The following is a 72,089-nucleotide window of genomic DNA, read 5'->3' as shown; positions in this document are numbered from 1 at the left end:
CCTCCATCAAAGCATAATCAAAAGTAGATTTCTATCAGACATCATAACTGCAAATGCTCTGATATACATGTATGCAAAATGTGGACGCATACTTAAAGCATGTGAAGTGTTTAATGGGATGCCTCAAAGAGATGTCATCTCTCAGAACACCATAGTGGCGGGATATGCACAAAATGGGTTTTTTGAAAAGGCCTAGGAAACATTCAAGCAAATGTTGTTAGCAGATGTAAAGTCAAACTACAGTACCTTTGTCACCATCTTACCAGCCTGCTCAAAAATATGAGCTTTATAGAAAAGTATGAATATACATCAATTCATAATCAAAAGTGGATTTTCTTCAAATGTTGTTGTTACCAATGCCTTGATAGACATGTATGCAAAATGTGGAAACATTAACACAACATGTGAACTATTTGACAAAATGCCTCAAAAAGATGTCATCTCATGGAATGCCATAATTACAAGATATGCACAAAATGGATTTTGCAGTGATGCTCTCAAACTCTTTGAACAAATGAAGCACTTTGGAATATACCCTAACCATGTAAGCTTCACTTGTGTTTTTTTGCATGCAACCATCAAGGCTTAGTGGATAAGGGTTGTAAATACTTCAATAGCATGAGTGCCTCTTATATCACTATCCCAAAAACCAATCATTATGTGTGCATGGTTGACATTCTCAGCTGAGCTAGCTATCTTGAAGAAACTCTAAACTTCATCATCAAAATGCCAATAAAACCTGTAGTGGTTGTATGGATATGTTTTCTTAGTGTTTGTAGATTACATAAGAATATAGAGTTGGGAGTATATACAACAAGTCTCCTTCTTGAGCTAAATCCTGAGAGTGCCATGACTTATGTTCTTTTGTCAAACTTCTATGTAGAAATGGGGAGTTAGGAAGAAGTTCACATGGTAAGGATATTGATGAATGATAGAGGAATTTAAAAAGTACTTGGAAGTAGTTGGATTGCATGCCATAGTGTGGTAAATGCTTATTATGGAGACTCTTCATATCCACAAACACAAGAGATCTATGCAAACTTGTAGAAATATCTTATGAGATGAAGGGAGCATGGTATTTTCCAAATATGTGCTGAATGATATGAGAAGGATAATGTACCATGCTTTTGTCACCATATTAAGAAGGTGGTTGTTGTATTTGGAAATGTTAAATATCAACTATTAGAGTCATCATCCAAGTGATTTTGACTTCCACATTGTGCCCATGATTATTTCCAAAATTATTTTTAAGACAATTTCTATGAGTGATCCATCATTTCAAACAATGACAATGCTCTCGCAGACATAGTTGGTGATGCTAGTGAAATAACATATAACCATAGGCTTGCATTATAGCAAGGTGCACCACTTAAGCCTTGCAATGGTAAAGAAGGGATTGGTTGTTGAAACCTTGTATTCTAAGACCATAGAGGAGTTATGACATTGAACTGTTTCTCAAAAACTTGCACATGTCTGCAACAAAAGAATGGAGGAGGTGGATATATGATAAAGAAAAAAAATATGATCACTTCAAAGAAATGGTAAGATGCTTGGTGATCAAACATTAGAAATAGGCTTGCAATTAGTGCAACATTTGAACATAATGAGGAAAACATATCTTGATGATTCTTTCCTCCAAGTACTGTCATTGAAGACTATTCATTTCAAGTGTGATATCTAACATCCACAAATTGAGAATGTCATACACATCATTGAAGACCATTTTGTAAGGAAGCAGAACTTCCAATATGTGGGAATGACATCTATTGAACATTAAGCAATGGGAAAGAGAAGGGTGTGGAAATTCACTATTGATCATGTTTGTGTTGAGAAGGTGACATCCAATGGTCATCTTACAATTCCTTTGCCCCATCCTTTCATTTATTTTTTGAAAGGATAAGTGGAAACTATGTATTTTGTAAGTGAGAAACAGTTAATAAAGATATTGCTTTGCTTCCCCGTGGTTGTAGCCTTTAATGGTGAATCGTACGATTTGCTATGTTGTGTGTCTATTTTTTAGTCTCTTTTTTTTTCCCCAAAAAAGTTCTTGTTGTTTGATATTGTTTTATTTTCTTTTTAAATTCAACAATTGGTATCAGAGATTAGGAGAATCTATTTTAAAAATTGTGAAGAAATCAAGGAAGAATGGAAGAAGTTGATAAATGGAGAAGTGTAAAATTCTCAGGGAAAAACTTTGGAATGTGGAAGCTGTTGTAAGGTTTTCATAAATTGCCTCACACAAATGGGGACCCCCCTTTTTTGCAGTGTTCATCTTTGTTGTAGCTTAGGTTTTGTAGTGTTTAATAGTTTAGTCTAGCTTGGCAGTAGTTTATTTTCGGGGCTCCTAACTTCCTAAGAATGGACAAAGTTGTAGTCTTGTCAAGTTTGAAAAAGTTTGATCAATTTTTGAAGGAATTATGAGGTTGAAATCTTGCAATTGTGAAACAGAGAATTGAAAGTGTAATTGTGAAAAAAATCAGAGTGTTGAAATTGCAAAAGGAATACCTCTAGAAATTAGCTTTGGATAGCCACGAAATTTCATACCATCAGGCACCATATAATATCACTAAATAAGTGTTTGGTAGAAAGTGAAGGCATGTTTTTCACAGAAATTCAAATCAACCATTAGGCATTTTAGAGACATTGCATTCAAGTAAAATGAGAGACCAAGAATGAAATGGCATATGGCTTTTAGTGACACTACCTTCAAGTAAAATAAGAGGCCAACAAGTAAGTATGTCTTTTAAGTTATCTCTTGTATTAGTTACCTCTGAAATAACTCTAAAATATTAACACATTACCTACCTATTCCTTCTGTCAATGTAAGATTCAAATAATGTAGAATCATAATGCTGAATATCAGAATTGTCCTTAGTATCACAAATATATGAAGATCGAATGCCATTGACTCCATTATAATAGATAGATGATTTAAGATTCAAACTATGTCTCAATTTACATACACATTTTAATACATTTGCATAATTCAAATGAAAACGAATTGAGATTTTGACATGAACAAAATGTTGACCCTGTAAAACTGCTCATATTGCAAATAAATTAGTCAATTACATCCTGAACATAACTATTGTAAAATTGTATTTAATCTGAAAGGTAAAATCTGTCTCTTTGCATATGATGTGTACATACCAACTGTACGGACTCCTATGTAAGATTTAAATAGTTATTCTAAAAAACTGGGCTAATAGTACAGATGTGCTATGGAACCAAATATATCAACCTCAATGTATACCAAGCTAAGAAGGAAGGTCCAATCCAAAAGCATTGTCTCCAAATCTGATACATAATAATATCAGAACAATGCATATTATATTCATTCTTAACAATTATTTCAAAATTTGTTTTGCCAAGTACAACCACACTTGCCAATATGAAAATGTGAAGAGACTAGATACATTTTAAAGAGGTCTTTGTATTTGGCTGGAGTCTTCAACAAAGTAACATGAACCTGTGCATGGATTTTAGCCAAATGTTGGACAAACAAATCATGCTCCTTGGTTATAGATGAAATGAGGAAGTTGAGAAAGGAGCTTCCAAAAACTCATAAGAAAAAGTGATCAGCATCCATACGAAATCTCAAATAGAGTGAGCTGCAGAAACATAAACAACTCTATTGTAACTAAACACAATGATAGGTACTGCTATATGTTATTGTGATAAATTTGGACAGACCAAATTGAAGTAACAGCTAACTGCCATCAATTTTGTGAATTAGAAAGAGAGGATGTCAGATGTGCAAGATGCTTTACAATCCATGGTTGTTTGAGGAGAGTAGAAAAAGCAAGTTTAATCAACAACAAACGAATGGAAGGTGGCAAGAGAAATGGTGTCTAATGATGTTTGGTGGTCAAATATATGGTAATAAATTAATAATCTAAACCAATATGCTTGAGTGTATACTTTGTTTTATTTTTTACTTACAAATTTTAATTTACGTAATTAATAGTGTTAATGTCATAATTTTCAAAAGTTGCTTGCAAATATATTTGCTCAATCGTATCAACTTTTGTGGAGGTAATCCAATATGTGGAGCAAACTCTCCTAGGCTTGGAGAGATTTATGAGACATTTGATAGCATGATCAATCAAAAGAAGTCAGTAATTCTTGACAAGAGTTAGCCAAATTCTTCCTTCTAAAGATGATGAGAAAAGCATATCTTGATAGTACTGACTTTCAGTTTTCCAATCTAGAGTCACTATTACACAAAACAACCCCATTGAATGATAAAGATTTCATGGAAAGTCACATTAGAGTTTAAACAACTTGCTATTTATCTACTCTCGTAAATTGTTAGTTTCTCTACTGCAAAGAAAAAGTGGTCCACCTATGGTTTCATTCACCCAATCTAGAAGAACATACTTACCTTTAAAGAAGCAGGAAAAGTTAATCACAATTCATAGTGCCTTCAAGATTAGAAAATTACTAAGCATCAATAGACTACAATAGCATGTAGGGATGTTAATCCTAAAGATGTTAGGCAATTAATTACGAGGTGCAACCAAGATTGATCAGGATTCCCTTGTATGAACCCTAAATTCAGTCAGAGTGGCATAGACTCGTTGCCTTTTGATACTGATAAACCAAATGAGGCATAGTTGTATTTAATTTAACTATTTTCAATTAAATTATAGTTTGAAATATTTGAGAATTGAATTTGAATTGCCCTTATTCTATTGTCATCATTGAACTATCGTTATGTTGCTGAAATACTACTGATATGCTGGTGTCATGATTATAGTGACCTCCCCGCCCTCTATCTCTACTGTTATACTCCTATTATTGTTGGATATTAATATATATTGGCATCCCAAAAAAATTGTCCTTGGATTGGCATCCCTGAAATGCATCCCTTGTTGTTTCCATCCCTCAATCACTGTGGAACATAGAAATTATTCCATGAAAGGAAGGAAAGAGGCAAGAAGTTTTTCCTCAAAATATGTAAAGTTCTAAGAGGAATAACTGATCTTAAAGAATGTAAACATGCAAAACTTGAAGCAATTTTATCCTAATGAATAAGAGCTAATTTTTAGCCCCTATTCTAGCAAGTAACACCTACTTAGATATTTCCTACCACTCATTCTTTTTACTATCTGATAAGTCTCATTAGTGCCTAAGAACACAACCATAATCCCTTTCATTGTTGACCTCAGCCTCCTCAAATTAGTTGACCATCTTATGCTATTTGCATTATTGCTTCCAAAATGTGAGGGCATATTATAGATAGTAAAATTAACCCAGCAATTGATCTATCAATTGAGTGTCTAAACTTAAAGGCACTAGCATTTTGTGTTTTAGTAAACAAAATAGAACATGTAGCATATAGGGCATGATATGACTATAATTAGTTACCTAATGTGTGTAGGTACCATGTGCATTCATGTTTCTGCAGTTGTTATGTGTATGTGCATGTGATCTTATCTACAAACACCCAAACATTCTGGGTTCTCCAATATGCCTACACTGAGCAATTGTCATCTATGTTCATTTTAGATTTTATTTTTTTCATTCAAACAAGTGATACTTTACTTATTATGTAGACTCAGATAACCATTTTTCCTCCAATATAACAACTTACAAAGTAACGAAAGAAAAGAGATAATGGACAAATAGTAATTGCTTGCATTGATTGTTTGGCTTCAAGTCTGCATGTAAAAATGCATAGAATATGTTCCATGTACGAAAGCATTATATATGGTCCCAATTTAGGTAAATATGTTTTGATGTACACAGGTTTTATGCTCCAAATTCAAAAAAGGGAAGAAATTAAATTCTCGCATAAAATCCTTGCAGAAAAGATAAGGTAAACATCTTTGATGTCTATCTTCCAAATTCAAACCAAAGAATATATCAAATTCCTGCCTTCAAACCTTATAGAAAGAATAAGACAAATATGTTTGATGTCAACAAACTTTACTCCAAGTTAAAACAAGAGAAGACATTAAATTCCTGTATTAGAGTCCCTACAAAAAGAATAGGGAAAATATTTCTAATGTTTACAAGCATTGCTCACAACCCACAAATACAAAGTTTCTAAAATAGAGAGAAAATTATGAACAATTAAAGCTTCCAGCACCCCCAAACATGCACCTTCCATAACATCAATCACATAAGCTCTACAAAACAAAATTCTTGACATCAAAGTGGTGATGGGTATATAATGGAAGTACAAGGATGAAAGCACAAAACTTTCCCCTATGCACATGCCTCAAAATTGATAGAATTATTAAATGATAAGTGAGAAGGCACTAGAGATGAGATGGCATTGTTTTGGCAGCATGAATGTGATCTGTGACTTTTAAATGCAATTGAAGTAGCATGAATGTGATTGGAAGGAACATAATGAAAAAGTTCAAAAATATTACCAAGGCTCTAAGATAACCTTTGTGTCCGATTGTGTATGTTCTTCGTTGGTATTTCAGGTATTGATGAACTTGATTATCCATGGTCAAAATCCAAAAATATATGTACATAACAATCAAATTGACGCGAAAAATGACATACCCATACCTCATGAACATGTAACAAATCATTTAATTATTGTTGTATCTATGGTACACACAAATTATAAAAATATGGTAATGAAAAATATTCAAAAATACCAACAAAGCTGTAATAAGATAATTTGTGGGTTAAATTGTGCATGTTTTTCATTCGACAATTTAGGTATTGATGGGCTTGACATTTCATATCATGCTAACAATTGTTTGCAGGTGTTGATGGAATACTTACATAAATCTGAAGCATTGTGAAAGTTAACAAAGTTTTAGCCTTAGATCTCAACCTGTTGGTTCACAAATTTAACAAACTTATTAAGGGTTTAGAACTCCATTTCTCTAACTAGAATCACGAATCTCAGATTCCTAAAATGTTCTGAAAGACCTGATTAGGGCTTAAAATGTTACCACTAAAATCATTCTTCCTAAACTGAAAGCAAACCAAAAAACTTAAATTCAATTGAACAACTCTAGAGAAATTGAAAAGGAATTCAATTTCAATTTTGACTATGTAGGTTTTTCATTGGACATTTTAGGTTTTGATATACTTAACATTTCATATTGTCAGTAGGTGCTGATGGAAATACTTCAGAAATTTAAAGCATTGTGAAAAGCTTACAATATTTAGCCTTAGAAATTGGATCTCAGTGTATTGGTTCAAATATTTGATGAATTCGTTAAGAGTTTTACACACACTTCTCTGACCACAACTAGGAATCTTTGTGCCCTAAACATGAATTTTTTTTATGATCCACTAGAAGACCTAGTTTGGGCTCAAAACATTACCATAAAGATTATTCTCCTTAAAACACCAAAAATATCTTCAATTTAGTTGAACGACACCATAGAAATTAAACATAAAATTCAATTTCTCCACAATTACACATTCCATCACCTACAAAGATGCAAAGAAAACACACCTAACAAATGAGACTTTGTTGTCTGTAATGTTATGGACATTGCTGGCAAACAAGAGGCAGGGGCAGAAGGCACCTTAAGTAGTAGAATTTGGATCCCTTGTAATATCACTTATTTGAGAAGCCCATTTGTAATCCTTTGACAAGCCCGTCTTGATTCCTTCTCCAGTTCCATGGAACTTTCAATTTAGACCACATATTATCCATTTGCCTTTGCCTCGCTCACATCTCCCTCGCGTCTTCACCTGCCATCTACTATATACATGGCAATAAGAAGAAAGGTGTGTCGAGAGCAAGAGATTTGCTTCAACAAAAGTTTTCTCGTTCAATCAACTTTGTATGGAAAAAGTCTCATTTTGGAGCTCTCTTCCTCTTGGTTTAGTTTGCAATGCAAAAACATTTAATCTTCCTCTAGTGATCGATTATTGCAAAATGAGCCCCAGTATTACTTGATCACTGCAAAATGAGCCCTAAAATTAGCCATGAATTTCCATGATACCCAATGTGGGATGCTACAAAATGAGTCCTAAAATTAGCTGTGAATTTTCATGATACCCAACACGGGAATGAAATAACTTTCTTTTTGCATGATATGATACGACTATAAGCCAATTTTTCTTTGTTATGACCCAAGTTGGTCAAAATTTTGATCAACTAGGGAAAACTTAGGACATTTTCAACTTGGGAAAAATTAAGGTTGGTTGAAATTTTGACCAAAGCCGGCATATAATTTTTATTTTCGACCAACGCAGGAATGGAAAAAAAAAAAGGATTCATAGCTTTGGTCAAAAAATTTGGTAGAAAAACAAGTGCAAATGTACTAGTGTTTCCCCTTGTAGGAGGATAAGACTCCACTAAAAACACCCTCTGATATCTACCCATATCTCCAATTGTGGGTTCTGAAGTTGTAGGTCTCTAATCTGAGAACTATGATTTCCATTGAGGACAATGGGATGACTTGTGTCCGCGTTATCCACATGAAAAAGATTCTCCGTCAAAACTTCTTTTCACTCTAGGTGCACTGGACTGTTGAAAACTACCCCACTAGCATAAGAACAAGTACTCTATGATGGTTGGTCATACTAGTTGTACTTATTGCGCTAAGAGTATTGAGAATCCCTAGAGTGTGAACCACCACCACCACTCTGTGTTGGAGGATAAGATCCTCCCTGCTATTGTTGTTGATTGCCTCCAGAAGAAAAAGGCTTCCTACTGCTACCCACTCCCTAATTACCTTTAGACTCGAATGTTGCACGTGCTCCCACAAAACCAACATGTCCCAAGGTGACATTTTTCTCTACAAAGATAGCCTAATGTATCACATCCTTGAGGTTGTTAGGTTTGAAAACCTTTACACCCCCAATGAGATAGTTATTTAGACCCAAAATGAAGTGTTGAACCATCAGTGGTGAACTACCACTGGTTCCTACATAAGGCATGAGCTCATAGAATTTTTGCTCATACTCGGCCATGGTCATAGTACACTGCCTGAAATCATGGAACTCATATGCCCTTTTCTAGTGTCATTTCTCTAGTAGGAAGCATTCGCAACAGTTCTCAAGGAATAACTCACATGCAATAGTGTTCATGTGCACTCTCAGTTTCTTCTCCTTAATGTTCCACTGTATAGCTCCAAAGAGCTCTAGGTGGGTGATGAAAAATCTTGCTTTGACATTAGAGTCAAAGTCCTGCATCACAAAACATCTATCTAAAGTAATTAACCTCTACTCTACCACATATCTTGTATCAACCCCATAGAAGGGTTTGATTTTGGACCTCTGTAGGTCCTTCATCTAAGTGGCCTTAACTAACCTCAGCCTATCACATGGAGGTTTCTCTGAGGACTCCTAGATCTTCACCTCTCTTTATTCCCAACATGACATGATCCCTCTTGATCAGCACCCCTGGGAGGAGCTAGGTGTTATAAGATCATCCTCATCATTTGTCTCAAATTAGTCTCCTCTCACTCAACATGAGCTTCTCTATGGCTCTCCTCCCTATTTTCTTCCTGAATAGGACTCTCTCCATGAGTTAGAAGAGAACTATCATGTTTACCTATCTCACAACCTCTTCCTCTACCTGCACTATGACCCCTAACAATGAATCTAGTCTCAAACACTATCCTCCTACAACACAAGTAAGAACAAAATAATGCTCACAAAGTCAACAAAGGCATACCACCTTAAAGCACAATCATAAGAAAATATGTTTGAAATCAAACTCAAGAGTTATTCAAGTTTGAAGTTTTCCAGTGTTTAAGTTGTAATAAATACATATAATAGTTTAAGTTTTGTTTTAGTTTAACTAGTTGTCATCTAGCGGCGTTCAAATATACCCAGAGCTCCCAATGTAGAAACTCGGGCTCTAATACTAGATGTAACGTCTTGCTAGGGAACCCAAAAGATATTAACCTAAAGTTTCACTAAGTTTTCCAAAAAAAAATTTTGAAAGATAATAACAATAAGAGATAATATAGCAGAAGTAATAACTCACATACATACAACCATCATAAATAGATCACATCTCTTAAGGGCCCCATGTTGAATCACATATATATATATATATATATATGTACTAAATCCAATACACAAAAAATCCATATCATATAATTATTACAAGTACAATTCCAATTCAATAATATATAATTACATAAGATGCCACTTGGCAAAATCAAATGCATAATCATCCATTGTACAAGTCACAGGGTATGAAAAGTTCAAAGAATATACATCATCAATAAAATACATCATGTCATAAGATCTTTGATAAATCAAGTACAATATAACAGAATATAACCAATCAACATAAACATAAGATTAGAAGGAAAGGAACAACTGCATAAAAAATCCAACAACGATATCTAGGTGTCGAATTTCAGTGGTATAAGAAACACTACTACCCGACCTCATGGAACATAAATGACCCACTCTCACCATGTTGAGGAGATAGTCTCAAGTCCCATACAAATATCAATCCACAAGTCATAACCAACATCTAGGTCAAGGAAATCCTGATAGCAATTTATCTCAAAGGTATCAAGACACAAGTATCATCTAAACCCAGAGGCAACAAAGATACATAGGAAATCTACTATGCAAGTGGGCAAGTGTCATCACATGAGCCAACTCTAAGGTTACCCTAGCAGCCTCTCTAGACTCTGGCCCCCTAGTGTCTCTATGTGGCATCAATATCCTTTCATGCAGACAAGGCATACTAACAAAGTAAGGTCGCAACCAAGCATCCTCTTTACTCCCATCGTAGCCTGTACTAGAACTCAAGGCATGGGCGAGGAAAAAAAATGACTCTTATTAATTCATTTTACTCTTATTTAATGAAATGTTATCACTTATTAAAACAACTTACAATGGGCTACCTAGGAAACCTCTTTAGGGCTCCAACCTCCATTGCAAGTCACTTCCCAACGTACACATATATTACCTACCCTAAGCTCATGAAAAATATAACTCATAAAATCATAATTTTCACCTTTGTCCTTTACAAGCAATTGGAAAGCACCTATAGATAAAACACAGTATTCACCTCAGTCCTTTACAAGCAACTGAAAAGCACTTAAAGATAAATCACAATAATCACCTTAGTCCTATACAAGCAACTAGAAAGCACTAGAATCATAGAACAAAACCCCCAAGCCTCTGGTAAACATCCAAAATTGGTCAACACTCCAAGTCAACCCCAAACCCAACACAAGGTAAAATGTACATCATAGCAAGTGTAATTTCATAATTTTGTTTGGTTTTGAAAAAATACGTGTTTGGTTTACAAACAAGGTTCCAATTTTTCCATTTCCAAAGTGTCATGATTACTAAGGTTTCCAAATTATAAAAATTAATAAAAATCGTCTCGTATAAAATATACTATGATCTAGAACCAAAATTTGAGTCATATAACAAGGTTGGTCAATTTCCCCCATTTAAAACAATTTAATAACAATTTCCAAATATACATAATTATATCTTAATTTTCACAAACTAAGTTTTTTTCTCTTCTTATCAAAGTATTTAATTTATTATTAATAGTATATATTAAATTATTAATAACTAACATTTAGTAATTAATAATAATAATTTACTAATTAATAATAATTAAATAACAATTATTAATATCCTTAATTAAATAAAGTTATTATTTAATATAATAAACTATATTAAATAAATAAATAAAACCAAATTAATTTAAACACTTACCTTACCTATTCTATTTAAAGCTCGTAGACTGATATAGGGCATCACGACAACCTTGTTATCACACCAACAAGTTTACATCAGCAGTACTTGCTGCTACAAGAATAGGGTGGGGGTGGTGGCCTGCCTTTTTTTAATAAATTCCAAACCAAATTTATTGCCCTTCCCCCCCGTATAACAATTTCCATTTTTATAATTATCACAGTAATTACCAATTATTGTGGTATATATATGATAAATTTCAAACATAGATCTGATAGGGTTAAATAATTACAATCGATCAAATTCATTAAATAAAATCTTGATTTTCTTTTCTAAACCCCCATCCTGATTTTAATCAATCAAATTATGAATCTCTAATATTTACCAAACAAGGTTTTCCAATCTTCAATTTGTTTACAAATGTTTTCAAAATGAAGTATAATAGATTCATAGACAAGGGTTTCAACCCAAATTAAGTTTTGAATACAAATCCACAACAAACACAAATAAGATAGAGATTTCAAAAGAAGAATTACTATGCAAAACTCAACAAGATCATACCTGGATCTAATGCTAAATGATCATATTCTCAAAGATCGCAAGCAAATTCCCCTTTTTTAAACCCTCTTCTTGAAAATTGGCACCTCCAAACTTGCATGTGGAGAAATGAGCTCTAATTTCTTAATACGGAGTTTTCTCCCTTTAGGGTTTTGACTTTGCAATCACACGAAACTTTTTTTCTTTAATATTTTATTATATTTTAATTTCATGTGCAACCTTTTTGCGATTTAATCAAAATAAACTTTATTAAATTATCTCTCTCGCTCTCTCTCTCTTATTAAATCACAAGATACCTTAAATAATAATATTTATTAATTTAACTAATAATTATATTTAGAGTTTTTATATAATAATCATATTTAGAGTTTATTATAAAAATGGAACTCCTAAATAAATTATTATTAAATTAAATTAATATATAATTACGCCAAAATTAGAACTTTAATTAAATCTTTTAATTTAATTAATTTCTCAATTAATCAAAAATTTAATTTTCTTTATAAAATTTTCATTAAATTATGTTTTAATTTGATTTAATTATAACTAAAATCACAACAAACCCACACAACTAAATACGAAAATCCATTATAAATAATAGAGTACTAAATCAAACTCAAGGATCAAAATCATGAATTCACATCACTAGACAAATTCAGAAGGGTAAATAACTTAGATACTTGTCTTACTTTCTAGGACAATTGGCTTAAGGTCAAGATTTGGACTCAAGAATTATCTCCCCTCTTTTACCATTGACATATTGTGATTGGACACATACATTCTGGCAATTCAGGGAAGTTGATGCCTGATACCTGTAATCTGCATAAAATTTGAACATGTACATACACATATAATCTAAAGTAAACAAGCAATGGTAGGGAGTGGTCCATCGCGTAGATCCCGACAAGTAGGTGACTACAACTCCCTCCCTCAACCACATCATAAATGTCAAACATAAAGTAAAACATACAAGTACACCATACACATGCAAGTATGAGGTAAGTAATCATAGAAATTGCATAAAAATCATATCATGAAATAAATGAAATCACTATAAGCATCATCATCAAAAGAATAATCATGAATACATGAAATAACTAAGTATCAAGTAGCTCATCAAATATATCAACTGAGTATGAAATAACATCCAATCAAGTAAGGTAACCAAGTACCACTAATCATAAGACATAATCATAAAATTGGCCTAAAAAGAATCTAGCAATCTAACATAAAAAGTAAACTAGAGGTAGGCATTACAATAACTTAGGGAAGATGCTAGATCTATCATCATTTGAATGTGATCCTACTTTTCTTTTATTTGCTCAATTGTCATGGGTCTGGGTACTTCTATCTATTCATTGTCCAAGTAATATAGTACATAATCTCCAACTCCAGATAAATACAATCTCATCAAACATTGCCATGTTGGGAAGTTTTCTTTGTTGGGCTTGGGTACCTCTCTTTTGTACATCTTGATCTTTTAGCTTAAGTCCCTTAAAACTTTCCTTGTAAGCACCACAACTCTGATACCAATTGTTAGAATGATCAAAATAACTAGAAGAGGGGGTGAATCAATTATACTCAAGTCTAGATGTACCAATTCAACTTTTAACAACTTAATAAAACTCATTAATCCACTCGGTTAATATAGAAAATCATTAGTAATTCAACTTATTCATATCAACACTTAGCTCTCTGTTTTACTGTTAGCTAAATTACAGAAACATATAATAGTAAATAGCATGACGCGTGAAAAAAACATTCACACAAGTATGACACTGTGATTTAAAGTGGAAACCTAATTTAATACAAAACACCAAGTGACATGCTACCACTTTTTCACACTTCTAAAGTGAGCTCAGTTAAGAGCTAACCCTATTAAAGGTTACAAAACACATTATTAGGTGTGACTCTATTAAAGGATTAAATCACCTTGTTAGGAGTGACCTTGTTAGAGGTCTTCAAGGACATCCCAATATAATGTCACCTTGATTAAAGGGTTTACAATGTGACTGTTAGGTCAACCTTGATTAAAGGATTTTTATTGCCATAATGGTTAGAAAGTAACAAGTAGGTTGATTTGATAAATTACAACTCACTTTACATTTTTTAATCTGCATTCAACTCATTCCTGATTCATTGATTGGTCTTCATCTCATTCTCCATCTCTGATCTGCTTGGCAACACCTTAAGTATTCTCACTTTCACCAACTTCTCACTTTTCCTCTACAACTCTTGTTCTTCCACTTATTCTTCAAAAATTTGCCAACCAACCTGTAAAACATCTCGCATACCTCCTTAAATGGACATGTTTAATTTCTTTTGATGCTTAAACATAATTGTAGATCTTTAAGGATTGATTAGATTCATTGAATATGTTTATCATTTTGTCTTTCTTCTTCTTTCCCTGAAACTTCTCAAAAATTCTCATTGAATCTTCACCTTAGATTGCTCATCAAACTTAATTCATACATTAAATATGCCAGCTTATCAATCCTCATCTTTAGCATGCTTGGACTGTTGGAAATATTCAGGATATGACAGGTTACTAAGAGGGGAGAGGTGAATCAGTAACCTTAAAACTTTTTATTAATTTACCACATATCCATCTATACTACTGCATGCATAAATTCTGAAACATGAAACAATCATTACACAACTGAACTCAATATTTGGTGACCCAAAAACCTTCCAAATAGAAAGTAAAACTGGGGTGGGGATAATACCCACATAACTTCAATGCTGCAGTATAAAGTTGGCCAGTTAAGACTTACATTGACCACTTCTAGTGATCTGCCCTGTTAGGAGCACAAAGGACTGCTAGGTCCACCTTGTTAGAGGATTTGCAAACATACAATGAAGTATGCACTCTGTTAGGAGATTTGTACAAAGATTGTTAAGTCTACCTTGTTAGATGATTTGAAAATCTGATTCACCTGTTAGAGTGGATCTGCTTGCAACTGATTGCTGATAAGATCCCTTATGCATTGATCACCTCATGTGATGGGTGTAACTTTTCAATCTCTAAATTGACCTTGATGTATACCTTGAACTGTTGTTGATAATCTTTCACATATACTCTTCATTACTTCACTATTCTTTCATCATGTCATACACTCACATACATATATTTGATGTCTTACAATACATCTTGCATATATACCTTTCAAACTTACAAAATTACAAGGTCGACCAAAATACAAGTAAACAAATACATTACAGAATCAGCTCAATAGTAAATAACTCAGGTTCACTGAACTAACTCGGTGACCTTTTGATACTCGGCATCCACTGCATTACTCGGCATCGCCATGCACTCGGTAGAAGTGAAGGCTCGGTCCATACTAATCACTCGATGTAGTTCTAAACTCGGTAACCACTGGTGACTCAATAGATGTAGTGTCACTCGGTAGATACTGTTCACTGAGTTTACCTTGCTTCACTTGGTAAACATTGAATCTTTCATCGCTCGGTTTACACTTACTACTCGATTTGCACTGAATCTTTCATTGACACAAATTATCTGCTTGGTAGACAGTGTAAAGCACGATAGATACTGAGAAGCTCGATAGGCACTGCTGGACTTCACATTGTTTGAATTTTCTCGATAGCCACTGTCTGCTCGGTGTAAACTGTTGAACTGCGAATGCTTACAAGGTAACCACTTGGATGCTTGGTAAGCATACAAAATTGAGTAAGTGTTGTCACTAATGACAAAATAATCATAATGCTAACAATATTTTGTTGCTTAGGGTTTGCTAAAATTTGGAAGATGCCTCCAAAAAGATTGGATCCTAAGGAAATTGATGATCTTAGTGATGTTGTGGAAGAAAGGATCTTAGAGAAGGTTAAAGCATATTTTAGATCTAAAATGGACGAGGTTACAGCAGAGTTCAGATCTCAGATAGCATTGATGAAGAGTGACATGATTGCTAAAATTGTGAGTGCTTTAGGTGGTGTACCTAGACATGTGGGTACTAAAGATGGTTATGAGGAAGTTGCTGAAGACTTTGAAATTGCTAGATCTAGTGGAGAGGATAGAACTAATCGTGTGGAGAGACCTATTGGAACTAGGGCTGGTCAGTTTGGTAGACCTAGATCTCAGTTGAAGTTGAAGCATAAGATGGAGGTTTCTAATGTCTCAGGTACTTTGAATCTTGAAGACTTGATTGATTGGATTGGTGAATTGGAAGACTACTTTGAGCTTGAGGACATTGAGGATCCACTTATAGAGTAAGGTTGGCACAAACTAAGTTGAAAGGACATGTTGCTCTTTGGTGGAAGGAACTGCAAAGAGACAGAGAAGAAGAAGGTGAAATGAAGATCACTAGATGGAGATTGATGGTGACTAAATTGAAGGCTAAGTTCATTCCTGCTAATTATGAACTTGAGTTGTTTAAAAAGTTGTGGAATCTGAAGCAGAAGTATATGACTGTGAAAGATTATACAGAGGAGTTCTAAAAGTTGACTATTCGGTCTGGGCATAGACAATTGTCAAAAGAGAAGGCAACTTGATATATTAATGGTTTGAGATTCAATATTCAGGATGAGGTTGGTATGCTCAATATTTCTTCAGTTAAGGATGCTTATTAGTATGTTTTGAGAGCAGAAGAGAAGCTAAAGAGGAAGAATCAAGGTAGTTCCCGAGGGAAGTTTTTGGGAAAGTAGTATATGCGAATTTTGAAGAGCTAGGGTTGTGGCTTGAGAACTAGAGGATCACTTGGTGGACCTGCGGGTAGAAGTGTGGATTCTTCTTGGTGTTCTTATCCAGTTATGTATCTGGACTAGCTGAGATTGGTTGTAAGTTGGATCTGGTTGGATCTTGCAGAACTGATTTTGTAATTTTCCATTTGTATCTAGCCCTAACCTGGAAGGCCTTACAACTAGGCATATTGCATGTAATCAATTATCTTTTATGAATAAATTATTATAGTTTGGTATTAGATCTTGCATTGTTTCTCCTTGTTGTTGTGTTTTCACTGTGTGGTTTTATAGCTGGGGGCTAGGACATCTCCTTTAGGGATTCTCCTGCCTTGCACTGCTATTTTTTAAATTCAACTTTATTGACCTTAAATCTTGAATCTTTCTCAAACTATTAATGTGTCGACACTCGGTCATCACTATGTTCTCCAACTCAACCATCACTAGGTAGCTTGGTCACCATTAATTTGTCTCACTTGGCTTGCACTAGCCTGCTTGACCATCACTCTGTTTGGTCACTACTTTAGTTTCCCTTCATTTTGTACTTGGTTACTACCATCACTTGGCTAATACTTGAGTTCCTTAGTCTTCTTCCTCAAGTATTAGCCGAGTGATGGTAGTGACCGAGTACAAGATGAAGGGAAACTAAAGTGGTGACCGAATACTAACTAATCAAGTGCCCTTTTTAGTTCCATCATACTTACTCTTCTTTACTCAACCACTTTATTAGTTCATCTTGTTATCTCTCTTTTCAAATCCTCTTCATAAATCAAATGATATGACAATCTATACTATTAGCAAATGTCTTACCAGTAAGGATTGACATCGATGACAATATAACAATTGTTCCAAATGTAGTTCCAACAACATATATATGTATACATACATGCGCGCGCACATAGTTGGAAAATAGGGTCTAACTACGATGATGACATTTTCATATGGAGATTTACAAACATATGTTGATCATATTGATTAGTATACATAGGTAAGTTAATTCATTTAATTTGTAACTTTATATATTTCAAATCAGAAAAGTATTTCTTGGACTCAGGTCTTATATATATATATATATATATATAGTCTAATGTATATCTAATTTATAGACCCTTGCAGCAATTGCACCATTAGGTGAGGGGGACATGAGACATGTTGATCCTATTGATCATAATACACATGCAAGTTAGTTTTAATTTAATTTGTAAGTTTAAAATCTATTTTGAATGAAAGTATTTAGTTTGGACTCTACTAAAATATTCTTTAATGTATATCTAATGTATTAGATATATGATTTATGCAGACCCCTGAAGTAGGTGCACCATCGGGTGACAGATTACGTGGTGAGAGCCACATGTGTTAGTCTATATCTAGAGATATCTAGATTTTTGTAGTTATGTACATTGTTCTAGTTGACATTGCTCGATACATTTCTTGTTCACATTGATGATACACTACATTTAGCACAATACTTTTGTATACCAAAAATCAATACACTTCTCTAAGACACTTTATCGAAGGGGTCTAGTAGATTAGGAACCTTGAATAGCGACTTAGAGATCTCTATCCATGACATGCAAGAGCTATGAGAGTGGCTCTCAAATGAACCTAAAATGGAACCCTTGCAAGGTGCACCATAGAATGAGACATTTAGAGACAAGAGCAAATATGCTAGTATCCAAGAATCAATATGAAATACATGCAAGTGCAAGCTAAATTAAATAAAATTCAAGATAACAAAGAAAGTTACAAAGCCTCATACTTAAGTTATGTGATCTAAACTAGAGAATAAAGAAAGCTAAGCTACATGCAAGTAATCCATGATGCAAGTATGAGAATGCAAATGCAAGAATGCTCCAAGTTATTCAAAAGCTCCAGAGTCACCAAGAAAACCAATAGCATAACAATAACATGAGACTGTAAGCTTGATAGAATGAGGAGAGAGCCCCCTTTTAAAGAAAAATGGACAGTTGAGATTAACAGGCAAAAGAGGCATGATCAAGGGTGGGGGATGCATCTTGAGTGATCCACGTGCACAAGAATCTCACCTAAGCAAGATCAACGATTGACTTTAAGAGGCAAAAGATTCATGGAGGAGAATTAAAGCTATTTTGAAAATAAAGATTCCTCTCACATAGAAAAGTGTGTTCCTCATGTGAGACAAAAAACATTTTCTTTTAGTTTTAAAATAAGAATAATATTTTTCATGTTCACATAAGTGAGATTTTGGAGACTTTTTTTTTATTATTAAAAAGGAGAAAGCTCTTTCAATTAAATAAAAGACTAAGGATAAAGTGGTCAAACTATAGGTTATAATTGAATAAATAGTAAAGCGATGATTTGATAAAATATAAGCAATGGATAAATTAAGCAAATATTCTAGAAAGAGGGCTCATCTATAGTCTGGATGACCTTTTTTGGTAATTACAACTTCTAGATAGTTTTACATTTTTTTTTTTTGAAAAAAGGAGGGGTAAAAAATTATTCATTGAAAACCAAGTTAGAGAGCAAAGGCCAAAGGCCCAAAAAAACATTACATACTCCTGTACTCTAGTAACATCTGATCAATGATCTCACAATACTCATAAGGTAACTCATCCCTACCATTAATAACCCATCTACCCACATTCTCTGAAGCCCACTTAGCCAGACAATCCACCACTCTATTACATTCACGAGGGATATGATGAAAGGAAACATAGTCCAAGGAACTACAAAGACTAAGAATTTGTCTGGCCAAAGAGTTAAGTTGCTAGCTAACATCTTCCAAGCTCTAGTTATTCAACATATCCACAACAATCTAAGAATCAGACTCACAAATGATCTTCTGCCACCCTAACAAATAGCCACACTCAATGGCAACTTTGATAGCTAGGGCCTCCATCGGATTATTAGAATGTTGACACTTGTAAACAAAGAGTAAAAAAATTGCACCATCATTGCCTCTACCAATAGCCCCAATACTAGCATGAACAAGGTTCCCATGAGAAGATCCATCTGTATTAATCTTCAAGAACCTAGTTGAGGGAGGAGACCACCTCCCATCCTGACACACTCGCTACTTACAATGGCTTGATCTTTTATTAGGAATGCATCCCTGACAGTTATCTCCTAGTTTCAGATTCCTCACAATAAACTCATCTCCAGGATCTATATTAACAGACATATCACACTTTGCATAGATCGTCTCTTGGAGCCTATTGAGAATCAACTTCCATAATTGGGAGTTGCTTAATTTGGAATCACAAAAGATTCTACGATTCCTTTCCAACCAAAGGTTCCAAAGAATGAAGATTGGACCAACCATCTAGGCAATTTGTAAGAAAGAAGTCTTCGCTGGAGGTCTGCCCAAGCTTTCCTAGAAATCAATAATAGAAGTAGCATGAATACAACCATGGCACCAAGCCTCCCAACATCTATGTCATATCTCTCTTGAAAAAGGGTAAAGTAAAAATAAGTGGGAGACACAATCCTCATTGTGCAAACAAAGAACGCAAATTGAAGGTCCCTGAAAACCTCGTTTGTAGAGATTCTCCCAAGTGAGGCATTTCTTCTGAGCCACCAACCATAAGAAAAAGTTACACTTGGGCCATGCAAAGATGCTCCAAACCTTCTTCCACCAATTCACTTCAACTGGACCATGTAAGTTCCTGTCAAGAGTAGCATAGCCTTAAGCCACTGTAAATTTACCTTTTTGGACTGGGGCTCCAAGCCAAACTGTCCCTCCCATTGAGAGAGTTGCAAAACCTATCCTCCAAAACTCTAGAGAGAAGGGCTTGATCCTCATCAGAGCCACCCATCAGCCACTCCTAAGAGTCCTTCCAACAAGTCATCTCAACCTACCCTAGGCGCTTGATAGTCTTAAAATGCTCCACCTTAAGCCAACTAGCATTAGTGGAAGTTTGGGAAAGGGGAAGAAGCTGGGGATAACTGGAAAGAATGGGAGGATGGCCATCCCATGAGTCCTACCAAAACAAAGTATCTAAGCCTCTGTTACAAATCTAGACGAGCCCCTCCTTAACAAGTTGGGCTCCCTTTTTAAGAGTATCCCAAATACAGGAGCCTTTACCCACCAAAGGAAGACGTGGCACCTCAGAGCAATTCGCACTAGGAAAGTACTTATGGGTAAGAATCTTAGCCCACTCTTGATGTTGATTGTTACACCATCGCCAATACAATTTGGCAGCCAAGGCTGTGACAACAAGAACCATTGAGCAAAGCCCAAGGCCACTCACATGTTTCAGCCTACACACATAGTCCCACTTGACTAGGCTCCACTTTGAGGATAGAAGACTCCCAGACCAAAGGAATTGCTAAGATAAAGCATCAAAGTCCCTCACAAAATTAGAAGGGGGAACTTGAAAACAACACTTGTAAATGGGAAGAGATTGCACCATAGTCTTTAACAGAACCATTCTTCCAACAAAAGATAACCATCTGTAGGTCCAATGACTAACCTTACTCTTGAATTTATCCAAAATCCCCTGCCAGTAATCCTTCTACTGAGCACCCAAGAACAAAGGGACCCCAAGATACATTAGAGGAAGAGAGCCAATTTGGAATTTAAGAATTCTAGCAATCCTGTTCTAAATAAGCTGAGGAGTGTCAAAGAAATAAATAGAAGACTTGTCATCATTAATTCTCTGTCCTGAGGCTTTCAAATAGATATCTAAAGCTTTCCTGATATGCACTGCCTCACTGATTCTAGCCATGCCCATCAATCTGGTATCATCCACAAACTGAAGATGAGAATACGAAGGAAGGTTATTATTCCAGCTCCAACCTTGGATAATCCCCTGTTGCACCTGAGCTTTTAAAAACCTACCAAGACCCTCTGCCATGATAATGAACAAGTAGGGAGAAAGAGGGTCACCTTGCCGAAGTCCCCTAGAAGCACCAAACAACTCTGAAGGTTCTCCATTAATAAGGACCAAGAAGGAGGGTGATGTCACACAGCTAAGAACCCATTCAACCCACTCCATAGCAAACCCAAAAGTCAAAAGAATTTTCTGTAAGAACTCCCAACTCACCCAATCATAAGCCTTAGCCATGCCAAATTTAATGAACATAGCTTTCTCCTTTGAAGTAGCCATAGAGTGGACTGCCTTCGTTGCTATCACAATTCCATTTCTCTCATCCGATCCTTGGAACCTTATCTCCCATGGATTATGACGGGAGATTTCAATGTAGTTATTAGCCTAGAGGAAAAAAGAGGAGGGTTAGCTAGGCTAGACCAGTCCTCAAATCTGCTAAGAGATATGATTGGCTCATTGGTCCTCATTGATGCGAAGCTGACTAATGGTGTCTTTACTTGGAATAATCAAAGATGTGGTGATGAGGCTATCTTAGAAAGGCTTAACAGATTTTTGGTTTCCTGTTATTGGATGGACAACAGGTGGATCACCAATTTTGAAATTATTTACTAGAGGGGATCGGATCATTGGCATGTTAAGCTTTCCATCGCTCCATACAAAGTCACCAAGAATCCCTCTTTCAAATTCTAGTTGATGTGGCTCAGAGACTTGTCTCTACTTGATCTTATGGTGGATTGGTGGTATGAGGGGATGCCTGATCACGGTATAGGCATGTATACTTTCAGTAAGAGGTTCAACATGTGAAATACATGCTTAGGAGATGGAATAAATAATGCTTCAAGTATCTATATGTTTAGAAGAATGCTGCTCAAACCAAGCTAGATAATATTACCCGCCAGATTCGAGACCAAGGGTTGAACTCTAAGATGAGTGAAGCTAAGTCCCTAGCTCTTAAGGAGTTGGAAGAATGGGAGCTTCGAGAGGAGATTTTCTAGAAGCAGAAATCTCGTATTGAGTGGCTTCAGGAGGGGGATAGGAACATGACCTTTTTCCACAACTATGTTAAGGCACGAAGGCACGGGAACTCTCTCCTCTCTTGTCTTAATGGATGGAATTTAGATCTTTTCTCATGAAGACATCTCTAGGGAAGCAGTCAATTATTTCTTTGATCTCTTTTCTAGGGAGGATCCTTGTGCTGGACATGAAGAGCGTGATATTTTGGATTATATCCCTCACCTAGTCTCTGCAGAGATGAATGTCGCCCTCTTAAGCCCTATCTTGCTTCTAGAGTTGGAGAAAATTGTGTTTAATATGAAGAAAGGTAAGGCCCCTAGTCTAGACCGATTTTCGATTGAGTTTTTCCAAGAATTCTAGGAGATAATAAAGTATGATCTCCTAGATGTGGTCTAGGAATCATACAAGAATAAACATATGCTGAAGTCTTTAAATTCTACCTTCTTGGCTCTCATACCTAAGAGCTGGATCAATTTAGGCCTATATCATTATGTAATGTTGTCTACAAGATCATCACCAAATTGATTGCTAAGAGGCTTAAGCCATTCCTTGGTTGTTTGATCTTTGCTAAACAGGGTGGCTTTGTTTGGTGTCTCCAAGAGCCTCAAACCTGTTAAAGGTGCCATCAGTCCGCCTATCCATCCAGGTTCTCTTCTTACCTTTGCCCTTATTATGAGATTTAACCTGAGTAAATTCCTCACTGTCAACAAGTACATTAGATACCGTGGCCTTTCCCTTGTCCTCCCTAGGGAGACTTGGAGCATTTGAGGAAGGGATCTTATACCTGGGACATCTGCGAAGAAGATGTCCATATTCATGGTAGATTCTACATCTAAATGGTAGGGTCTCGTAATCCAACTGCTAAATCCAGGAAATAGAGCCCATACAAATCTCCATAGAATCTGGCAATAGATTATTTAAATCAACTTCTACACAAATACGAGCAAAATAAATTACCTTTCGATCTTGAGTTTGTGTAGCCGATCCCACAGGTTTTCCCAGAAGCATAGAGATTGAGTGAAGAATATCTTCCCTCCAGAACTCCAAAGGAAGTCTCGACAAGCAAACCCACACCGAAACCTGAGAGGGGATTTCCTCAGTAGAGTTAAAGCCCGTGTGCCAGGGTTTGATGAATAGCCCCACCTGGTTAAAGAAATATCAACCACCTTCAAAGGCCTTATTCCTATCCGACATGATGAGAAGATGACCATAAAGTAATTATTAGCTACTAACAAAATTTCCATATCTCCTTCTGGGTTCCACACTCGACAGGCCCAAGAGTCCAACACAGACAATGAAAGACGAAGGCCCAAAAATTTGCAAATAAGAGCATGATTACTCCAGTACTCAACATCCTCCGAAACCTATTCAGGTTGAATGACCAGAATTGGCTGGACCTCGGCTTTCTGCAAACATCCATTAATTTTTTGTAGTCAGAGCTTCCCATTAGAAGAGGATTCTCCTTCCCTCGATTGGGATTTACCATTCAGAGCCCTACTACTGGCATGCACCTCTAAAGTCGGTTCACCTGTCTCTAAATCTTCACCTGAAGGTTGGGGAGAGGTGACACTAAGGTCTCCCATTCACCCCGAGCTTGGATAAAGCACGCAGACAAGGAAAAAATTGGGCAAGAGCCCATCAACTCCACACTACCGCAGATTCCCACCAAAGACGCATCAATGATCACTAAAAACAAGTTGTAGCAAACACCCACGTCCAAAAGAGATACCAACAAACACCCATGGCCAAAAGAGATACCAGCGCACAGAACCCCACCACACAGCAATCAACAGCAAGCCGCGAGCCATGAACCAGCAAGATAGATGTCGTAGGGAGCAAGAGATGATATGGGTCGGGATAGGGCACATAGGCCCTAATAGACCGAGAATCACCTTCATAAGCCATCTTTTTCTTCCTAGATAGTTGTACTTATTACATATATATTTAGATATATTTTGGGCATTGGTCTTCTATATTTGATACACATACATGTTTAGTCTCTGTGTGTGTGTGTGTACATAGAGAGAGAGAGAGAGAGAGAGAGAGAGAGAGAGAGAGAGAGAGAGAGAGAGAGAGAGAGAGAGAGAGAGAGAGAGAGAGAGAGAGAGAGAGAGAGAGAGAGAGAGAGGGTTGCAATAGGCTAAATATATAGGATCATTAATATACAAGGATTATTTCTAATTAACTCTTTCGAATCCCATTGTGAAACATATTCATTTGCAACTTTCTCACATTGACTTGTTGGATTATTTTCAACATAGTGATTGCAAAGACATGATTTATCTCATATTTGAATCAATGGAGACTTATGTTGTTCTGTAGTCATTACTTGATGCATACTTCTAATACCAACAATGGCTTGATAATTATATAGATACGATCGATCAATATCTGTCAAACATGTACATAAAAATATGATATTAAATTATCTATCAACAACATAGAAGAAGTAATTTAAATATATACAAGTTGAAATTCATAAAAACATAAAACTTTTAATTTAAACTATCTAAATGAATTCAACACTTTTTACCTTTCACTTCCCAAAAAATAACGTTTGTTATATTTTGTGTCCCGACTAGCATAAAGAGATCGACACCATTTAACAATTTTATTTGAATTCTACATCATATTAACAAATACAAATTTGAGCTATTTGAAATATTTAAAAAATGAAAACCAACATTTTTCTACCCTGAAGTTCATGTTATCGTAGTGCACGCTTCACACATGCTCTTGCTCCATCGTGCTCTCCTTCTCCATGTCCACTTTAAAGAAGTTCTAGATGAACTTAACATTGCATCTACTATGTTGCATTGTTAACCAATTAAACACTTTTCACATATTTAAATTGTTTTGCAATACAAATTTGTCAATATAATATATACATGTACATGTATAAACTGATAGATAAATTCTAAATTTAAATGACATACAATTTTTAAAATTTACTTTTAAAAGATAGAGATCTAATACATATATAACTCACCAACACAACCATTAGACCAAATCCAATGTTGTGAAGCATTTATCCCACGTTGTGCAAGATCATCAATAAACATTCCAAAATAATGAGCCACGTAGCTCCTATCATGTACCTTGTCATCACCAATCTAGAAATGCATCTCCTTGATGATAATGCACTCATTTGGAGTACTCTATACCCCATCAAAATCAAATTTTGCAAGTCTATAAATCACTCGTACAAATATTGCAACTTGGTCAGAATGAAAATATTGTCCTTGAAGTTGTGATTGAGGGGAAAATGTAATTTTTTAAGAAAAATCTACAATTGAAAGATTACAACCATGTGGAAAATTATTTTTAGATTTATGAAATTATTTGGCTTGGCATCATGCACCATGACAATGTTGAATATGTGGATAATTTATAGCACAAAATCTAGTCATATACTCAAGGCAGAGCAATCTACTCCATTTCAATGCAATTTTATTTATTCCTTTCCAGACTTTGTTTTGTATGTCTTGTATTCAAATGTCTTCCATGCAACTAACTTTGTAACATCAATATTCTCAGTTTGAAATGGATTCTTTTGTAAATATCCACAATGAATGCATTCATATTTTATACATTGGACATTGAACTCGTCTACATCATGTAACGCCTCGCCAAGGGATCCAAAAGAATTAACCTAAAGTTTCTCTAAGTTTGCTAAACTTTTTTTTATTTTTTTAGTAAGAAAGTATGACATACACATCAAACACATAGTAGCGGAAGCAATAACATGTAATCATCGACAAACATACATTGCAAGTTACATTTCTTAAAGATCCCAAGACGTTGAGTCACGTTTAAATTTAATTAAATTTAAGTCTAACAACTATCACATACATATGAAAGAATAATCAAAAACTCCAATGTCCATAATATACATTTGTTCTGAATGCCTCTCGGCAAATTAATTCGGAATGCTCAATCATCCACTGTACAAGTCACAGGGTATGAAAGGCTTAAAAGAATATACATATGTAAAGATCAAGATACAACATCCTTAAATCCATGATACAAAGTACAGTAAAAATATATGAAACTATTCACCATACATGATACATCCATACATCCATAATGATAAAACATCTATCATAAAATCTAACCATCCATCATAATAATCCAAGAACATAGTGAAGGTAAATGCCAATCACGAAAACTCCAGCCACGGTGACCACGGAACGGATCTCAATGGAAGAGTAAAAGCACTACCACCCGACCGCGTGGAACCTAAATGGTCCACTCCCACCGCGCTGAGGAGATAGTCTCAAGTCCTAAATAGGATAACAAAACCTATAATCATAAATACTCTCTAAGTCCAGGAAATCCTATAAGTATGCTAACTCAAGGGTTCCTAAAAAGATCGACATCTAAATCCCAGAGGTACCACAAGACACGTAGGAAACCTAATATGCAAGCGGGAAAGTGTCATCGCAAAAGTCACGTAGAAGTTACCCGAGCAATCCCTTAGGAATCCCGGGTCCCTACTGATCCTGCGGCCACTAGTATCCTCTCGTACTGACGAGGCATACTATGGAATGCAAGGTCGTAACCAAGTGTTCTCTCTACCCCATCCTAGTCTGTACTAGCACTCATGGCATGGGAGAGAACATACAGTTATCTTGTTAGGTTCATTTTCTCTCATTTAGTGTAAATGTTTTCACTTATTAAAAATGACTTACAATAGGTTTCTCAAGGCAACCTCTTAGGGCTCCGACCCCCATTGCAAGCCACTTCCCGACTCTACACATAGATAACCTACCCTAGCTCATGAACTCGTAAAACAAAGAATCATAATAAAACCATCTCAGTCCTATACGAGCAACTGAAAAACATCATAAAAAGATAATCCACAAATTATATCAGTTCTTCATGAGCAACAGATAACATCAAATAGTAATCATGTAATCACGACAGTTCTCTATCAGCAACTGAAGGCATCAATGATAAGTCACAAAATCCAATGGTTCTCTAATGAGCAACCAGAAAGTAATACAAGTATAACTGATCGAGACTCATAAATGGTTATCACATATAACTGATCGAGACTCAAAAATGGTTAAGTTAGGTATTCTCAAATATATACACCTCAGCTTCACACAAGAAAACTGGAAAACAACAACAAACAGTAACACAATCATGTCATAGAGCACTTCATCACATTACCATGGTCAGGTTAAGAAAGATCGAAACCAAATCATCATGATATCACATTCACAACCCCGAGCCTCTAGTAACAACCTAAACTGGTCAACGCTAAACCAACCCCATAACACTCAAAGCATGGACAATATATAGAAAACATCATAGTCGCACAATTGGTTTTGATTTGAAAACATACAGTTGAGTTAAACAATAAGATTTCAGTTTTCAGTGTTTATATTCAAGTAAAAAGTTTTATAGTTCAACTTGGTTGATAATATACTATTGAGTTAATGTGAGGTTTCCATTTCCAGTTGAACGTATGTTTTAAACAGATAGATCCATAGTTCAACTTTACCAATTATCCCATTCCTATATCCAAATGAAACACCTAATTACCCCTAATTGTTCTTAAGTCAAAGTCCTAAAACAATCTGAGGGTAATATTTAAATTAATAAGAATACTTGTTGATCTTTGATTATAATAATCTATACTTTTATTGAAAACAGTATTCTAATATTAAACTTGCTTAAACAAGTTTTCGATTTTAATTAATCTTTATTTAAATCAAACTTTAAATAAAATTAATTAGTGATACATAAAAAAAATCATATTATATTTATTAATAATTTATTTATTTATAAAATTATTAATAAATAATAATAAAATTCCAATATAATTTAAAATTTAATAAATTTTAAATTAAAATATAATAATATTAATTAAAACATTTTTTTAAAAAAAAAAAAATCAATTTACAAAATGTAAGTAGAAATTTATTTATTTTTATTTAAAAAAAAATAGCGTGTTTAAAGGCCCGCCGGCCTGCCATTCCCTGCGGCCGCAGGTGTTACTGCTGCCGTAGGCAGTAGTACCACCTGCCGCGGCAGCGTGGCTGTGGGGCGTGGGAAGTGGTGGCCCCGCCCCACTTCAAAATATTTTATATATATATATTTTATATATATATATTTTTTTAACAATTTTTTTTTTTTAAACAATTTAAGTTTTATTTTAATTAGTTTTAGTTTAATTATATTAAAACAATTTCCTCCAAAGGGAATATATATATATATATATATATATATATTAATTTTAAAACTTTCAATTTTACACTCAAACCCTTACCTAATCAAATCTCAATTTCTAAATCAAGAAAACAAGGGCTCTAATAATTCATCCAGTCTTCATGGATACAGAAATTATTGACGAACAATTAATAAATTCACAATATTGAACAGTTAAAACTTTCATCATAGAGAATTCAGATCTACAAACCCCAGACACGAAGAAGACAGGAAGGGATAATTGCATATTTAATGGATAGTCAAAACACAAGACCCTACCTGATCCTGATGCTATTATGCAATCTCCAGGAACTGTATGCGAATTCGCTCCTATCAATAACCTTCCCCTCGAAGACTTTCTTCGTATCAGCCTTCTGAAATTTGCTTCCAAAAATTGTCTCCCAAAAATTCTCGTCCAAATTCGTCTATCTCAAAAAATGAACCCCCAAAGTTGTGATAAGCAATTTCTCCTCAATTCGGGGCACTAATTGTGCGTTTACCCGATAAGACTCTTTGCACAACCCAGTTAACTCCAATTTAACTTTTATTATCTTTTCTTATTCTTTTGCATTCAACTTTCATGCACATTAAGTTGAATTATTAAATAACTTTATTTAATATTTCACTTGACTTCTATTTTAAATTAATTTATTACTTTAATCTTATGTGCACTTTTAAGAAATTAAAATAACATTATTAATTTTTATAATTTAATCTTTTAATTTAATTCTTATATTTAACTCATGTTTAGATCATGCGATCTAGAATTCTTAATAAATTAATATCTTTCAACTTTTAATTTATTTTAGAACTAAATTGATAACATATTTAATTAATTTAAATAACAATAATACTTAGCATTTATTTAAAAATGAACTCCAAATATATTATTATTAAATTAAATAAATATTATCCTGTTCTAAATATATCTTTGAACTTTAATCTCCAACTTTAATTCTTTTATTTAATTAATTAATTAATTAAATATAAAGATATCATAATAATTCTTTATTAAATTAAATCATTAATTAGTCTTTTTAATTAGACTTAAATAATAGAAAAATACACCAAGGACTCATAAAGCAACATACGAAAACCCATCATAGAAAAATACATACCAAATCAAACAAAAGGGTTATAATCACGAAATTACATCATTTGATGCATTCAGAGGGTACTTAACTCAGATACTTGTCCTAATTATCAATTAGGACAATTGGCTAAAGGGTTTAGGATTTGGACTTAAGAGTTTATCTCCCCTCTCTTACCATTGAGACAGTGCGATAGGGTACGCTCATCCTGACAATTCAGGGAAGTCGATACCCGGTACCTGCAACCTGCATAAAATCCACGCATGTACAAACACAATATTCTAAGTTAAACAGACAATGGCAGGAAGTGGTGCATCGTGTAGATCCCGACTAGCAGGTGACTACGACTCCCTTCCTTAACCATATCAGAAACACCATACATAAATAAAACAACACGCACACCATACACATGCAGTATGGGGTAAGTATCCATAAGAAGCACATGAAATAATAAACCATCTAACTAATCATCATCGATAACTGAAACCATTGAATAATCATCATACATGCATGAAATATAGAGTACCAAGTAATCTCATCATATAATAAACTGAGTGTAAACATCATCTGATAATATCTAAAATAATAATACTAATCATCAAACATAAATTGGCCTAAAAGAGTTTGGCAATCATATCATAAATGTAGCTCGAAAATGTAGACTAGGGGCAGGCACTACACATCATTTGTTTAATCACATAGAATGGACTTCACAAATTGTGTCATACATCCAGGGACAACAATATCTTTATTAACTTATGCTATAAAATATTTATATGATTACAAATGTAGATGAAACTCAACATAGTTTCAATTTTTTTTTTTTTTTTTGTGAACCTTGTTTATGTGTACAAAGCAAGGGTGCAACATCTCAAACTTTCTTTGACCTAGTTTCACATCTGGAAATTCTAACTTGAATGCATCAAACAACTCACTTAGTGTTGTATCAACAAAATGTTTTGGATGTGAAATCTTTCTACCCGTCTCTTAATATAATATTTGTATAATGTTCCTTCTATTAGATCAAATACAAGAGTGACTGGTCCAATATTCAATGACACGTCTTCTTACATCTTCAAATTTTTTGTCTTTTCAAAGAAGTCTACAAATACCACATTTAGCAAACCAAAAATTGCTTGAACTTGTCCTTTACCTATCAACCTCTTGCTAGAAATTATAGTCATCAATGCTCTATGTGCGTCAACTGAATCAACTCCTTAACATTTACTCTTAACATCATTCAAAGCATCAAGCAATTTTTTAAGCACTATTTCTTTTACTTGACCTCTTGAGGTTTTCTTACTAACACCCAACAACTGTAGAATTGGTGTCATTTCTCTTTTTTTGAATAATCTGACAAATAATTGTGCTTTTCCTATCAAAGATTTATTCTCAAAATATTCTTCCCACATTTTTCTAACATGTAATTTGATTGTGCTATCAGGTAGCATGCCTTCAGATTAAACTTTATTAAAAAGAGAATCTTCATTTAATTCCATCAGATGTTCCATGCCCATTATTATTTTTTGATTACTAGTACCAATATCTTCCCGATCTTGACTTGTATTTTCTTTGACATTAATAGGTACCTCTTTATCATCAACAACTTGTCAAGCATGTTTTGCATGTCCTTTTCATTTTGTCATCCTTGTTTCAATCATATTTCCTTCCTCTTTATCTTTGACTTCTCATTACGCTTGAAGTATTTAAATTAATCTCTTCAATACTCCTCAATTAAAAAAAGGTTTTCTAGTACTTCATCCCAAAGTGCCAATTAAGTAACCAAATAATCATAAGGAGCAAATTAATTGAATAATTTGATTTGAAAATGACTATTTTTATGACTCCTTTATATGAGGCGGTAGCACCAACATGACCAGATGTAATGGATTGACCCGTACAATGGCTCGACAAGTTGGGACTCAACCAAGTCCTCGCATGTGACATGCTACGTGGTAGCCACATTACCTAAATATGTGTTTTAATGAAAATTTACACTTTAAGGCCCAATTTGCCAATTAAAAATTGACAAAGATGAAAAATCCAAAACACTATATCATAGATCTCTCAATGATGAATTTGACCATATAATTTTCATATAATTTGGATTAGAAAAATAATGTTCAATTTATTAAATAATGAAAGTAGGTATATTAAGTTTCTAAAAGAAGTAGATTAAAAAATAAAATAAAATTAGTAAATCATATCCAAAAAATATGAAATTTATAAGTTGCACTAGAGGAGAGAGTTCTCTTAAAAAATATATAAATTGTTTTTTGTTTGGTATAGATTTGATAGAGGAACAATGGTGGGAGATGAAAACTATCAATTCCCAAAAAGTTTGACTTTGAAAAGCTATAACTCACAAAATATAGATCGAAAATGAATCTTTCTTTTTTCTAGCACTAGCTATACATGTCTTCTAAATATATTTTGAATTCAGACAAATTATTATTTTTTACATATAGTTTTTGGGCAGGAATTAAAACCCCCAATTTTCAACATTTTTCAACAATAAAAAAATCATCTTAAAAATTTAAAAAACATGTCAATTATTATTCATTTAAAAAAAAAAATTATATCCATAATCTTCATGATGTTTTACACATTTCATCATTCTACATCATCTTCAAATTCCTAATAGAAATATTAGTTTTACTGTTGTAAACCTTTTCCTTTATAAAAAACGTGACAACTGATTGTGCTTTTACCCATAGTCTAACCACTTTGCCAAAGCCAAATTCATTTATATTGGCCAAAATGTTGCCCACTAAAAGGTGTGTAAGGGAATTTGGATCGAGGGGGATTTGTTGAACATTATAAATTATCTAAGAGAATTCAAACTTTGAGCTAGACAATCAAGGCATAATCTTTGATTGTTTATACTCTTTTGAAGAGTACCACATACCTATATCCTAAGGGAAGGAAATGTTGGACTTATCTCTTCTAGTCATCAACCTTTATGGGGCCTAGATGATCCCTTTCTATTTCATGTTCAAATTATCATTAATGATGAAAGAAGCAAAATTTAACGTAGCACATTTTTACTCAAATCACGATTACTATCAATTGTTTAAATATAATGCACCCACAAATGTTGGGCAACATTTTCATTTCTCTTTCATTGCTTTGTTACTTGTATTTTTGCTATAGGTTTGCTATTTTTTCTTACTAAGTTTTAGACACTCTCTATTTGCAACTTTTTATTGTAAAGGTTTCTATAGTTCTTTCAAAAACTATTTTACCTCTAATAGTTTAAACACGACCCCCAATCCAAAAAAAAACCAAAAAACAAAAAAGATGATATACTTTTAAAATTTAAAATTTAATCCAAAACAATAAAAACATACAACCATCACAAATATATAAAATCATTCTCAAACATCTTAAAATCAAATCATTGACTTCTGAACACTCTTTATATTTTATTTTTATAATAATTTAAATATTTTTTCAATTACTTTTTAGATCCTTATTACAAAAAAAATTACACTCAATTAAATATCATAAATCTCACCAATATATTCCTTAAACTACTTCACAATTAATTAAAATAATACATCATAATCCTAAGAGCATTCTACACATCTTAAAATCAAACCATAATAATCCAAACATAACAAATAAAATAAAATAAATATCACTAACCCCAAAATTACAAATTCATGCATGCAATTCAACATTTTATCTAAACCCCATGAGATAGAATCCAACCCACAAAATATGAAACCTGTGGTAATCCAACCCAAAAGAGAATTCAACACCCAAATAACTGTCAATTTATTTAAAAAAAACTTAAAAAACACCAAGTCCGCCCTTTAAAACGTCTCGTTAATGCGAGGTCTGTCATTGGTTCGTCGTTCTCGTCCGCCAATGAAAAGCTTTCCTGGGTTGGGGTCAAAATCACCGCTAGAAAAATATCGAACAGAACGTAATCTCTCAGAACTTCCTCCAAACATTCTCCCCCAATTAATTTAAAATAAATTAATAATAAGAATAATAATAATAAAAATATTTACTATCCCGAAACAAGGTGTCTAAAAATATCTCAAGGGACATTTACGCCGCTAACAAAAGAATTACAATGTGTACAGTGGGGCTAACCAGATCAATGGTTGTTGTCCACACCCTGGTTAATTTCAGGAACTCTAAAAGAAAAACCCCCCTTAAAAAAACACCAAGAAAAGAAAACAAAGTATCTGGTTTCATAAAAGCACCGTTCAGACGTGTCTACTTCACTCACAGAACCAAAGAGAGAAAAAGAACAGGCAAAACAAGAGAAGAGAGAGAATATGGTAAATATAGCCAGGTCGAAGAAACCCCACCTCTTGTTCTAACCCTAAGCTTTATATTTTTCTCTCGCATGAAACCCTCGGTGATTATTATTACAGGAGACGGAGTAAACTGAAGCCTCAGTTTCATGTCACGCGCTGTTTGATTCTCCCAAGCGACTTCCAATTGAGTGTGGATGCGATTTTTCGGCTCTGCTTATTCAATTTTGAAGGATTTTTGGTTATAAATAAATTATGAAGCAGTTCTCCTTTCGAAGGTACGTACTTTGGTGTGTTTTGCCGCCTCCTGCTCTTGGTTGTTTGCCGGCTGACGCTTTTTTCGCAATTAGTAACGTATAAGATCTGAACGTTTAGGGTTTCGGTTTTTGTTGAAATGAATTTGTTTCAAGGTTGCTGAGGGAGCGCGCCGGACGATTATCGCCGCTTTGTTAATCGAGTGGTACGAATTATTTTATCATTTGTTTACCTTTCGTCGAGATAAGTTTTTCTAAAGTTGCATATCTTTTGCTTGTTTGTTGTGGGAAAAAGTTTGGCCCGAGTTGGTTTTGCTGCAATTTTTAATTTTAATTTTTTTTTGTAATAATTGTCTTTACATTTTGCTTAGTTTATGAAAAATTATAATTTGGATAGGGTTTAATATAGGTTGAATTGTAGGTTTGGATGAGAATAAGTTTAATCACGAGGTTTTGATGGAATGAGTTTAATTATTGGGTTTTAGTGGATTAAGTTGAAGTAGGGGGTTTTGGTATGTCTCGAGTTCCTATGATTTCTAAGTTACTTAAGGTACTATGCTATATTTTTTGTAATCATTAGAATTTCGGGTTTAAGGTACATTCTCTCTTGTTAAAAAATATCATTTGAATTCAGGGTGTTGATGAAATAAATCTATTGTACTATTCTGCTTTTTTTGTTCAACCAATTTTCAACCATTTATTTTACTGAAGGTATATTGCCTGTTAATTTCTTTGAAAATCAAAAAGTATTATTTGAATTTGTGTTTTTAAGGAAGATATCTGTTACTTATTTTAACATTGAAAAATGTTATTTGAATTTGAGGGCATGTCAAATTTTCGTTTTCGATTATTTTGTGACGGTTTATTTTTGAGGCCATACAAGTTGTCCACTAAGGACCAACATGCCAACCACGGTACTTACAATTCCATATAACATCCTCTAAAGATTCCACCATATGAAATATTGTGAGACGACAGTCTATGGTGCTGAGATGCGACTTCGGGCATCCTGACCAGATCTTCACAATGAGAAGCCAATATATTTACAATTTGATCAGTGTGTTTGACATGGCTGTCTGTATGATGATAAATGTACACAGAAAGGGTCCAATTTGGTTGTGATTGATTTCACAGTTTATCTTTTAGAAAAGGAAAATAAAGCTTTTGTTGATTATTTGGTAATGGTTTATTTTTTAGGCCATGCAAGTTGTCCACTAAGGATCAACATGTCCACCATGGTATTTACAATTCCATATTATATTCTCTAAAGACTCCACCATGTGAAATATTGTTAGACGACAGTCTATGGTGCTGAGATGTCACTTGGGCATTCAAACTCAGATCCTCAAAATGAGAAGCCAATATATTTACAATTTGATCAGTTTGTTTGACATGACTACCTGTATGATGATAAATGTACACAGAAGGGGTCCAATTGGTTGCGAATCATTGATTTCACAGCTTATCTTTTAGAAAAGGGAAATAAGGCCTTTGTTGCTTCTAAACTTTCCTTCATCATTAGAAATCATTTTTAGAATTCTTAATTTTTTGATGTGTTGCATATAATTGTCATTCTTAAGTATTTATTTGGACACAAGAGCTTTATAGGATAAGGCTGCTGTACATTTGTCAGTCATGAAAAAAAAAGTCTAATCTTTGAGCTATTTTGCTTTTTAATTTTTAATAGTTGTATTCTAATTAGAATTTGGGGTTTTGCATTGAAATTTTCCTGAGTGAAAAAATCATCGTTTGGATTTAGGATTTTGATAGGATAAATATAGGGGAGAGATTCAGGAGAGTTTAATGCTCCCTCCTTTTTTTGAAAATTTTGAGTCACTAAAGCTTAGTTACCGATTCTCTGCTGAAAAGGCCAGATGCTGGTTCTGATGCGTCCGGATGCTTGGGTGCGTTAGGATGCTGCATGGATTCTGCCTGAAAGCGCATCTTGGGACTGGGGGTTCTTGGTGGATGCACTGCAGCGCAACCAGCAAGAATCCACAGGTCCAGGATGTGCTTCCTAGGAGAATCCGGGAAGCATCTGGGCCCATCTAGAAAGCATCCGCAGCCAAAATGCCTTTTAGATGTCAATTTTAGCATGTATTTGATGATGATGAGAATGTGGATTTTTTTGAGAATCCTTATGATTCTCAATGACTGAATTTGAAGTTGAACTATCAATGGTGAAGCATCATGCTATGGAATGGTTTATTTTTGTATATTTCTTGCATTTCTTTGCATACATATATTTTAGTACACACACACACACACACACACACACACACACATATATATATACATACATATATGGACGCACCCAAATGCATCCAAAATCCCCCCAAAAAAAATTCCGCACATCAGCACCCTGCATTAGCATCAGAATCAGCATCGGTAACTTAGCACTAAAGTGTTGTATTATGAAAATTGGTTCCGGAAGATGGTGTTTTTTAGGCATATTGCACAAACACTTTTTATAATTTTGAAGTATTCACATCCGAACTTGGATTTTGATGGATTGAATGCAAATGGGAAAGAGCTTTTTGATTTACATTATTGTATTAGAAAGGTATGGAGTGAACTTCTTTTGTTGATATTATTATACGAATTTGTGGTTTTGAGTTACCATGCCTGTAAGATTGTTGTAAAGTGTGAGATGATTCTTATAAATTAGTTATTAAAAATGCATTATTATCTTTTGCTTTTTAAACCTTAACAATGGTCAAAAATAATTGTTAGAATTTGAGTTACGTTACCTCTATAATCTTAACGAATGTAGCTATTAATGGGGATCATCAATTTTGGTCCTATTGTTTCTGAAGGCATCATGTTGAAAATTTCATGGTTACTGGATATTGTTTAGAAAATAGTGAGGTATTCAGATACATTGCCTGTGACTTTGGTTGTAGATTTTTCAGGGTTGTTTTGTATTCCTATTTGAGTTCCAGGGTTATGATGTGATAAGTATGTGATGGGGTTCAATTTCATCTGTGATTGGATTTGGTATACTGTAAGAGAAGGAAAGAAATTAACAGACATGTTAGAGTCCCCAACATAGTTTGAGCGAATTTCTATGTGGTGGTGAGAAATCATTATCTTAATCTGAGTACTGTTTTATTCTGATTGTTAGAACTTGAAAAAAATACAGTGCAACCTGAGGACGCCCCACCCCCCACCACCCAAAAAACAAAAAGCAAGATAAAAAAATCCCCAGTGTTCTTGGAATGGGGACACACTAGGGGCCTTGGGGAGGGTGATCCTATGTCCCTGATGGTGCCACCAATTCACTGCTGGTCTGCTGGAAATGTGGGGACGGCCTGGTGTTCCCAGAGGGTACAGGGTGATGCCTAGTGGTCCTCTCAGGGGATGCCCAGGTGTCCTCTACCATGGTAGATAAATAAAGTGCATTTTAAAAACAAGACAAAACATTTTATATTTGTTTTATGGGTTCTATTCTTGCCTAGGGGTATGTGGGACCCATCTCTTGTAGTTCGTACTTGTTTTGATTAGATACTCATACTTTCGATCTGTTACATAATTCTTATACTTTTGATATGTGTTATATAACACTAAATTAAACTCTTCCATTTTCTGATTCTACTATTTGAAATTTTATTGTTCAATGTTCAAGTATTTAGTAATTCTAATTTACTATTTTACTATTACTGTTTTACCGTTTACATGCTTTTTAAGTACATGTATAATATATGGTATACACACACACCCACCCCTCCCCTGCTGCCGTCCCACCAACATCCCAAAATTGAGCCTCCTCTGCCCCCCCCACCTGAAAACTTGTCCCGCCATCCCCCAGGGCGGTGTACCTACGGAAATATTATCCAAATCTTAGCATATGGGCATGGGTTTTGATTTGATCCTTGATGAATTTTCATGTTTGTGTAAAAGGAGCAAGTAAATACTTTAATCTCTGTGTTGGTTTCTTTGTAAGTTTTGAATGGTCATCTTACATTTTTTAAGACTTTTATGATTGAAACAAATTATCATTTGTAATTTAGGGTTTTAAAGTGTTGTGTACTTGGGAAGGGGTTCAATTTTGGTAATGATTGGTTTGGTAAAATAAATTTAATCTCTGAGTTATTTTACGCTTAAAAGTACCATGATTTTTACAAATTGTCATCTTAATATGGGTTTTTTGTGGATATTGCCTCTAATTTTTTGTGTGATGTTAAAAGCTTTTCATTTGATGGAACATAGTAGTAGGAAGTTGGTTCCATATCTAATTGTGATTGGGGTTCTGATGTCCATTACCTGTAAAATATTCATGATTTGTAAAAAAATTATCTTTCAGAAAATGAAAATTGGGCATAAAATGTGATTTGCTTTTTGAATTTTGCAGCTATGATTAATTTTGGAATTTAATTTTAAAGAACAATAAAGTGAAGTTTTTACTCTTTTTTATTTATAAACCCTCTATATTTGAGAGAAATTTCCATTTGAATTTTGGGATTTGAGTTACTCTGCCATTTTGAGATTTGGCTGCACTTTTTTCATTATTGTTAAAATAATATCATTTAAGTTTGTGTTAACCTTTTGAGGAATGACCTAATTTTGGGTGGTGATTATTATTTGTGTTTTAAAGAAAGTCAAGAATATATAATAAGTTTCATCTCTAAACTAATTTTTGGTATGTTTTCCCGGGTGACTTATAGTGTAATCAAAATTTGGGGTTCTGAGAGTAGATCATATTTTTTTGAGGTATATTGCCTGTTCAATTTATTTGACTGTCAAAATTTGCATTTACAAAATTTAGCATTTGATCGAAGATAACAAATGGCATAGGGATTCAATTTTTGGCTGTGTGGTTGATATTACTATTCTAGTGTTTATGTTTGTAAGTAAGAGAGCAGATTTTATATGGATCCCAGTTTTCGGATACCGTCATTCTTGTTGGTGACTGTTATTTTGTTTTGGGTAAAACTTGATAGTTCTAACTTCTTGGCAAAATTTAGTCTGTTATAGTGCTTGGTCAAATTTGACTAATCCTTTGTGGCATAAATTTCTTTATAACTTTATTCATATGTGTGAAGGCAGTAGAGTGTGGGATGATGTCTCTCATACTACTCTCTTGCATGCCCTCTTTGTTGTGGAAATACATACAATCTAGTATTTATTTTTTGGCCTCTTTTTTCCCTCCTTCCTCTTTTCTTCCTTTAGTTTGTTTTTAGTGATTAGATATGCGCTGCGAGTTAAATCTCATATTGCTGCAATAAGACTTTACCAATGTAGGATTTTTGTCTGCAAACTGGTTAAACCTGGCTGTTTAGCAAGCTTAACAAAGTTCATCATTAGATAAATGACGATCCTGTATTTAATTTGAATTATTACCAGTTTTTTGATTATATCTAGTGGATTAGTATTGTTTGGATTCATTAGGTTACTTGGGTTAGTTGTAGCACTCAACGTCAACCGTATATGCCTTTGGCATAGAGTTCATGTCCGAAGGGCTTCTGTGGTGCTACATTTCTCCTGGAACTTACGTCTGCCTTGTCTGGATGTGGCTTGCAGTAATGCTACCACCTTGACACTAGGAACATTTGTAGAGAGGCGTGCTTACTGCTATTTTTATCGAGGTAGATTGTCTGGTCATTTATTGCAAAGTTGGATGGGGTCACTGATACATCCCTTCCTATCTTGTTTTCCTTCATGTTTGCTAAAAATAACTATTTTTTGTGGTTGTCTATGTCTGAACCCTGAGATATGGTTTATTGTCAAAAAACTTTTATGATTTGGACTGAAGTTATACTTGCTCTATGTGTTAGATATGTTTATAGACGTCCTCTCTGTTCTTTTAATACATTGTATATTTTCATTGATATAACCACCTTTAGAATAACACACTTTCTTTATATTATTGTCAGGATGGAGCATAATTCATCTTATGGTAATGGTTACCATCTGACTAAAAACAGTTATTCAAACCTTTTTAACTTGGATGTAAGTTTGTTTTCAAATTCTATCCAGACTGTTTAATTTGGTCTATGTCATAATTTTAATGATTAGAGCAACTATATTTGCTGCATTTTCTTTGTATGCAGTCTCTTAGAAATTTTCAATTACCAAAAGACGAGGATGATCCTGTCAATTATACCAGTAGCAGTCAAGATGATAGTAGTGAAAGCAAAGGTGCTGTAAATATAAGGCCAATTTTAATTATTTAAATACACAAACTCTTTGGCTTATTCAAATTTTAATCACAATGGTAGTAGAGATGGTTATGTGAACGTCCATGATGCTATGGGCTTGATGATAATGTAGCACTACTTGCTTTTGGTTATCAACTCAACTCTGATGTTTCTGCAATGTTACTTTTGTATCCAATAAAGCAGATATGATGATTGAACATGCAAATGGCAATAGGGCTGAGAGGCCATCAGATTCACCACCCGAGATGACTTTAAAAAGAAAGAGGTACCAGGTTGAAGCAGAGGCTGGCTATAACTCTTCTGCACGAAGAGACGCAGATAGTAATGATGAAGATGATATTGATTATGACAATTACATATCAGAACAGCACTACAGGAATATGCTTGGAGAACATGTTCAGAGATACAGGAAAGCAAGATCAAGAGAGGCAGCGGCAGCTGGTGCACGTTTAGGTACCTCCTTGACAAAGCGTAATACAAATGGGAAGAGTAGGAAATCAAGTCACGATTCTCAAATCGTTGTAAAAGATGAGAAGATTACACAGGGATTAGAAGTTTCTGCTGCAAGGAGTCTGCCTCTAGATGATGCCTCTCACAAAGTGACAAATCGCAACCATCTTGATTTTGCTGTAGACCAAGCTGCTGGTTTATCTCAATCTGGTTTATTGGAGATAGCAGATGGAATTTGTTACATAATTCCACCAAATTATGACAAATTGGCACCATCTCTTAATTTGCCAAATCTTTCAGATGTTCGAATAGATGAGCGTTTTTTAAAAGGTAGACTAGATTTAAAATCCTTAGATGCTATGATGGCTGCTGACAGAAGGTATAGACATCAGAGCAGGGGAGAATTTTCACCTGTTTCTAGACATCAGAGTCGTGCTGGAATGGGGGAAGTTTTACCCACATATGAATCTCTTCAGGGAAGGTTGAAAGCATTATCAGCCAGCAATTCAGTTCAAAAGTTCAATCTAAAAGTGTTTGACTCTGATCTGAGTGCATCACCACTGCAGCTGGAATCATTAGGCGTGCAACGGATGATTATGTCTGAAACAGGTCAATTGCAACCTTGTTACGTGCGAATTGTGGGCAAGGGGGAAAATTTTGAGGTTAGTTACTCTATCCTTGACAGGGTACTTCCTGTCTTTCAACTTTGTTTTAATTTTGTGACATTGACTGCTAGAGAATCTATATTAATGGATACTCAATAATTCACAACAGCATTGCTTATTTGCATAATCTCCATATTGTAATTTGTTGTGCTTATTGTTATCGGCTAGCTGTTCTTGGTTTATGTTTAGATGCATTGAAGAGTTTTGCAATCTGCTTTACATAGTTAGCTAAATTGTTAGTCAGGGCTGATTACAGATGGCTAATAAAATATTTGAAACAGTAAGTTAAATTATGGCATATAACTAGACCAAGCCTCACTATCATTTTTATAAATGAGTCGGCTTTCATTCTGTGGTATATTAGTTCCTGACATTAATAGGTTGAGAAGGTCACAACTCTCTTTTTGATTTGCATGGTCAATATGATGACAATTCTTATTTTCTCTTTGTTCTTTTTTAAGTATAACATTTGAAATCTAGCTTAACTTTATTTTAGTATGGAACTAATAATTATGGTTTGTTATGACTGGATTATGCTCATAGGTTATTGAGCGTAAGCTACCCAAGAAGCAGCTCATACAGAAAGATCCATCTGTTGTTGAAAGGGAGGATGCTGAGAAAATTAAAAAGTACTGGGTGAACATTTTGAAAAGAGACTTGCCAAAGCATCACAAGACATTCATATTCTGTCACAAGAAACTAGCTACTGATGCTAAGAAAATGGCAGAATATTGCCAAAAAGAGGTATATTAAATTTCCTTTAGCAGATTGGCAACATCCTTTGCACAGGGATAGAGGTTTAGCTTTAGTAAGCCCGTTGATTTCCACTGCAGTTGCATCTCACTGCATCGAGATTATATTATTCAAAATAGGGAGATGCAATACACATTTCTGTTAAATATGTTAAATGTCATATAAATTATCTATGTTTTGATTATTTAACAGGTCAAAGCTAGATCCACACGATCTCTGAAAATGATGAAGGCTGCAGCCATGCGTACCAGAAAATTATCTCGAGAGATGCTTGGTTTATATAAAAAATTGGACAAAGAGCAGGTACAGTGATAATAGAGCATAACAGACTACCTTTCATTGGACTGATAAACAAGAAGTGTGAATAATTTAAATGAAAGAAAACAAATTCTTAATAAACTGAATTCGAGAATACAACTTGAAACATTAGTATTGTTTTAGATAAAGAGTGCTAGTTGAAACTTGGAATGCAGCCTTAATTTTCATTACAAAATTGATACCTAAAGAGTAAGTAAAAAGAAATTGAAGGGTTGATTTATAATGTTGGTGAACTCTTAGATTTTGAATGTAAGTGGTGCAATGCATAGATATAACCTATATGTGGTTAAAAAGCATAAATAGTTTAGTTATTAAAAAATAGGCTGTGTTGCTTCTCTCGACAGGCTGAAATCAGGAAAAGGGAAGAGAAAGAAGCGGCAGAAGCTTTGAAGCTTGAAGAAGAACGTAGAGAAGCGAAAAGACAAGCAAAAAAGCTTGATTTCTTATTGAAACAAACAGAGCTCTTCAGCCATTTCATGCAACCCAAAGTCTCTACTCAACCTACCGAATTTTCAGAATTGGATGCTGAAGCTTCTATTCCTGAGGCAGGTGAAGCACCACATGTAGATGCTATAAATGTGACAGAGGAAGAAGACAAAGAAGAAGCTTTTATGCAAGAAGCAGCTTGGACAGCTGCAAAAAATGCTGTTGATCAGCAAAAGAAAAAAACAAGTGATTTTGACAATGAATGTAAGAAGTTTCGTGAAGCTACTGCAGGAGATGGGCTGACACTGCAGGGCATGGTTGAAGGCTCTAGTGACATGGACCTGCTTAACCCGTAAGTTATAGATTAAATGTTAGATAAGCACGTAAAGTTTAGAGTCTTTTGGTATCCTCTTTGTGTTTGTTATAATTGTCACAGTTTGGTGTAATGATAACTGATATCTAAATGCGCAGTTCATCAATGCCTATTACATCATCAGTGCAAGCACCAAAGTTGTTTAATGGCACTTTGAAAGAATACCAACTGAAGGGTCTTCAGTGGCTTGTCAATTGTTACGAACAGGTGCATGATTGAGATTTGTATACAAATTTTTATATTAGTTTAGGACCACTCATTTCCTAGTGGTAAGTTTGTTAATATTTATGCAGGGATTGAATGGCATCCTGGCTGATGAGATGGGATTAGGTAAAACAATTCAGGCGATGGCATTCCTGGCTCATTTAGCTGAAGTATGTATTATTAAAATAATATTTACAACTTTTTAATCAACTTGATTACAACTAGCTTAAGGTTTTTCTATATTGTCATTTATATGTTAAGTATCTTGTGACATTGATTGCTTTGTGGATAGTTATGAAGTCATGGGTTTTCCATCTTGCAGGAAAAAAACATATGGGGGCCATTTTTGGTGGTTGCGCCTGCCTCCGTGTTGAATAATTGGGCTGATGAAATGAGCCGGTTCTGTCCTGATTTAAAAACACTTCCATATTGGGGTGGGCTTCAAGAGCGATCGATCCTTCGGAAAAATATACACCCTAAGCGGCTTTATCGAAGGTGGTGATTCTAGCCATTTGTGCTTTGTATGTATATGGTTTTTATTTCCTGGGTAATATTCATCCAAATTAATTTTATTCTTGACAAGTTTGTAATATTTAGTCTAGTTAATGATGAGCATTCTACAGTTGCATCAATGAGGCATCTTGTTGTGTCTGTGTACATAAAATAAGTTATAACTAAAACACAGCTGACATAAATGTTTTTTGTTTTTATAAAATGACTCGCAAGTAAATAAAGTAAAATGAAATTGCTCAAAGCAAATAAAGTAAAATAAGTCTTAAAGTACAAAAAACAAAATAATACAATCCTTCAATGAACTAATAAATAAAAATAAAAAAAATCTAGAAAGAATAAAAAATAGAAAGACTTAAAATAGTTCTAAATTACAACATTTTTAAGTCTAGGCAAATAAAATAACTCTATTGTAAAAAAAAATCTTTAAACAATGTTATATGATTTTTTAACTAGTTGAGAAGTAAAATAAAAAATCCCTCAGTAAATGAAACAAGTCAAGACACATTATCTCTTGGAAGTTTTTCAGATAGATGTATTTAAGATATCCATAAACTCGTGTTGGTGGCTAATTATATGCCTAACATTTTATATAAACTTGCTTCCTTTTTTTTCAGAGAAGCAGGCTTCCATATATTAATCACGAGCTATCAGCTACTTGTAACTGACGAGAAGTACTTCAGACGAGTGAAATGGCAGTATATGGTTCTAGATGAAGCTCAAGCAATTAAAAGCTCAAACAGGTGGGGAAATCTTGATCTCTTAAACTTTACTGTTTAGTACTATTTATTATTTTAGCAGTTCATATTTGATATTTATAATGATAAAATTTTCCTTGAAATCTGGATTACCGTATGCAATTTTACTTCAAGAGGAATGTCACAAGTTTGGATTTATTGGAATTTCCTCTGTAACAATTTGAGAAATCTCCATTTTCACAGTATACGCTGGAAAACATTATTGAGTTTCAACTGTCGAAATCGCCTCCTCCTTACGGGAACACCAATACAAAATAACATGGCAGAACTCTGGGCGCTGCTTCATTTCATCATGCCAACACTGTTTGATAGCCATGAACAGTTCAATGAATGGTTCTCAAAAGGGTAGAATCTCACTCCCACAGCTCCCACAATGACATCTGTTATGAGTTATCAGGTAATATTTTCAATAAAACTTCTGATGTGGTTTTTGATTTCTGTTGCAGGATTGAGAATCATGCTGAGCATGGAGGGACACTGAATGAACACCAACTTAGTCGATTGGTAAGTCTTGTTATTAAATTCTCTGAAATCAGTTCAAATTGAAATTTAATGAAATGAACGAAATTTATCTTATTCAGAGGGTTAGACAGGTCTGAGGTTTGTGGTTTAATTTGCATTTAATTACATACACAACATATGAGAGCTATCGTATCATTGACAATCTATTTCATGTCATTTATGTTTCTTGTGCTTAGATGTTTGAATGACAATCATATTAAATTTGTTTTGTTATCTTCATGTGGCATTGCAAATTTCATTTCTACTTCATACTTCCAAAAGTTGTGCATGTAAAACTAACTAATGACCATGATCATTTAATTACCAGCATGCTGTGTTGAAACCTTTTATGTTGCGTCGAGTTAAGAAGGATGTGATTACAGAGATGAGCAGCAAAAAGGAAGTTACTGTGAACTGTAAATTGAGTTCTCGGCAGGAGGCATTTTATCAGGCTATCAAGAACAAAATCCCAGTTGCAGAATTGCTGGAGAGTAATCGTCTCTCTGACAAAAAAGTTCTTAATCTTATGAACATTGTTATACAGTTAAGGAAGGTACATTCATATTTCTTTGGATACTGGTGCTATTAGGAATACTCTACTGGGTTTATTTCTTGGTTTTATTTTTAAATAGTATTTTGAATAAATTTCATTTTAGCAGAAATGAAGTTCTGGTAAAAGGAATTTGGCAAGATTAATGTAATTTCAATACTTGAATAGAAAATTATTTCAGAACATTGCTATCTACATGTTAGTTGCATTAGATTTCAGGTCAAAATCAAAATGAAAAAGAAATACCAGAGCTTTCTTTTAATCCGAAAAATGTCAACTATATTATTACAAATATAATTTTCTGCTAAATTCTTTTAAGCTTGAAAATGCACTCTTATTGTCTAGTTTCAGATCCTCTTCCGAACTCTAAGGAAAAGTGTTGGCTTTAAGCTTTTCAAATTACGTTTAACATGGTTTTCTTTTGTATTGCATCAGGTATGCAATCATCCAGAGTTATTTGAAAGGAATGAGGGACACTCATTCATGTACTTTAGGCATATTCAGAATTCTCTCTTACCACCCCCTTTTGGTGAAATGGAAGAAATACACTATGCTGGGAGTCGGAATCCTATCTCCTACAAGGCAACCAACAGAAACCTATTTTCTTGTTTAATGCTTGAGTAGGCACACTGATGCTAGTTATCTGAAATCATATTATATATATTTTCAAGTACAATCCTGATAACTAGTTTGTGCTTTTCAGATACCCAAGCTCGTTTACAGAGAGTGTACTGAAAGCTTGCCTGTGTCCTGCTCAGGATCACCTCAGGGTTTTCGGCAAAAATGGCTGGATAACCTGTTGAATATTTTTTCTGTAGAAAATATTTATACATCAGTGTTTCCAAGACATGCAGAAAGTGAATCTACACTAGTAAGAAGTGGTTCGTTTGGCTTTTCTCGATTGGTTGACCTGTCTCCAGCTGAGGTTGCATTTCTAGCCAAAGCCTCAGACATGGAGCGGCTGTTATTTTCTGTGATTAAATGGGACCGGCAATTTTTAAATGAAATAACTGAAGGCTTCAAAAGTGAGGAGGAGACATGCTTATATGATCAGATGGAAGAAGAAAAAGTAAGAGCTGTCGCTAGAATGTTAATGCTGCCAATCCGTGCAGAATCAAGCTTTTTAAGGAGATGGCTTGCCACTGGCCCCAGAAATGCCCCCTATGAGGCATTGGTTGTCTCACATCAGGACCGTTTCCTCAGTGAAATTCGACGTTTAAAATCTATATACTCTTTCATTCCACCTATTCGTGCTCCCCCGGTATGTTTTAGTTTAGTTTGGATGTATGTTTTAATGTGTGCAATCACTTATTCTTGTCATACAGAGGATGCCCCATTGTTTTTTTTTTGACAGCTAGCAAACTTGATTGAGTTGATCAGCTTGTGGTAGGCAGGATATATTAGTGCTGAAGTTTTATGAATTTTGCACCTGTTTTGCAGGTGGATTCAGTGTGCAATGACAGGGTATTTGCATATCAAAAGTCAGAACAACTCTATCATCCATGGATGAAGAGGCTGTTGCTTGGTTTCGCCCGCACATCTGAGTTCAATGGTCCGGCAAGACCACAGAGTCTTCATCACTTGATTCAGGAAATAGATTCAGAGTTGCCTATCCAGCAGCCAGTGCTCCAGCTGACAAATAGAATATTTGGAAGCTCTCCTCCTTTGCAAAGCTTTGATCTTGCAAAAATGCTTACGGTATACTTATCTAATTTTGATTATTATTTCAGATGAAATTTTTGAATTTCCTTAGAAGTTGCATTATACATGTAATACGTGAAAGGAGAAACAGGAAATGAAGTTAAAAATGGGCTGAGTAAAATAAATTGGGTTAGGAGGGTGTTCAATATTTAAAGCTTTGTGGAACAATTAATGAAAGCTGCTATTTCCTGTCTAATGAGATATGTTTGTCTGATGTTCTAAGAATCTATTCATTTGTGCTGCGTGATGGTGTACCGTGTGATACATCATGTTGATGATGGTTGTTGTATTTCTTTAAACTTGCTGTATAAAGCTGCCTTCAATTCTTTTTGTCTGCATCTAGGGATGCAAGACATCATTTTCTCTAGATCTCTTTTGAATTTAGTATGCTGTTATAAGGGCAACTGACAACACAATGGAGTATGTTAACCATATCCCTTCAGAAGTTTATTGGTCCTAGTTGTGATATATGTTAATTGTATCCCTTCAGAAGTTTATTGGTCCTAGTTGTTTTGTTATATCACTTTCTTTAACAAAATCCTGGAAGAATTTTTACTGGAAGGACAAGCTTGATCATTTTTGTGACGATGGTTATTATTAATGTTAAGTAATGTTATATCAGTATGTAAAAATTTCATTATTTTTATTATAGTTTCCATTTGAACCATATCATGTATAGAAAGTAATTGTGTTCTTGTTGCTTTTTGTTAACTTTTTTTTATCCAAATGATTGCAGGACTCAGGAAAGTTGCAGACTTTAGATGTTCTGCTGAAGCGCCTTCGCGCTGAAAATCATCGTGTGCTTCTATTTGCACAAATGACCAAAATGCTCAATATTCTTGAGGTAGGAGCTGGAATATCTAGTAGTTATAAAACATGATATTTTTGTTCTATAAATAACAGTGATTCTATTGTTGATTCGAGTAATCTGGATTCCCTCTCTACATCCTTTGTCTAGAAATTTCTCTGCATTCTATTTCCACAAGTTTTACATAAGTAAATGCATGTTCAGTTTGTTGTTTTGGGTAGAAAAGGATGCAATTATGGTTGTTTGTCAGTATACACAATATTACTGGAGTTGGTACCCTTGTAATTGTGATGTGTGAGATTAAGCTGAGTGATGCAGAATGATAGGGTTTGAGTTGTTGTAAAAATGCCAGCCATGTTATATGTTGATGGTTTTAGTCCTACATAATGGGAACTGAAGCTTTTATTCTTTGTTCAAGGTAGGAAATATTCAATACTGTTGTTTGTTACAAAAATAGGCTAATTTTTGTCGTTTGATTCTGGTGTAATTGCCTTTTGTGCTTTAGTAATGGTTGGCAGAGGACATAGGCTTCATGCGCAGGGAATTTACAACCATGAAAAAGATAGTTTTGACAGATATGTGGCTAAATTGTAGGCAGCTATATAGTTGTATTGGTTGGATGGTTCCGTCTGTTAAGAACATATGCTTGGAACCCTTGTCAGAAGCACTACTTTTAAACTATGCACAAGAAAAAAATACAGACTAGTCCTATCCATTATACTGCTTGACTCTTCAGCTTACAGATACTCTGACAAAAATGTCCTTACCTATTTTGGCAGTTCTGGGAGTACCCTGTATTAAAGGTGGCAGATAATTCTTTTCTTTTGGTGTTTGAGCTTTGACCCTATTTTTCAGAGTTCTTGGAAATTCAACTACTGTTGATCTAATGTGTTTTAGTCTTTAGAAATTGTTATCTTTGATCAGTCTGCCGAGTTTCTTTGTGCATCAGATTTGGGAAAAAGTAATGATAATCTGGAAAAGAGGGCCTGCAGTGCAAGAAAAGTGGAGCCCTGTAGTTCGCTCCCATGCACATGGTTAGCCGGCTCATCTTTTGATTAGATCAAAACTTTTCTTATAGCGCCTCTCCATTTCATCTAGTTTGTTAAAAGAGGGTTCCAAAAAAAATTCATGCTGAACGTGTTTTTTGTGATATGCAAGTTGTTGCCGTGGAGTTATTGAGTGTGTAGGCCTGGGGGCATTGATCAATCAGGCTCACCAAAAGTTTACTTTTACAGGATCAAAGTCAGACTCAAGGCCTAATCTTATTTCATTGTCATTAGGGCTACATCCTTCTTGTTTATGGTTATGTACTGTGTATAAAAAGCCTTCCACCAACTCCCTTGGTTGTTCTGTTTGTCTGTTAGCAATGACACATTCTTCTCTAAGTGGCTTTATGGATCTTCATGAGAGTAAAGTTCTATTTGTAGCAGATTTGCAGTGCTTCTCATCTCCAAGGTTGTTTACAAGAGCCTTAATGGAGAAGTCACTACGAGAAGTCACTACCAATATCATTGCATCTTTTGATCATATCATACCTCTTTTAGGCTGGGAAGCCCTTGTGTCTATACTTTTGTTGCATGCAAACTATCTCCGTTTTAGCAAAACTTGTCTCTGAAGATGTCAGTAGGGTTGGACAGAAAAATTTCTTTAAACTGCTGATTCTGCATATGTACTTTTCGCTATTTGCATTTCCTCTCAATAACTATTGAGGGTTGCACCCTTGATCATTCCTACAAGCTGACACTGTTCCAAGTGTTTGGACTATTAGCCATTACGATTTATTCAGTCTGGTTGATGGCATTGGTGGCAATGCATCTCCAGTTTTATTGGCATCTCTACATAAATGTTGAACTTGAATAGTTACCCATTTAATCCAAAATTGGTTAGACGTATGTTACAGTACTTTTCAGCTTCCAATTCGAGGTGATTCTCTTTAACGTTACCAAAGATGACTATCAATGAATAACCCTCAATATTAATATCAATATCAATTCTACATTGGTTTTCACTCATTTTTAGCTGCCTAAAGTTTGGCTTTATTGTTTGTTCTTGTTGTTAGCTCCTTAGAGGCTGCACAAATTAGGTGGTCATTCTCATCCTAAATTATTTAGCCAGAATTGCAAATTTTTAAGTTACCCTAGGAAAACCCATCAAAAGTAAAATTTAACTTGATTGCTAGAGTTTTCTACTTGGGTAGAATTGAGTGGTTTGTTTCATGTGCAATCATGATTCCATGAGCAATCTAATTATTCGGGGTTGAAGCCACATTGGCTTCATTGCTTTTTGAAATGTTGCCTGTGGACAAGCAATATGATATTTTTTGGCTATTGCATTTGAAATTATTTTATACATTGGGTTACAAAGGGAGATGGAATGATAACGAAGATATCATGATTAGAATCTTTTGGAGTCAATATTGTTCTCACTTAATTCCTTGAGGATATTCCATGGTCTTCTCAAATTTTCAATGGCCTTCTATGTTATTATATATGAGAAGCTTCTGTCGGATAAACCTATATATAATTATATATGAGATATAATTTATATATAAGTTTATTGAATTAATATAATCTATATATGATTAAATTTTTTATTATATTAATTATTTACTTAATGAATAAACATGCCCCATTCATGAGACATGGCTGGCTGTTCATGGCTTATTCTCAATTTAAATAAGAGGTCACTGCCATTTGGAAAACACATACTGCATACATGGCAGTCGTACTACATTTGCAGCGATCCTGGAAAACCAACATGGTATTTAGAGCAAGGCTGCAAATAAAAATGGTAAAAAAAAATCCCAAAATCAACATGATATCATAGCATATCTATAGAAGATTTGGGCACGATTTATTTCTACTGTTTGGATGTTTGTAGAAGCAACTGCTGGACCATTTTCTTGGACTACGGTTACAATATAGCCTGCATGAAATAGTATGTTCAAGAACTTCAAATTTCATTAAGATACAAATGACAAGGAAAAGCAGGCAACATGTTTGACAAAATACCATAGCATATCCAAACAAGGTGAAAGGTGGTTTCAAGGGTCGAGCTCGAAGACCTAAATGTGACATCTCAAAAGAATAAGAAATGCTTAATAAAGTCAATTGAATCATTTGAGTACAATCATGCATAGATGACATTAATGAATATGGAAATCATAAAAGTTGGATTCTATATGAACTGCATATGATTACCTACAGAGAATTACTCCTTGCTGGCGATGAGGGCAGGAGCTTCGTGGATTGGGCCTTAAGGTCTGAGTAGATCAGGGACAACTGGCCATAGAGAGGAAGAGGGTGGAGTGATCCCATGACTGGACTAAGAAAAGGCCACAACTCTGTAAAACCAAACTCATCAGCGGTAGAAATAAGCAGTGTAACACGGGGACGCGTCCCCCACCAAAACTGGGCTGCACCTGAGAAGGGCGGATCCAAACAGTTCCAACTTCTATTTCCTGATTCCAGGGATCAAAATTTGGCACCCACACCATGTATACCCTTGTGCCATCCATTAATAATTTAAATATGGCCCGTGTGTCACTACTTATCGTATATCCTCTGATATGCTATTCCAGAAGGGAACATTAATATTAATTATAATAAAATTAAATATCAAATAAATAAAATATTAATGATAATAAGAGTAAAAATATAAATGATTATTAATAATTGATAAATATTAATGATACTGCTAGAGGTTATAAGCTTTTAACATCAATATCGATGTACATCTTTTGTTGGTCAATACACTCGGATTTTGTCCGAGTTGATGAAAGACTGTTGATATAAATAACCACCATTAGTATCATCCAGCAGTTCCAATCAATGGTGAACGATTCAAAGATGATCAAAGAGTGCATCCAAGGTCCTAATTACTAAGGCCAGATAATTCAATAGCCAAGCTCTAATCTCACTTATATGGGGACAAGGAGAATCTCCCAGTCAACAGAGCATTTCTGCAATTGACATGAGGATTATTATTATTGATAATGAACACTAGTTGCATCCTACTATGGTACTACCACCATTCAACAGTATCCATAAGATGGAAGAACGGATATAAAAATATACATTACCAATGGATAAGACACAGTATCATTGCAGACTAAACATGGAGAATAGGTGCTTAGTCAACAATAAGGAGTCAAGACAGACAAAGACGATAGCAAGCTTTCAAGGTAGGTGGAGGAAAAAAGTAACAAATAGTTGATTGCTGTAGTAAGGCAGTGATCTCTGCATCCAGTTAGAATAGATTATAAACAGCAGAGAAATAAATTATATTTTCATACTCATTCATCAAATAAAGTTAAACGAGATATCACAATGATAAGAAGGGATTACTAAAGTATATTTGATACTTATCATATGGATCAGACAGGCATCAATCTGTGAAGATTAGGGATAAAATATTTTATTTAATACTGATTACATTAGAGGATCAATAAGGAATCCCTATATATATAATGCTCATAAATATAAAATTTAAATACATATATACTCAAGACTCATTACTATTTGGCTAAGAAGGGAAGGTTGTGATGTTTCCAAGGAGGGGCTTGTATAAATCCAAGTAATGGATATCTGCCCCAAGATAGGGTAGGGGTCAGCAATCCGAAAGCCTGGAGGGCAAGACCCAAGATGGGATACAGACTTGGACCTATAAACTTTGTGGAATTCCAATGCAGTTGTTATCTAGGCAACTTGGATAATACCTACTCCTTCCATCTTGAGCTGGAATAGTAATAAGGTTGGATATGTGTGTTAGCGAATATACAGATAATCTTAATCTGATTAAATAAATAAATAGTTCTTTTAACTTCAAATGCCTTATATCCTAGAGCTTTGGACAGCAAGTTATAAATGAGACTAAACCCAATTAGGAGCTATTACATATTCCTATTCAAAAGAAATTCTATTTGTAAGAATCCATTCGGTAATAGTCTGATTAGTGCATTTGTCCTCCAGTTTCTGTTGCACCATTTCCTTAATTTTCCAAAGGCAGGCCTAGCCCAACCCTATTTAGTAAACATTCAGACCTTTTTCAATCTTGAAAGTGAGTTTGAATATTGAGATAAATTACAAAACATTTCTGAGGAGCTTTATAAATACTTTTACTTTTCCTTGCCCTGAAAGCTTTTGTGCTCCGAGGGATTCTCTTTACCCTTCCAAGGTTTTCTGTTGCACTTTCTATTTAATCCGCTATTGATCGGAGGCCACTTTGCATTCCAATTTTTCCTAGTTCTCTGCTCTTTGCCTCCCATCTTGCCAAAACCATTCGTACATGTGCCCTGTTCTCTTGTCATTTTGGGTTTTATCCATCCTCTGGTTGCCCCCTGGTTAGATTGCTAATTTGGAGATTGAGGGTAGTGATTACCCCTTTCCTGATTCCCTCGTGAATGTAGAGATCGGTTTACACAATTCATCAGTCTTTCAAGATCCTCTGTGATTGCCCTTTCCTAATTTTTCCTGTGGACTTTGAATTGTCCTCTTATAGTTGATTCAAGGTAGTTCTTTCATCTTCGCTGATGTTCCAGAATTGCCCTTCTGCTCTCAACATTGACCCAAAGAGACTGTATTTGCCCTTGTTAGAACGCCTGAGCCTTGATCTCTTGGGTGAGCAAATTTTGATTTCCAAAAATTCTTCCAGTTTTTGTGTCCTCGCTTGCAGATACTCCAACAGAAGCTTCTTGTCAGCTTCATCTGCTTATCTTCCCAAACCGGTCAGTCTTTGACCTTGGTCTCATCAATAAAGGTCCTCATCTATCTGAGGTGTTCTTAATCTTAATCTTAATCTTGGGTGAGCAAATTTTGATTTCCAAAAATTCTTCCAGTTTTTGTGTCCTCGCTTGCAGATACTCCAACAGAAGCTTCTTGTCAGCTTCATCTGCTTATCTTCCCAAACCGGTCAGTCTTTGACCTTGGTCTCATCAATAAAGGTCCTCATCTATCTGAGGTGTTCTTTCCACAACCTCCTTCCCTGTGCCTTGCACACTTGTTCACCCATTTTTGGCTCTACATTACAATATGTAAGTTTTGCATTTATTATTATATTAAAACTATGATTATAAAATTACATACTGTAGATTTCTTTTATTGTGGTGGTAACATTGGTAACATTGTAATTATTTGCCATGGGTTTTGTAATTCGTACTGTTATTTTGATATTATCTGGTGGCAATTTATTCTTATAGAGTTCATGATTTTTATTGCCAAAATCTCTTTCTCTCAGTATTGGCTTACAAACAAAGACTTTTGCAGGACTATATGAATTACAGGAAGTACCGTTACCTTCGCCTAGATGGATCTTCAACTATAATGGACCGTCGTGACATGGTCAGGGACTTTCAGAATAGGTGTGTGGATGTTGCCTTGGCATTTATTCATCTACTGGATGGTTGAAACTAACTTTCAGAATTACATTGAGCAACAGTTGATGATATGTTCTTTTAAGGGGTGAACTTTAGTGGTTGCTTCCTGGTTTTGTGTTGCAGAATATTTCCTTTTCATTTTATATATTCTAGAAACTTTGTTGATTTCAATAAGTCCCTTTTTGATGACTTTGATACAGGCAAGATATATTTGTCTTTTTGCTGAGCACAAGAGCTGGGGGGCTGGGAATTAATCTTACAGCTGCGGATACTGTCATATTTTATGAAAGTGATTGGAATCCAACATTGGATTTGCAGGCTATGGATAGGGCACACCGGCTTGGACAAACCAAGGAGGTAGGGAATATTCTTCATTTAAATATTGAGCTATTCAATTGTCTTTTCAAGTTAACTGTTATATTATGTTATTTTAGGACTTCTAGTAATGCTAGAAATATTTTTCATTTTAATGTGTGGTAAATCGTTGATCTTTATTTTACATATATACACTCTTTATGTTGTGGCTATTAGATTCATACACTATTTTTGGTCTATATTATCACTGGATGTTTTTGTTGTAATAGGTTCTATTCATGCTATAAAGAGGTCATGAATAATTCTGTCTCATCTGCATTCTATTGTTTTCCGTCTATATTTGATTAGCTTGCCTGAATCTGGTTTATAATTATTTTCTCTATGCTTTAGGTTACCGTGTATCGGTTGATATGTAAAGAGACAGTTGAAGAAAAAATTCTGCAAAGAGCTAGCCAAAAAAATACTGTCCAGCAGCTTGTTATGACTGGACGTCAAGTACAAAGTGATATATTGGCTCCAGATGATGTAGTTTCATTGTTACTTGATGATGCTCAGCTAGAAAAGAAGATAAAGGAGCAAGTGCCAGTACAGGTTATTCGACTTTCTAGACCCTTTTTTCTTCATGGTGGCTTTGTTTCCATAGGCACTAAACCACTAAGATAATTTTGATCACACTGTTCTTGTGAAAAGTATTTTCTTAAGCTTATTAGTTTCTTATTATCATGAGATAATTACAGCAGGTCCATAATTTCCCTATAGAATAAACACTACTAGAAAAATAATATCAGCAAAAGTGCAATATATAATATGAATGAATGGATGCAAAAAACTAAAATGGATACTTTGGATCTAAGTAGGTGATTAGGTGGGGAGACATAAGACTCTCGTCAACCCAGGCTATGCAAGGGCAGGGTGGTCCACTATGGATTTGGTTGAATACATTTAAAATTTTAAACTGGAAATTACATACACATGGAAGTTTTATATAACTCAACAAAACACTGCTGCAGCGGTTACTCGAAGGGACTTAACAACAAGATGTGTTTTGCACTTTGAATATCCTCTTCAGTTACAAGTTACAACTTGAAGGGCCTATGGAAGTTTGTATTACCAAGCCATTACCTCTGGAAATAAGAGAGGTCTTAATATTCCCCAGTGACAGTTCCCGACAGTCTCAAGCTGGACAAATTTTTAGCTCAAGGGAGGAGCAATCCAAAAACAAACCTATGCTCCACTGAGTTTCTAGGATGGCAACGGCAGGGTTGGCTGTTAAAAAGTATAGGGGGAATTTACAAAAATATGGAGAAAAAATATCCCCTAAAAGTTGAGACCTCATGTTTGTCAAAAGAATTAGAACTTTAGAGCAAAAATATGCCGAGTATCAATTTTAAAAAAACCCATATAAAGAAAATGGCCAGTGTCCTTTTTGTAACACCAAGATAGTCAATAACAAATTGTTCACTGAACATCAATTATTTTGAAAAGCCCAGCAAAAATGACATGTAAATTAAAAGTTAGAAAATTGCGTGTAATGCCAGAAAGATTGATATTATCTGTTGATCAGAAAACGAATGATTTCGATAGCAAAAAATACCCAGTATCTTGTTCAAAACATTTACTCATTTAAAGAGAAAATCCAGTATTAAAACACTTAAATGTCTGATAACAAAAACACTAAACATCATTTTTTTACAAACCCAGATATACAAAACACCTACCTGCTTTCTAAAAGATCCCAACTTCTCACTTTGAAAAGAAATGCACAAGTTATGGGGTAAAATTGTCCGTGTTCCCAGGATGGGTACAGGGATAAAAATCCAGTGTATGTATTTCCGTGGAGCACAGGAAAAAACATCTACATTTGTGAAATGAAATTGTGTGCAGTGCCACAATTAATACTCTATGCTCTGCTCAGAGATGGACAACACTGCTGCTCAATACATGACAGAGTAATAAGGTCAGATGAAAGCAGAAGCGTACTCCTGCTTTCCACAAAAATGCTCTATACATCTTTATTGCTTATCAAAAATAAGAATCAACTTACAAATTTAAAAAAAATGGTTAGCTATTTCCTGAAACGAACCATAATGTGGCTAGATTCATTGCACCAATCTGCCTTTGAAGAGTTGGTGTCTAACATGAAGAAAGTACCCAAGTGTGGTAGCTTTCTGTTAGGTCTGAACAAGAAGCCAATTTTACCAAAGCTTTGGACCCTATGAACAAGCTCAAAAAATTGCAGTATTTAAATACCTGTGACTGAAATACAAAGCAAGTCTTTGGAAACAAATCATTCAAAGTCAGAATAGATTATGGATTAGACTACAAGACAATTATTGTTTTACCCCTCACAATGCCAAAGGAATGATAAGCATGATGAAGATGTTGGACTTGACTGTGAATTGAACAATTTGATCACTGATACTTGATGAATAATTGAATATGGACTATGAATATTCTGTGGAAGCAACTTCTGGCAGCAAAGATAGAATGAAGTTACATAATAATACTCATTCTAGGGGATGGCCCACATAAAGTAACCCATTCAGTAATTAATAATTTTAGTAGAAAGTCTCTTGATGACGATTGTCTAATGCTCCCATTCAGTGTGATGCTATCTGTAATGTCACCAAACTAAAAGGCACATCTATCTTTTGACTGAATCAAGACTACTAACATCACCTAGAAGTAGAATCCTCATCTTAGATGCCGTGCCTCTCGCAATGGGCTATCCTAATTCTTCACAATGAGCTCATCACTCCAATCCCTCTCCCACTTTAATTGATTTAACATATCCTTTAACAATCTCATTATCATCTGGAAGATCCTCAAAAGTCATCACTGAAAGAGACCTCAAACTGGAAGTAGACATTTCATCCTTATTTGCTTCAAGAAATTGGACAACACAGTTAGTATTATTGTACACTTAAACAACAACAAATTTAGGTCCTCATTAAAGAAACATCACTCAGACTAACACTTAATTTTAGTACCCAGTAAAACACCATGGTTGATGCAATCTTCTCATCAGCTTTACCAAAATATTGGGACTAAGTAGTATCGTTGGTAATTTTGGTACCCAGTAAAACATCATGGTTGATGCAATCTTCTCATCAGCTTTACCAAAATATTGGGACTAAGTAGTATCGTTGGCCATCTGATGAGTACATCCGGAATCCATAGCACACAATTTGGAAGTTTTTGAGCATGAAATTCTCGACATATGAGAAAAAAGTTATTATTTGTATCATATCTGTTGTGTTTTCCCATGAACTGCTTTAGGCCTTTTATTTCATTCATAGTATAGTTCATTTCTTGAAGCAAGTATCCTCAACATGTCCTAGCTCGCCACTGCATGTATATTGTTTGTGCATCTTTTTCATGCCTCCGACTAATTATTGCTTGACTTCTTCCCATTATCAACACCTCTTTCTTTCCTCAGATGCATATTTTTTTCTTTGTTCACCTGGGAAGTTTGTTTTACCTTTCCTTTTAGTCATTTAAACCTACTGCCTTGAACCCGGCGTACCAGAGTTAGTGACCATATATTGTTCACAAACAAGGAGCGCAAGTGTGGAAAAGACACAATCTTACATTTTCCCTAATGGTCTTTTGAAGAAAACAAGTGGAGAGATGCATCAAATGGAGGCTTCAACATCTGAAACCATTAAAAGGTTGTAAATCTGTTTCATGGTAGTGGGCCAACTGATTATTGTTCTAGTCCCAGTTATATATAAAGAGCAACTTACATATTTAACATAATTGAAAGCTATCATGCGCACACCAGAAACTCAATGGGGCCTGACAAAACCGAGTTTTTGGTATATGATATGAAATGGAATTAAAATTCTAGTTAAAAAATTTCTGTTTACCCCTCTCCCGTTTTTACAGAATGTGCTATTATTTTGATTTCCTTAACTTCTGTTAGTTTTTTTTGGTCTATGTTTTCTAATATGGATTGTTCTTGTCAATTAATTGTACCAGGTTAAAGACAAGCAGAGGAAAAAGGCCATTCGGATTGATGCAGAAGGTGATGCATGTCTTGAAGACATCACATTAGCATCCGAGAAGGATGCTGAGCTGGAAAATGAAAAGTCAGGAAGTAAAAAGGTTAGTTTGGTACTGTTCAATCTTAGTTTAGGAATAGTAATATTACATGTACCTATTCATATTTCTGTTAAATTATATTGTGTGCAATATTAATACTATCTATATGTGTAGAGTAGTTTAGGGGATTTTGCAAATATTCAGACAGCGTTTTTGATCCTGCAGAGAAAAAGGAATGCAGAAAAGAAGGCACCTTCAAAGCCTCGGAACACACAGAAAACTGTCAAATATGCAGATGCATCTGCAGAACCGAAAGACCCCAGGCAGTTGATAATTAATGGGGATTCCAAGCCGAAAGGAAGAGCTGGGAAGAGAGCCAAGAAGTCCATAAATGATGGTTCACTTCCAGAAGATCCTGATGAACAAATTGTCGAATTTACAGAGTTCCCTGCTTTTGTTAATACTGGTGCTATTGATGCCAAAGCAGACATGGAAGAAGATTATTCTTCTCACAGCTGCTCGTCTTCAAGGTAGAAAGCATGTATATGTGTCATCTTTTCCAATAGGCGAGTCAAGGGGAATGGCAATAGATGAGCAAGGGTCTTTTTGTTCTAGCCATCAGGAAGTATCAATGGCAAGACAATTGTACAGGAAGACTTGCCATAAAAGTGGCATACTGCTGTGATCCATATTTATTGTGGATTTTGGGTCTTATGATACCACCATAGAGTGGTCAAAGTGTGCCTCATGCTTGAGCTCATTTTAATAAACCCCATCCTTGCAGCCTCAAAGTCAATATTCATAGAAAATATTGATGTAAAATGTATGTTTTGGCCTATGAGAGGTTTGTAGCAATCTGAGGCCTTTAATGTATTTTACATTATAAATCGGTGAAATCTTCCCACCATTCATTACAATGTGTGGGTGTATATGTTGAACCCCAAATATGATTCATTTTGGCAATCAATTTGTCCACTTTTCTTGCAAGCCTAAATATGAATGCTCCAGTACTACATGCGATTCCTGTTTTAGCAGCTTCAGTGTGGTTGGTTGCAGCTCCAAGATGAGAATCAGACGTTACAATTTGTGTATCCAAATGTCCCTTCAAAAATATTCTTTAGTACAAGGTTATATATTGCTGAGATTCGTGTCTACGGTTATGATGTATTCAGCGAGAATGTCCACATATTTCCACTAACAAGCCTGTATGTTTACATCATGAATGTCACCTTATCTTCATTTTGACTCTTATCTCAGGAGGCCTGTCATTGTGTGAAACCTTTTGAATAAGGTGGGCTAACTCAACAAATCTTGCTTCTTTTTTGAAGATAATGCTTAATTAAGGTCACAAAATTGTTTACTTACCACAGATGAAGCGTTTTCCCGGCACATGCTTGAATCTGTGGTTTCATTTTTGTAGGAAATCTTGAATGTGCCAATGACAGTCTTCTGGCTGTTTGGCACATTAGTTTTACGAAAATTTGATAATAATTTATGAATTTTCCTCTCAATCGAAATGGTTAAAATGGTTAAACTGTTGGAAGTACACAATAATGATGGACAAAGGAAAAGCCGATGTATTGGAACTCGTTGAAAGGGAAAATGTGCCTCTAGGGTCCAAAGGGTGGAAATGTGTTATGTATGTAAATCAACCAATTTTTTTTTTTTTTTTTGGACATCCAATAAGGAGGACTCTTAACTTCATTTTAAGAGAACAACCGAGCAATGTCGTTACAGGTTTTTGACATTTTCCCCCACCAGCTAGTGCCCATTTTTTAGTATGAGATGTGCGGATTATTGTTTCAAGGAGTAGTTTTGATAAAAATTGCATCTATGAATAGTTACAAAAATTGTGCAAGATTTTAATTTGACGTGTAAGTTTTGATGTTTTTTTTTGATTTTTAGATGGTAGATTTTCTTCCACATTCAATTTAGTTGTTTGATATGGCAGCAAGAGTCTTAGGTTCAGCCTCTTCAGCTAACAATTAAGGATTAAGGGCTTATTGCCAACTGATTATTTTTCATCAGAAAATTCATGACAATGTTTATTTAAAGTTCAACCCATTTTTAACAAGGGGCGCATGCGCCAAAGTTCCTGCTTTCATGATTTTATGGTTGATTGAAGTAGATTTTGGTTAAAATATAATGTATTAAATTAAATAAAATAACAAATAAATAGTAATGAAAAATATAATATTATAGTGCTAAATTAAATTAAATTACGAGTATAGTTAGTATATTATTAAATTATATAACTGCAATGATGTGTATTAATTAAAATAGTAAAAGAATATATAAATAAACATTATAGTATCATGCTAAATTAAAATTAGATGACATCTTAAAGAACATTTATCATATCAAAGATATTTATCAACTAATTATACATGAGATATAGATAAAATTGTATAATTTAAAAAAAAAACAGTTTAATTGATTGATTTCAATTATTAAATTGTTTGATATATCTTGTTCAAGCGATCCAATTGCAGAAGTTGGACAATATTCTTAAGTTTAAATCTAATGTATAAAAATAAATAAACATAAATTAATTTAAAAATAACATTTATGCTTTAAAAAAACCAAACACACTTACAATAAAAAAAGTTGATAATATACCAAGCTAAACAATTTAAACTTTATTAAAATTGATACAAAATTAATATTATGTATTTTAAAGTATAAATTAAAAATATCAATGTAGTAAAAAATATATATGTTAAATAAATGTATAATCTAATAAAATTATATATAAAAATAATAAATAAAAGAAAATCTATTAAACGCACTGGTTTAGATATGTAAAAATAAAAATAATTAAATTCTAGTTTAAACTTATATACAAATTAAAATTAAAATAAATATGAAATTAAACTATACAAAAAATAAATTTTGAAATTTGACAATTTAAAAGAGTTAAAATGTCTATATTTGATTAAAATATCTATATTTGAATAACATTTACAAATTACAAAGATAAACATCAATTAAAAGTGATTGTCTTTTTAAAAAAAAAGTTTATCCACTTGTCACAAATGTGGAAAAGATAAAATTGAAATTAATGCATTTATTAATAGAGGTGTTAGAAAAATGATTATTAAAAAAAAAAAGTTTATCCAGTTGTCACAAGAAAAGATAAAGTTGCAATTAATGCTTGCATTAATAGAGCTGTTGGAAAAAATAGTTGTATTTTTGTTGAAGAAAATTGAATTTTTTCATTGCCTTTTTCATCATGAGCCAATAAAGTTTTAAAATTTTTGTATTTTTCAATTTCAAAAAAAAATGCAAATTAATAAACCTTTTGCAAACATTAGTATATCAATGAAATTTTTAGTTTATAGAACTAATATTGAACTTGGTGATTCCATTAGTTTCCTGTCAAAGGCAGGAACTAATAAATATCATGATTAGAGTATTGTGATGCAAATTTTTTTCTAGCTATTTTAATTTTGTATTACATTACCAAGGGTTCCACTTCATTTCTTTAATGATTTAAAAAAAAATTGTGGGTTCTTTTTGAATAATTTTTGCAGATCGACGATAACTGGGGTTTGTTAATTCATGTTTAGGGTTTTAGGGGTTTGAGTAATTTTTCCCAAAACTTGTAGGTCACAACTACTAGGCTTTTTAGATGAACATTTAGGGCTTGCATGTTTGGTAGCTATGGTTTATGAGCAGTAGGTTTTTTTGGAGGGCTCATTAGGACTTGTGGAAATTAGCATTGCAAATTAATGTTCAACATTAGAAAACACTTAGTCTTTTACTGTCTACGACCTTTTTTGGGCAATGATCTTTTGTGCCATAATTGTAAATTGTGAGTTGTGGGAGAGAAAAATAAGTTAAGCGTCTTAATTACCCAACATTATTTTGGAAGGTATAGAACATCAAATCTACAATTATTGACCAAGTTTATAAGCTCTTTAAATGGAACATATTGAAGAAACATCTTGGTAATAATAGGTGAGACAAGTATGGAATATATATTTGCAACCCAAAATAATGGCATAGGAAAATGGTTGTGTAAGAAAAGACAAGGTCAAAATGAAGGTGCAACAAGTAATCTACAAAAAATTGAAGTTATTTTCATGGTTAATAGGGCTATATGAATGATTCACAAAAAAATTGGCTGAATGGAAATCCAATTATGGAGGGCGTGAATAGGATCACCACAATATTCTGTGTTAGAGAACAATTAGAGAACAATCAGAGACATCCCTTCTTTATATTAATGTCTTGAAGATTAGTAGATTAGTCAAATTCATCTAGATGGTGCATTCAGTTAGGAGTACCACCTCACTTCATTGACATAAAAGGTTGGTTCATAGAGTACACTACTTGCTTGAATGATAGGAAGTTTGGTGGCAGTGATATAGATATAAATTATGTGATGTAGACCTAATCTATATTTCATTTGCAACAAAGAAAAATGTCGTATCATTTAACTATGAGATCAAGAAACCTATCGCTTTTGGTATAGATTGGATATGCCAGAGAACAAGCATTGATAGTGACAGGTGCATAACTAATACTACACATACATTAATGATATAGACACCTCAATTCATTGAAGTGGCTATACAACTAACATAATGCTTGTTTACCATAATTTATTAATCATTTAAAATTTGTAAATTAGTTGTATTGTAATTTTAAATTAATATTAAATAATAGATAAATATTTAATCACAACTATTTTGTCTGTTGGGTAGACACTTCCTCAATTCATCCCACCTCTCTCAAATATCTTTAGAGAACTTGGAAGATGGAATTCTTTATATTCAACAACACAGTGGCATGATGATAAGCAAGCTTGAAGGCCAACAATCCTAGTGTAAGTATTTTCTTTAGTTTGTCTATGATTTTTGTAGGAAAATGTGAGTGTTATCTAAAAGTAAAATTTGAGGTGCTTATTGAATTTCAAGAGTTCATTCTCTCTTTCTCTCTCTATAAAAGTAGATTTTATAGTTAAGATAAATAATTGAAATGAGTATTAAATTTAAATTTTGGAATGTTATACAATCTTTTCTTTAATTACTATATGAAATAGTGGGGAAGGTAATTGTTCCCTATCTACAATATTCTAATCATGCACTTGATTAGAAACTCATTTGACTAGACAATCTTCTACATTCCAATAATTGCAAAAGTAATAAGCTTAATAGATTCTAAAGTGCCACACAACATTAAAATATGTCCACTAACCAAAGTTAAGTGAAACAATGAGGTTCATAAATAATCTTTTTTCCAATTGAAAACACAACTCCACGACATGCAAAATGACAAGAACAACTCCATATAATTTTATATATCATCATATTTGTTCATTAATTTCTTATATTTAATATAGATATATTACATAATTATGTAGAAGGGCGGTTCATATTTACAGTGAACATATGCAAGACAATTGAGATAAGTGGGAACCTCAAATTGTTTAAGAGCTTTTTAAGTTTAGTTTACTTGCTGGATACTCGGTCCAAAGGGAAATTCAAACTCCCGGTTAGAAATTTTGGTTCAATGATTAAAGTGTATTTTCATCTCTTCTTATTGGTTTGCTAAATTCGAAAAGTTTAAATTCAATTTTGGGTTTAATTCCAAAAAATTGTCAAGGTGAACAAGTAACATAATTTGAAAAGTTTCAACGGAAATTTGAGATTTCTTACAATTACCGAAGTATTTGGAAAGAAGTATTCGAGGGCTTTTCTCAATAATATTTGAATACCATTTCAGAATTGTTCATATTTGTCAAGATGAAATATCATCTTGTCATATTTACTCACTACAACACTTCCAACCCCTATTATATGTTTGTTTGCCTTCACGAGTTTTATAAAAAACAAGATATTTGATTTATAAATGATTATAATACTTTCTGTAAATTAGATTAAAAAATAGTACACACTTAGGACCCCTCTTCTTATTGGTTTGCTTGTCTTCATGAATTGTATAGAAATTTGAGAGATATGATTTTTAATAGATTACAATACTTCCTATAAATTATAACAAATTATACAATACATTCTTTTCTTATTATTATGGTGTGCTTGGTGAACCACACATTTCTTTCTCTTTATGTACAATTTGATATATCGTACATTTCTTATCTCTATTTTACAAATGTTGTTCCCTAACCAACAAATAGTTTAATAAACATATATTACATTTTTGGATGCTTCTATCTCCAAACATTATTAACATGCCCAAAAAATCTACTGTAATATTATGCTATTTTTCTCTGTAACAAGTTGATAAAATTATTATTTTTATTTGCAAATTAATCATTGATTGAATACCTAAAATGACACAGCGTATATTTCTTTGCTAGTCGATTGCATTTTCCACTAAAATGACTACTACATTATCTCTTTCTCTACCTTACAAGAATTTATTATTAGTTTTCAGCTATTCTATTATATTCTCTTTAACTACAACAAACACTTATATTTCATTAATTGTGATGATATAAGATTACACACAAAATAACTCCAATGTCCAATGTCATTTGCACTCTATGCCAATGACATATTTGTCACTCCTTGACATGGAAAATGATTTTATAATATTTTTCACTATTACACATATTATTGATAATTTTTTTACTTCCTTTTCCGATTGCACAAAAGAAAACACTCTTATCAGCTCTTCATTGCACATACATAAATGAACAACTGCTAATAGTTACATATTGTAAGCATTTTTTTTCAGGTTGTCTATGATTTTAGTAGGAAAATGTTAGTGTTATCTAAAAAAAAATTGAGGAGCTTGATGAATTTCAAGAGTTCAAAGAATGAGTAGAAAAAGAGTGACACAACCACTCTTATAACTAAAAATATAGGAAAACTTTGTTTTAATTGGTTCGTTAAATTTTGTGGTAAAAATGACATTAGAAGGCATTTTATCACACTCTACACTTTGCAATAGAGGGGAATAATTGATAAGCATTATTGTACTATACTGGAGATGGATTGAACTGATCCTAAGAGGTTTAGGTTTGAGACAATATATCCTACAATTTATTTGATCAGTAGGTCCCCAAAATGTGAGATGACAAAATAAACACTAGAGGAAACACAATAGGGTGGAAATTGAAAGTTAGTAATCTTGGGTTTTTGGCTCCATTGGGTAGTTTTGGATTCTAGAAGAAAAAAGAACCAAATAAGATCCTAAGAGTAGGAAATGGATGGCTCCCACAATGAAGGTCATTATTGCTTAGTGCATTATCTCATGACCTAATGCTTACAATGCTTCAATTTGTGATCATCCATCTTATGACCATGCGCTTCTCTGGAGCTTTCCTCTTTTCGAGTAGATATTACCCTTGGAGGATTGGGTGTGACTTAGTTCACCTTTGAAGTTTTAACCTTTTTTGTGAGCCTTGAGGTTTGGGCATTTTCCTCGTGCTTTCCTCTCTTTGAGCGAGTAGGTTGGCGTGGTTATGCCACTAGCACTATTAATGTTGGATGAGTGTTTAGATGGTTGGTGGTATTGTGATTTCCCCCCAACTCATCTTGGGATGACTTAGTATGAAAGGTGGGAGAGACTCCCTCCCAGTCCTAATACTCTATAGTTTTATCTCCTTATGCATATATCTTCAAGATGCTACCTTGGTCAAGTTGTAGGACAAGTGTAGTACTTCCAACGTGTGGTTCGAGGACATGGTATCTTGGACACATATTATCATCTTGTAAGTTGGTATGAGCTAAGTATGATTTCATCCATTAATGAAATCCATTACAACCTCATTGAAAGGTGACGACTTGTCTAGTTAGGTTTAGTAACCCTAGTTTCCAGTGATGGTTGAGATTTCTATACCATACAGAATAAGTTGCTCCTATGCTTAGTGGTTAGTTGTTGAGAGTATCCTTCAGAAGAGTGTAGTTTTGGTAGAGAATTGTCATCCTTTGTGTTTAGAGGGTGATTTTCTTAGATTCAAGAATGCTCATGTGTTGCATGGTAGTGTTCTTGGGCATTTTGGGATGGTTATTCCCCATTGATCCTAAATCAGTTTGGAAGTGCTTAGTGTTTGAACTTGGTTAGTTGTCACTTGGTAGGTGCATGTTGTAGTTCGACACTTGTTGATGTGGTAGAGTGGCTTATTCCTTGCCTAATAGTGTAGAGTTTGTGACTAGATGCATTTTCCTAGCACATAGGAAGTTCCTTGTCGAAGGACCTTGTGTTGATGTGACACCTTTTCTCTTGTGGTTGACCTATTTGGGGGTTGATGAGATGATTTATGTGTGTTGGATTGATTTGGTTCGACTTGTGGAGAAGTCGATGAGGTTTTCTTAAGTGTTGATGGTTTTGATTTTGCTCTTGGTGTGCTTGGTTTCTATTCTTGGATCTTAGGCTTCCAAAAGTAAGCAGTCTTTGTTTTTTTGGGGGGGGGGGGGGGGGGGGTGATGACGTAGTGCCTCTCCCATTTGATTTTTGTAAGTCATCCAAAAGGATGAAACTTTGATGCTCTTGCTTTTTGCGTGATCTTGTTAGGATCTATGAGTGGTCTACACCCTTGGGGTGATTTGATTTATGTTATTATATCTGCATGATTGATTATTCTTATGCTATATTTGGTGACTATGATGTAATAGATGGTTTCACTAAGGTTTGTGTCAGTCGAGATCTAGATTCATATGGTATCACACAATTTTGTCTAGCGAGTACCCTTGAGATGTGAATAGTGGTTGCACTGCGTATTATTTGGTTTGTTGCATTTGAGTTGGTTCCTCCAGTAGTGTTTACCCATGTGTTTGACCATGTTGACTTATATGTTTATTGTGCCATTTATGCTGTTGAGTATTCTGTTATTATGCTTTCATTATTAAAAATAAAAAATAATTAGAAGATGCCTTACCCACATTGGGTTTATGGATTATGGTGCTACAAATAATTATCTTATCCCCTTCAATAAATTTATGCAAATGGAAGTACTTAGATGCTTTAATTATGTGAATTACATACTTGTTGCTTTGACTATGTTATATTGTGCATCTACACTTGATTGTGTGCATTTACCGTGCAAGACTTACGTCCTTGGTAGTGACACATGGAGTTAGCGTTCAGACCTTTCATGTTGAGCCAATATCGTCCATGTATGGGCGATGCATCTTTCTATTGATTATTTTAACCCTTTGATAATTGGTAAATCCAGATTCATTATGCATACATGTCTAGACCCATGAGCGTGTTTGTGTATTTAGGAATCCATAGTGGTCGCATAAAATGTTAATTAAATGTTGATTTAATGGGTTATACAAATCTTATTTAACTGTTTAATTTATTTTATTTATCATCTAATTTTTCGTTGTTGGATTTCATTTAATTGGAATTAATTAATTTAATTTGGGAAATGGTCAATTAGCCTATTAGGTTATTTTAATATTCCAATTTATAAGTCACTTAATAAAGTGCTTATATTAGGCAAAAAATGAGTTTCTATTCTCACTTCTCACTTTGTTATTTCGTGGTTTTGTGAGAATTCAATGTTTTTCTCATTGCGAGGGTTTGGCTAGACAGATCTTTGCGAGTTCGGTCTCATTGGATTCGTATCAGGATTGCTCCACTATGTTGATGGTTTCATCTGATTCGACGATCCAATTAGTTTATAGTGGTATTTCTCATTTTTCCCTTTTGGTTGTGATGTAGGGCTCTCTGGTTTATTTAGTTTTAGTTTGTTTTACTTCTCATTTTTGGTTGCTAATGTTAGGGAGTGGAGAACTAGTGTTTTTCTATGTTTTTACATAATTCCATTGCTCGATTGGACGGGTGTGAGCATTTAATGTTTTCAACATGTGGGTTTGTAAGTTTTCTTACTATTATGTTGCTAGATTTTCGTGAAGTGTCCGGATCAAAGATTTTATTTGAAAAGTGTGATGTTGGGTGGATTTTGATAATTGATTTTGAATTTCGTTGATTCATTTGATGTTTGATTTTTGGGTGTTTTTGGCATCATCTCATTTTGCATGACATCTGGCTTTCACACATTTGTCTGTTTGGCTTAATTAGAGATTAGATCTTATAGCCCTTCCCACTGTGATAAGGATCACAGAGTTAGAATGGTTATAGGACATTCTAGGGTATTTTATTCCTCAATCTGAAGTCGTGTCTTCATATTAATTTTTGTAGACTCTTGTCTTTTTCCATTTGTGAATTTGAGCTTGTTTTATGAATTTTATTGGACCCTTCATTTTGTGACCATAATCTAGAATTGGGGTTTTAGTTTCATTATTATTTGAGAAGTTTGAATTTTAGGCTTTTTATTCTTGCCTCATTTTGCATGCCATCCATATTTTGTTAGGTTTTGGCAATGTGTTCTTAGATTGTAAAAATGGATTGTATTTCATTTTCCCTTTCATGTTATTCTTTTATTTTAAGTACATTGGAATTTGTGTCGAATCCATACTTCCAAATTTAGGTTGGATGATTGAGTTTGTGATACTTTTTGATTTGTTGCCTTATTGGGATTCATGATGAATCCCTACTGTCAACATAATTTTTGTTGAGTGATTTCATTGTACTTACATCATTGTTTCATTCTCATATCCAACCCTTGCATTGGTATTACTTGATTATTCTTGCGAAGTTGGTTGTGCCCACACACGAGCACACATGTGTGTATGACATGATCTTGTGAGACTCGAACTCCCATATATAGGTTGTTGAGAGATTGTTCATTTGGGTATTGGGTTGGGAATTTTCATTGCCTATGGGCACTCATTGTGTGATGAGCATGGGTATGTAGGGTAGACATGTGGAGTGACTTCTCTCATGTACCCTAACTTAGAAGTGGTCGACCAGGTAACGTAAAGAAGTTCTAATAAATGATAACCAAATTAAATAATGAGATGACAAAATTTAATGATAAGATAACACCCATACATTCTTTGAGAATTTTGAGGGAGCTGGTGCGAGGGTGTAGTGTTGGGCCTCCTACGAGAGTGTTTTACCACACTAGGTGTTGAGCCTCCCGTGGGAGGGTCTTTCTATTGGGCCTTATGGAGAGTGTGTTACCATACCACATATAGATTAGGCTTCTTGATGCCAAGTGACCTACACTCTACTAGAGTCCACACATGGTTATCCTATAGTGGTTCTAACCAAAGATCCGAGGTATTGCATTGTCTTTTTGAACATATAGATGTTGGTATCATATTCTTCATTGGCATAAGTGTTATCCATGGGTGATTGTGGTTGGCTAATTATCTCCATCAACACAAAAGGAGTGGTCCTGCAGGTACCACATGGTTGGGAGGTGTAGCTACCTATACAACTACCGGGGACCGATGTACAAAGATGGATTGCTTCTAGTTGAGGCTAGTGCTAGATGTTCACTTGGATTCTTGGTGCATGTGCAAGATGTTTCCTTGTGATTATGTTTTAGCTTGGATGCATTGATATCATATTTTAGATGATGCTTAGTATGTCTACTTGATGCATTCCTTCATCATGATGCTAGATCTTATTGCTTAGTTATTGTTACTTACCACTGCTATGGATTAGTGATGTGATTGATTGATTACCATGTTGGATGTTTCATGTTTCATTGATGATATTTATGATGGTTATTGGTAAGGTAGAAATTATAAGGTAACACCAAAGATCTTTTTGGAGAATGGAGATTTCATGCTTGAGGGTATGGTTAGGATCCTTGAGGTCTCATGATGTGATTAAGGCTGGGAGGTATCGATTAAGGTTGATTTATTTTGGTTGCATCTTATGCTTGTATTTTCTCTTCATTGAGATGTTGCTTATGCACATGTTATTTTATGAGGATGTTGATTATCATGGATTAGATTAGTATGATTTTATGTGAGGTATGTTGATCCTCTTTATGTGTATTGATGCTCTTGAGTATTTTGTCCTCATGTTTGATGGTTCCAATGCTCTCTGGTGTGGAGGTCCTAATCTTGCTAACTAAACTTGGACAATATTGGTAAGCGTGGGATGAAACTAGTGAAGTATCTTCCCATATTATTGAGAAATATCATCTCATAGTACTAAGAATTATCATCCTTTAGTGTTATAAAATAGTGTCCAGATGAGAAATATCGCTTGGCTATTATGAAAAATGTCATATGGAATTTCTCTAAAAATATGCAAGTCCAAAAATTGGTACTTTTTGACTTGTTCGGTGAATGCCAATAGGTGATTTGGATACCCTTTTGGGAGTTCTTGCTCCCTATAATTTGACAATTCACCTATGGGATGCGTAGGATTCAAATGTAATTGGTTATTCTCTTGATGTTGTTAATAATAAATTGACTTGTTTGGATTAAACACTTAGAAACTTCAGCTTTGGGATTTAAAATGAACCCCGATTATAATGTTAGATTATAACCTTATATGATTAGTTCTTGTTGATGGATATGAACATGTTAGTAAGTGATGAATTCTTGACTTGGCAATTCTCCTATGGGATGCATGGGATTTAGATGTCAGTTTTGGTTATTCTCTTGACATTGTTAACGAAAAATTAATTTGTTTGGATTAAAAAATTAGGAACTTTGGATTTGGCCTTTAAAATGAACCTTGATTATAATGTTAGATTATATCTTGAGATGAATCTTGATAAATTCAATGAGGAAATTGATGCTATACTATTTGATGTGTTGAGTGTGTTGTCTAAAAATGCTAGGGTGAAGTATTTCTTAGCA

The 72,089-nt window shown here is 34.3% G+C and overlaps 1 protein-coding gene across 2 annotated transcripts; it reads left to right on the top strand.

Annotated features, from left to right (window-relative positions):
• Nucleotides 1-34,186: 34,186 nt before the first annotated feature.
• Nucleotides 34,187-60,433, top strand: INO80 (DNA helicase INO80-like protein). 2 transcript variants are annotated; one of them, XM_089807538.1, is made up of 25 exons: nt 34,250-34,302; nt 34,399-34,556; nt 34,689-34,738; nt 40,406-40,481; nt 40,583-40,670; nt 40,874-41,802; nt 42,349-42,549; nt 42,751-42,861; nt 43,221-43,654; nt 43,774-43,882; nt 43,969-44,049; nt 44,202-44,374; nt 45,007-45,132; nt 45,331-45,492; nt 45,594-45,651; nt 45,977-46,201; nt 46,634-46,780; nt 46,902-47,459; nt 47,639-47,896; nt 48,636-48,743; nt 54,971-55,065; nt 55,281-55,437; nt 55,786-55,986; nt 59,377-59,502; nt 59,665-60,433. In XM_089807538.1, the coding sequence occupies exons 4-25, from the start codon at nt 40,407-40,409 to the stop codon at nt 59,971-59,973; spliced, it is 4,731 nt and encodes a 1,576-aa protein (XP_089663664.1). In that variant the 5' UTR covers nt 34,250-34,302; nt 34,399-34,556; nt 34,689-34,738; nt 40,406; the 3' UTR covers nt 59,974-60,433. The 2 variants fall into 2 exon arrangements, with proteins under 2 accessions (XP_089663663.1, XP_089663664.1); XM_089807537.1 differs by having other exon boundaries at nt 34,187-34,556.
• The last annotated feature ends 11,656 nt before the right edge of the window (nt 60,434-72,089 follow it).

This window comes from Cupressus sempervirens, chromosome 10 (assembly GCF_028749045.1).
Source record: "Cupressus sempervirens isolate cs-2001-9-10 chromosome 10, ASM2874904v1, whole genome shotgun sequence".
Classification (NCBI taxonomy): Eukaryota; Viridiplantae; Streptophyta; class Pinopsida; order Cupressales; family Cupressaceae; genus Cupressus; species Cupressus sempervirens.
Note: the sequence above shows the minus strand (reverse complement) of the source record. Positions and strands in the feature narration are given on the sequence as shown.

Coding starts and splice junctions, on each gene's coding strand:
- INO80 (XM_089807537.1), top strand. CDS start 40,407: ATGGAGCATAATTCATCTTATGGTAATGGTTACCATCTGACTAAAAAC. Junction 40,671..40,873: donor TGATAGTAGTGAAAGCAAAG/GTGCTGTAAATA, acceptor CCAATAAAGCAG/ATATGATGATTGAACATGCA. Junction 46,781..46,901: donor GGAATCCTATCTCCTACAAG/GCAACCAACAGA, acceptor TGTGCTTTTCAG/ATACCCAAGCTCGTTTACAG.